Source organism: Pseudophryne corroboree, chromosome 1 (genome assembly GCF_028390025.1).
Source record: "Pseudophryne corroboree isolate aPseCor3 chromosome 1, aPseCor3.hap2, whole genome shotgun sequence".
In the NCBI taxonomy this organism is placed as follows: Eukaryota; Metazoa; Chordata; class Amphibia; order Anura; family Myobatrachidae; genus Pseudophryne; species Pseudophryne corroboree.
In genome coordinates this window covers 522,204,806-522,276,894 of record NC_086444.1, presented here as the reverse complement: position 1 = coordinate 522,276,894, position 72,089 = coordinate 522,204,806, and positions in this window count along the sequence as shown.

The following is a 72,089-nucleotide window of genomic DNA, read 5'->3' as shown; positions in this document are numbered from 1 at the left end:
AGAATGAAACAATATGGGACCACAACCCATTTGGAGCGAACCTGGTGTCCTGGTCATGCTACATTGACAATGTAATTTTTCTTTGGAGAGGAGGCCCGGAATTATTGAAGGATTTTTATCATTATTTAAATCAGAATGTTTTTAACATTGAATTTTCCTTCGATAGTAGTATGACATCAATTCATTTTTTAGATATTACAATCTTTGTGGAGAATAACTAACTACATACTACTTGTTTTATGAAACCAACAGACTCAAGGACATTCCTCAGAGCAGAAAGCTGTTACCACCCGAATTGGTTGGGATCTATCCCAGGTGGTCAACTGAGGAGGATCAAACAAAATTGTTCAGGTGTAGAGAATTATAATAGACAAGCGGAGACCATAAAACAAAAATTGGTACTTCTGGGTACCAAGAAAAAATTCTGAATAAGACTGTAGCAACAGTAGGAGGGCTAGATAGACAAACTTTACTGACAGATAGGATAAAATCATCAAATGATTCTTCCACATATGAGTGGGCGTTTATCACTACATTTAACAGTCAACATAAATGTTTTGGAAAAGATCAAACACTGGGGTATATTGAGAAAGGACCCCATTATAGGAGACAAACTACCAAGCAAACCTAAGTAAATTTATAGGAAAGCACCAAATATAGGATCGAAGTTGGTAAAGAGTATGTGTCCACCAAATAAAACTGGACCCTTAATAAAATTGAAGTGTTTTTATAGATGCAGTGTTTATATAGGTTGCAAGGAAATAAAAGGTGATAGTAAAAAATTGAGTGAAGTACAAATTAATGGAAAAAGAGTGATAATTGATAACTTCATTACGTGTAACGTAAAAAGTGTAATATATGGTATAGAATGTCAGTGTGGTCTATTTTATATCAGCCGCATGTCCAGAGCTCTAAAAGTACGTATTGGAGAACACGTATGTAATATTAAGAATGGCATACAAACAGATGCGTTGTCTGACCATTTCCGACAAATACATGGTAGTCGTCCGTCAGAAATAAAAAGATTCTTTGGTTTTAAATGGGTTCCTGGCCATTGGAGGCAGAGAGATTTGGCTAGCCAATTGGCAAGGAGGAAATGAAGTCGATTTTTGAGTTAGGGACGTTGAAACCCAGGGGACTCAATCACGACTTCGAGATTAAATGGTTCCTTAATTAGTCTCTCTAGGGATTCTCCTTATATAAATGTTCTAATCCAAGAAAAAAAAAATTCATTGGAAGGGTTCCTAATTTTAAAAAATGTTAAAACTTTGAAATTTCACAGTTTTATAAAATTATTTCAAATATTACACTGCAGGTATCACTGTCTTTCAGAGAGCTTATGATTCTTAACAGTGGAATACATTCATTATATAGAGGCTGTCCTCTATATACAATAAGGTTATACATTCACCTATATTTTAAATGGTTGTTTGTGGGAGGTTTGCATGCATTGCCATTTAATTCAGATTGCATTTACAATGCTTCTTTATATCTAAAGTGTTCCCGTTTCTTACATTGTTTATTTTCTGTAGTTAATAGGGTTACCATGGTAACCGGACCTGGAACGCAGCATAGAATCATGAGACTTGTAGGAAGTAAATGTCTAGAGATCATGCTGTGTCCAGGATCACGTGTTAGGACTATTCCCATGACAACCTCCACCGGAAGTGAGGAGATGAATGGGAAATGATGTTGCGTTACCTTAAAGATGGACTTTACAAAGAACGGGCATGATGGGAAATGTAGTCATGGACTACAGATGCGGTTTTATTGCTATGGCAACGGATCTGGAACGGGATTTTGAATAGGGAGTTACGAGATTAATTACTTTATGGACACCAGCTGCGACAAACACACAGCGATAGGTCAGATAGTGCTTTTTAAGGACTGGGAATTACTCTGCTAACAAACATTGATGACTCCTTGAAAAAGACCCCAGTGCAGGGGTAGAAAAGCGTAGGAAGCAGTCATACTGGCAGAGTGGCCTTGATGAAGGACTGTGACGAGAGAATCCGGACTGGCGAGTTCAGCACCTTTAACATTAGTGGAGTCCGGGTCCCATATATGCATGCTGTTACTGAACTGATTTGCACTCAGTTCAAACCTATCTGGTAATTTCACTTACTCAAAGCTATTCAGGCTATCACTGCAAATTGTTTGTTATATGCAGACTATAATTGTGATTTTATGTTTGTTTATTAAAACTGTACGTCACTATGTATGTTTTCATTTCATGATCTCTTTTGGGCTAATATGGAACAAAATCCCTGATTTAAAGAGATAGCGGCAGACAAATTATTGCCAGGATTATCCTCCGTACAGTAGCGCCGGATAAGTTTTACTACATATTTTCTTTTGTTCACATCCTTTGGCCAAGAGAATCCTCCCTCGATATATCCACAGTCAAGGTATCCAGCGATAAGTATGTCCAGGTAAGTAGAACTGATATGTTCCATGTTTCCAGATAGACTTTCTCAAGGGATGTGTGCTGATGGAACTGTTGCCCTTATTTATACCCACATGGCAATTAGTAAACTTTCAGAAACCAGAAAGGACGTCATATCCTCGCTTCAACTTACTGTATGGTGGTGAGTATTGAAATATTTGAAATATGTTACCAACTTGCTAAGGAAGATTTTATTCAAAACACCCTTCATCACATAAGGAAAAATAATTTAATGTGGCAAAGAATCCTTGGATAACGTATCTAGTGATTTCAATATAGTAATTAAACAGGCTGGCAAGTGAGGGTGGGGGTGTTATTATGAATACAGTAGATTATATTAAAGGTGAGGTGAAAAGACTTTTGGGAGATACAAACTCTTATATGCACTTGGAATAAGATCCTACATTGCAATTTCCCTTAGAATTAGAAACAATTCTACATATTGGTTAAGGGAGGAGTTGATATAGGAATAGGAATTATGATATCTCGGACAAAAATTCCTACTATTCACATTTTCTATTTTCCCTGAAAATATTTAGAGCTCTTGAGATACCTCTAGGTAGGCTTATTATGGCTGGGATTAGTTCTTAGACCTCTCATATTTCAGAATATATGGATTTTTTTCTTAAGAAATATGTAGAGAAGTTACAATCTTAACTTAAAGACACAACAAACATATTAAAATTACTTGAACATTTTTAATTGAAAGGAAATTACAAATGGATAAACATTAAAGCGGAATCCTTTTATACATCTATCATACAGTACATAAAAAGGAACTAGTTCAACAACAACAAAAATTAGATATGGATCTTAACATAAATACTAAACATAAAAATTTCATTTGTAATTTAAGTATTTTTACATTACATCACAAATATTAAAATTTTTAAGATCAATTTTTTTTATCCAACTATGAGTAACAATCTATTTTTACAAACATAGTACAGGTTCAGTATCCCTTATCCAAAATTCAAAATCCCTCATTTTTGGGTCCCCTACTGAGATAATGACATACTGTATATATATTATATATTATGTGTATATATAGATATATTATATAGATATATATATAATATATACGTGTGTGTGTGTGTGTGTGTGTGTGTGTGTGTGTGTGTGTGTGTGTGTGTGTGTGTGTGTCATTATCTCAGTAGGGGAACCAAAAATGTGTGATTTATAATTTTGGATAAGGGATTCTCAACCTGTATGAACACTATATAGACAATATTTAAATAATATGGAGTGGTACCATGAAGTAATTTTATTAATTTTAACATTTTATTAGTCAGTGATAACTCTATTGAATATCTTGATCTGGTTTTAGAAATAGTTAGAAGTAAAATGAAAACAAAAAAATCAATATTCACTATAGAAGTGGACATATAACAAGGTGGAAAGACAGTATACAGTACATTTTCACAATTTTATACAGTGAAGAGAAACTGTACTAATTAATTAGAAGGCAAAACATTAAATATAGTATATATTCAGAAAGGTCTAGAGATAGAGGTTACTCTTAGAAGCTAATTGAATTATCTATGGAAAAAAACAAAAGCTATACAAAGAAAGGAAATTCTTGTCTATAAAGCCAAGAAAGAGAAAAAGAGAATTATTTTTATTATCAGACATAAATCTGATGACAGAAATATTAGAAATACCTTAAATAAGCATTGGACTATAAAGCTAAAGGAACCTATTTTAGAGCAAATCACCCTGAAATGACCTGAAGTGATTTTTAAAAAGGCAAAAAGTTTTAAAAACATTTTAGCATCTAGTATGCTTAAGAAAAATTATAACACAAATGAGAATTTTTTGAATAAGTCAAAAGAATTTTTAAATTGCAATTATTCTAGTATATGCAAAGATAATAAAGAAAATGATGACTATGAGATTAAAGATTTTATAAATTGTCAAACCACCTTTTTCATCTATTACCTTGAATAGAAAAGACTAAAAGGATGTTATAGCCCTGTATACAGAGGCATGTAAGAAATATTAAGAACGTAGTAGACAGGGTCGGTGCTAGGGTGTTCGGCGCCCCCCTGCAAACTATAAATTTGCGCCCTCCCATACTTTACAAAGGGACAGCACACATAATGCTTTTACACAAAATGCTCGCTGTAGTAGTGCTGCTTACACACGTAACGCCTCCTGTGGTTGTTCCACTTATACACAACGCCCCCTGTAGTAGTGGCACTTACAAATGTAACTCTCCCTGCAGCAGTGACGCTTACACACGTAACACCCCCTGCAACAGTGATGTATACATACGTAACGCCCTCTGCAGCAGTACACTTACACACGCAACGCCCCCTGTAACAGTGCCGCTTACACACGTAATGCCCCCTGTACCAGTGCCACTTACACACGTAATGCCCACTGTACCAGTGCCGCTTACACACGTAACGCCCCCTGTACCAGTGACACTTACACACGTAACGCCCCCTGTACCAGTGACACTTACATGTAATGCCCCCTGTACCAGTGCTGCTTACACACATAACGCCCCCTGTACCAGTGCTGCTTACACACGTAATGCCCCCTGTACCAGTGCCACTTACACACGTAATGCCCCCTGTAGCAGTGCCGCTTAAACACGTAATGCCCCCTGTACCAGTGCCACTTACACACGTAATGCCCCCTGTACCAGTGCCGCTTACACACGTAACGCCCCCTGTACCAGTGACACTTACATGTAATGCCCCCTGTACCAGTGCTGCTTACACACATAACGCCCCATGTACCAGTGCTGCTTACACACGTAATGCCCCCTGTACCAGTGCCACTTACTCACGTAATGCCCCCTGTAGCAGTGCCGCTTAAACACGTAATGCCCCCTGTACCAGTGCCACTTACACACGTAATGCCCCCTGTACCAGTGCCGCTTACACACGTAACGCCCCCTGTACCAGTGACACTTACATGTAATGCCCCCTGTACCAGTGCTGCTTACACACATAACGCCCCCTGTACCAGTGCTGCTTACATACGTAACGCCCCCTGTACCAGTGCTGCTTAAACACGTAACGCCCCCTGTACCAGTGCTGCTTACATACGTAACGCCCCCTGTACCAGTGCCGCTTAAACACGTAACGCCCCCTGTACCAGTGCTGCTTACATACGTAACGCCCCCTGTACCAGTGCTGCTTAAACACATAACGCCCCCTGTACCAGTGCTGCTTACATACGTAACGCCCCCTGTACCAGTGCCGCTTAAACACGTAACGCCCCCTGTACCAGTGCTGCTTACATACGTAACGCCCCCTGTACCAGTGCTGCTTACACATGTAACGCCCCCTGTACCAGTGCTGCTTACACATGTAATGCCCCCTGTACCAGTGCCACTTATACACGTAACGCCCCCTGTACCAGTGCGGCTTACACACGAAACACCCCCTGTACTAGTGATGCTTACACACGTAACGCCCCCTGTACCAGTGACACTTGCATGTAACGCCCCCTGTACCAGTGCCGCTTACACACGTAACGCCCCCTGTACCAATGCCACTTACACAAGTAACGCCTGCTGTACCAGTGATGCTTACATACGCAACACCCCGCTGTACCAGTGATGCTTACACATGTAACGCCCCCTGTACCAGTGACACTTGCACACGTAATGCCCCCTGTGGCAGTGACGCTTATACAAGACGCAACACCCACTGTACCAGTGCCGCTAACACACATAACGCCCCTTGTAGCAATGATGCTTATACAAGACACAACGCCCCCTGTAGCAGTCAGGGACGTGCAGTGAGCTAAATGGATCAGGAGGCACTAGCTGGCCCCAGAGCCAGATTTACACACAATATATGAGCCAAAGGGTACATCTGGGCATTATACACAGGTGCAGCAGTATAAACTTCTGGAAATTTGGTGAGTTTTAATCAGAGATGTGTGGGAAAGATAGGCACTGCCTCACCTGCTATAGACTGTTTACTCCAGAGTTTTGGCTATAAAAATTATTAGAATAATGCAAAGGAGATATTTCTAACATATTCTTTGTATTTATCATAAACTTTACACAGCACAAAGGTAAGTATGACAGGAAAGGCTCTGCCTCACCTGCCTCACCCCACCGCACGTCACTGGTAGCAGTGACGCTTACACACATTATGCTGCAGTCACACATATACCACATATACATACACACACATGCTGTACATACATTACACACATACAGTACAAATACACACACTCTGTAGATACACACACACATACACTTTCTCACTCACCATCTGGCTGGCTGGATCTGTATTCTGCTTTCTGTCTTCCTCTGCAGCATGGCCATGGTCCCATGTAGCTCTGCCCCTCAACGCCGGTAAGCCCCACCCCTTTTCCGGGCTGGACACACACAGACACTGTCCTGCTGTCACGGGGGGTAGGGGGAAGCTTCATGCTGCCTGCGCTGTTGCCTGTCAAACAGTGTGACAGGCACAGCAGCCGGCAGCATCAGCAGGGGGCCCAGGCGCTGCAGCGGGGATGAAAAGCAGGGAGAGTGCCTCTCCAACCCTGGCGCCTACCTGCTTTGCATCTCTTTGCTGAGCGGGTAGCGCTGGGCCTGGTAGTAGAAATACATTCTATATCCAAGCATTTTAAAGAATAACATACTGTAACATTATCTCAAGGAGGTTTAAAAAAATGTTTAAGTTGTACTCTATATTGATTAACGACATTTTTATATATTTCTTATATTTATGGTTGTGTACAATTATGCAATATTATTATTATTATTATTATTAATATTAGTAGTAGTAGTAGTAGTAGTAGTAGTAGTAGTAGTAGTAGTAGTAGTAGTAGTAGTATTACAGGTTGAGTATCCCATATCCAAATATTCCGAAATACGGAATATTCTGAATTACGGACTTTTTTGAGTGAGAGTGAGATAGTGAAAACTTTGTTTTTTGATGGCTCAATGTACACAAACTATGTTTAATACACAAAGTTATTAAAAATATTGTATTAAATGACCTTCAGGCTGTGTGTATAAGGTGTATATGGAACATAAATGAATTGTGTGAATGTACTTTGTTTAATGTACAAAGTTATAAAAAATATTGGCTAAAATTACCTTCAGGCTGTGTGTGAAAGGTGTATATGAAACATAAATGCATTCTGTGCTTAGACTTGGGTCCCATCACCATGATATCTTACTATGGTATGCAATTATTCCAAACTACGGAAAAATCCCATATCCAAAATACCTCTGGTCCCAAGCATTTTGGATAAGGGATACTCAACCTGTACTACTAGTACTACTACCAGCTTCTTTTATAATACTGACATCTGGTTTAATTACAGTATATTTCTGGATGGTTGGTAAGACAAAAATATATATATATTTTTCAATTTTGATTATAAATGTGTGTTTTTTGTACCTAGTAATGTATATTCAATAAGAACTAATTTTCAGTCAGTTTTTGTGGCTATATCATATTTACTAATTCCATTTTTTTTTCATTGTCTTTTAGAGACTCAAAATAATTATCTTAATGCTTTAATATTGTAGGCGATATACTATTGAACATTTTATATAGTTCCTCTATAAAACATTTACTGGTTACGGTTATATTACTTGTCATATTATTGTTGTTTTAATATTATCTATATTGCAATAAACTGGCAAAAGAAGATCTCTTTTGCTAGTTTGTTGTATCCATTCTTCTGGGTCTAAGGCATTCTTCTGGGTCTAAGGTAGCACCCCTAACTCAATATATAGATATATCTCTATCTTCATAGGGGATTTCTCAACGCCTAATTATAACCTTATGTAACTGTCAATATATAACATAATATATTCCAATACAACAGATACTTTTCTCTTTGTTTTTCTGTTATCTATGTTGTACATGTATTTTTTCTCTATTCGTATATGACAGTGAAAGGAGTGGAAGTATTTCACTATATGCTAAATTAATCGAGGATGGAGTGTGGCAATACCAACTTCTGGGAACATTCGGAAGCAAAAATAGAAGTGATTTCAGCACTGGGATATAAAAACATTGAATTGAAACATGAGTGTTTTTCTGCCTTTATCAAAGGCATTTTCGATTTTGCTGGTCAGCCTTAGAAGTCACCTGCCCATGCTTCAGACAACAGAACCAAATTATTGCCATCACCACCACTGGTATACAGTGTATTTTCAGAGCCGTAACTGAACATTTTTGGTGCCCTATGCTAGAGGAATCAGTGACACCCCCCTCCCCCCCCCCCCCCACACACACACTATAAATATGGAAAGTGAGTGCCAAAAAATGTGCATGGTCTCACAGGGAAGGGGTGTGGCCACACAATGCCCAGTTCTAATTATGCTACACAGTAGTGCAACCTTATTTATATTACACCACACATTAGTACTCCTTATTCACAATACACCAAACACTAGTGCCCCTTATTTATGTTAGACCACACAGTAGTGCCCCTTATTCATGTTACTGCACACAGTAGTACTTCTTATTCATATTATGCCACACATTAGCACTGCTTATATACATTATGCCACACAGCAGTAATGCCCCTTATAGCATATTATGCCACACAGTAGTAGTGCCTCTTATATATCAAATTATGCCACACAGTAATACCCCTTACACATTATGCTACACAATAATAGTGTCCCTTACAAATTACGCCACGCAATAGTAGTGCCCTTTATAACAAATTATGCCACACCGTAATGCTCCCTGAAAATAGATGCCAATTATTATTATGTCCTGAATGAATGTCATCATAAAAATGCCCAGCTTTAGCATATCTGCCTATCTACCTCTCCCTCATTCCCTACCTGGGACTTCTATGCCTCTCTCAATCAGTTTCTCGCATTCCAGATGCAGCACTCACCAATCAATTTGTGAACAAAGTCAGCCTCACACTAAACAGCTCTTCGCTAGATGCCTTGCAGTTAGCACTGTGGGAGTCTGCAGATAAGTCATGATGTCTCTCCCTGCAGATAGTGCAGGAGCCAGGGGAGGCAAAGCTCAGCTCCAGGACAGTCACTCATTTATATATACAGTATTCAGTAATTTTATTCCTCCTCACCACTTCACTTGGCCACCCTTGTAAATATTCGTAGGATGGAATGAAGTGTCATGACACCTCATTCCCATGTCACACCACCTACACTGCTTGCTCACCAGGGGACCACTCAAAGGCTGAGCCAGCAAGAGACTCAAAAGCGAGCTTGCTGCTTGTGGACTAAACTTTGTGGTGGGCACATAGCACCCCTGGATCTGCCATTGTGCCTGCTGCAATGTATATTAATAATGGTGTGCCCAGCAGAGGAGTTGGTACACTGAAACTGTATTAATATATATTGCATTGGGCACCCAGCAAATTAGAAATTGCAGCAACGCCCAGTTATTTTATATAGTAAACTTCTTTTTGGTGAGATGCCAATAATATTGGGGTCATTCCGAGTTGATCGCTAGCTGAAAATGTTCGCTGCGCAGTGATGAAGCAAAAAATCGGAACTTCTGCGCATGCGTATGTGGCGCAATGTGCATGCGGCACAATGCGCACGCGCGATGTACTTTCACAACGGCTGATGCAGTTTCACACAAGGTCTAGCAAAGCTTTTCAGTCACACTGCTGGCCGCAGAGTGATTGACATGAAGTGGGCGTTTCTGGGTGTCAACTGACCGTTTTCAGGGAGTGTTCGAAAAAATGCAGGCGTGCCAGGAAAAACACAGGCGTGGCTTGGAGAACGCAGGGCGTGTTTGTGATGTCAAAGCCGGAACTAACAGTCTGAAGTGATCGCAAGCTAGGAGTAGGTCTGGAGCTACTCTAAAACTGCACAAGTCTTTTTGTAGTCGCTCTGCGATCCTTTCGTTCGCACTTCTGCTAAGCTAAAATACACTCCCAGAGGGCGGTGGCTTAGCGTTTGCGCGACTGCTAAAAACTGCTAGCGAGCGATCAACTCGGAATGACCACCTTTGTTCCCAATCATATACTCATTGTTGTTGTGTGATTTTATATATATATATATATATATATATACTAGGTGATTCATCGTGCCCTATGGGCGCTCTTCACACTGTCATAAGGGGCTATGACCCCTTAAACCTTGCACGCAATATTTTTATTATATGGAGTATTACCACCAATCATAATTGTGTGAGTGGTTAAATATTGCATGGACAAAAGGCGTGCAATGGTTAAGGGGTCGAAGTCCCTGGCAACGGCGTAAACAATGCATGCAGGACCCGATGAATCACCTAGTAGGTGCTGTGGTTGTGGCGGGTGTGGGGGAGACACATATGGGGTCCGGGGGTGCCACGGGTGGGGGAGGGGCCGTTTCAAGGGTGCAGCGGGTGGGGGAGGGGCTGGTGTGGGGGTTCTGTGGGTGAGGGTCTAAAGCCACCGTGAGTGGGTGAGGAACGGTTGTGGGGGTGCTGCGAATGGGGGAGGGCTGGGGGTGCTGTGGGTGGGGGGTTCTGGAGCCACCGCTGGTGGTGGAGGGTGTGTGTGTGTGGGTGCTGCAGATTGGGCCGTAGGTACTGCAAGTGGGGGAAGGCAGGTAATACTCCTCCTGCCTCCTGGAAGCAGCTAAGCTGCTGTCCTCCCTTTGGCAGTGGCTCTCCCGGAGACTCGCACAGTAGCCAAGCAGCCAGTCACTATTATTAGCGCTGGTCTCCCAACACGCCGCATTACAGGGAAGAAGATGCACTCAATAAACTACAGCTCCCAGAAGCCACTAGTGCCGGAATGCTTTGGTGCTAAGGGCTGCTGGGAGCAGTAGTTTTTTTAGTGCATCTACTATCATGTAATGCGGCGCGTTGGGACACCGGCGCTAACAATAGTGACTGGCTGACAGAACTGACTGACTCGCTGAATCAATGTAAAAGGTGAGAGTGCTGTGCAGTGTCAGTGACACAGCACACCCACTGCACTGCACAGCACTGTCACCTTTTACAATGATTCAGCGTCCAGACATTACCCACGATATCTCCCACTCTATCCATTGCATTAGCCATCTTGGGGCTTCCAGGCCGCAGGCCAGGTGCTGTGTTGCAGAGCCAGAGCCTCTGGGGATCTAGGCACGGCTGTGGCGGGAGGCACATCTGTGACATCACACGCAGAGGAGGCTCCGGGGCTCAAAGAGTATGCGGCGCAGGGAGGGCTATGAAAGCCTTCCGCTGCGCCGATTTCATACACATCTATGCCGGTAGACGCAGCAGCTTTTGTTCCACCTGCGCCATGGCTAGGGAGTGGGGATTGTTGATGCCGGAGGGGGAAGGCGGACTGGCAGCAGGACATAGGATGCTGCAGTAAAAGGATTTTTGTTTTCCCTATCTACAGCGCAGAGACTTGCTGCAGAGGCAGTGGCATACCCTCCAGCTGTACCTTTTTGGCAGGTACAGTACCTTTTTGTTATGGTCTGTACCGATTTTTGGCTCTCCAAAGTTCCATTGAAAGTATAGGAAAGGGGGCGTGGCCACGCCACTTCACCCGTGGCCACGCCCCTTTTCTAATTTGTAGCGATTTTTATGTGTAGATTGTTGGAGGGTATGTAGCTGTAGATGCAGTGGTCCTATTTTGGGGTGTGGACGAGGAGCTGCAGCTCCATCAGCCCCATTGTTAATCCTGCTCTGGGAACACACAGCAGCCAAAGGGAAGAGCCTCCCATTGGATGTAACCTGTGTGGGAGGGCTTTTCTCACCCAATCAGCTGTGGACTGGTTGTGATAGACCTGCTGCTAACCCAATGAGAGCTCCTAGCCCAGCCCAGCATTATACAAACAGGCACAGAGTCACAGATCTGGGCTATTATATAGGAGATATATATATAGAAAAAAGGTAGAGGCACTCTCCAGATTTTACAAACATGCAAAAAAAGTTCTCATTTATTATGATATACGTTACATAATCCACTTGAATAGTATCCTCATAGTATCCTCAAACGCTTTCGGCCCTCAATGGGCCTTCCTCAGGAGGCTATGTACAGCAACTACACATCAGGTAATGAGACCAAACAACAGATCAGCCCAGGTATACAGTATATATATATATATATATATATATATATATATATATATATTCTCAATAGTAGAGGAGAGAAAAGCACCCAATAGTGTAGATCAGTCTTCGTTTTGGTGAGTGTAGAGCGAAAGTGCATCTTGATGTGAAATAAAATAAGAAACCTTTTCTGCTTATCTTTTTCTTCTTCAGTCACATGACCAACTACAGAATTCAGCATTTAAAGAGTGAAAAGAAATAAAACATAGTGTCCACTGCTATATAAAATTGTACTGTATTAGGAATCATTTAAAACCTTTAACATTTCATAAGTACCATTTAGGGATATCAATTTTCCAAACAGGTATCACTACCAAAGGTTGTTAGGTTTTGGTAAAAAGATTACATTTTTATTTTACACAGTGAACATTAAAAAAATAAAAGGTAGAACACGTACAAGAAACATAAAAATAAGCGCTTACCTGTCCGTGATATAATCTAAGGTACAGATGTGCAGTCCCAATGTGTTTCGTCTAGCAGAGACTTCATCAGGAGAAAGTATCTCTGCTAGATGAAACTGATGAGGTGGCTGCATGCACACACCCGGTAAATGTAACCAAATCGTGCTCCCCATCACTTGGAGAGCGCACATATGGTTCCGTTCAGCAAAAGATGGCCAATAAACCTACATATAAATGTAAAAAATACATAAAAAGCATGAAAATGCATAAAACCAACAAATATAGGAAAATGTGGGGCAAAACGATGTTGGAAAAATTATAAATAAGATTGTAAGAGTGCTAAAGCACCCATAAAATAGAAAAAAAACCTACACTTTCTTGCTCCACATAAATCAATCACACAAGTGGAGATAAACAAGAAAACTGCAAAAAGTTATGGGTCAGTGGTCAAAATATATGATATACTGGTTATAAAAGTAGAATTAATTAAACTTGCAAAGCAGTTCCCATAATAGATCATATAAATAGGTAAGGACAAATTTCTCATTAAGGCCATGGGATGCCATTGAGTTTAGTTTGTAAATCCATTGACACTCACGCTAGAGTAAGAGCTTATGTCTGTCTCCTACCCTCCATGAAGGGGAAATACAATCAAGAGGCAAACGTCTGAAGGCATGAATTGTATGGTTATGTGTAAAAAAATGTTTCACTACAGGTGAAGTGCTGGCATCTATACCCTATGTTGATTTCATGATGAAGGACTGATCGTCTTGACAATGTACAATATTTTGCACAGGCACATGAAACGCCATATTTGGTCATGCAAGTCATAAAATTACATAGTGGATATTTGGTCCCAATCACAGGATGAATGAACTGGTTGCCTGTAATCCTGTAGCTGCAGTTTACACAACCGCAGCATTTAACTACCCCTTACTGGAGTTTCAGCCATCACCAGTATTAACAATGTGACTTAAATTATGTCTGAGTAAGTAATGCATTATTTTAAATTGCAACTACATTTATAGCAAAATAAAGGCAATTATTCACACAAGAAATACAAAACAGGGTCAGACATGATAATGTGCCAATGTTTGCATATGGCATTTCTCAAAACTTCTGAGGTAATCGAGTAAGTACTAAAAAAAACCGCCCTTGATTCTAAAAAAGACTACAGTTTGGAAAGCAATAGGTTCTCTCTATTCATAGACGTAGGCATTCACTGATAGCATCACTCTTTTGGATCATAGCCACGATCAATTAACTTTTGTCCCATCACTTTAAGAGCATTTGGCAACTCCCCTCAATCCGGGGTAATATGCACTACCCTGATAAGCTATAACAAAGGTAAACCCTTCTTCAAGGTCTGTGGATGAACACTTGAGGAGAGTATTAGTGTATTTCTCAGTAGTTTTTTTAAAGATATTGGTGAGAAATTGTCCATTGAATATCTTTATGGCACTGTATAAAAAATATAATCTCAAAGGACTGTGCTTACAAGTGAATATGATTGACCCAGGAATTTGATTGAGGTCTATTATAACTAGTCCAAGTAAACACTAAGGGAGGGACGTATTCATCCTTCATTTCTTTGTTATTCATTGTCTGATTGGCTCCCTGTACAGTGTGTCTTCTATTTTCTTCGCTGTTCTGTTGTTTATGGGAGTATTTGATTCACACATTTAGGGCAGCCTATACCGCGCATCGGAGGGGTACTCCACCAATTTATTCATTTAGTTCATTAAAGTTTCCCAGGGAGTTACCTTTAAGTGCTGCGGAGATTATGTTTAGCTATAGAGAACATAGGAGATCTACCTTGGACAATCTCTTTAAAGATGATGGAGAGCATATAGAACTATTAGATGAGATCCTGGAAGATATTATGAGAAAGCTAGAAAAAACGTTAATCAAAGAGAACAAAATCTGGTGGGAGACAGTGATGTTGGAAAAATACATCAAGAGTCAGATAATTCCGAAAGGCCTCCAGATTACTAAACAAGCCTCCTTTGAGAGTTCGTCAGGGGAATTTAAAGAAGAGTGGGGACGCATCATAAGTGATTGTTCCTTCTCCCTTATGAATTTAATTGTAGAAGAGAGGAGGAGGGAACTAGAGAAATTGGATGGTGAAATTAAGGTCTATAGAGATCTAGTGACCCCTTTCTCGGATCTAAATAACTTTAAAGATTTAGAACAAAGGATAGAGGCGAACATAAAGAAAGTAGAAAAGACCCTCATAGACAGAAAAATAAGGAAATATATTAGGGATAAAAAATTGAAAAATGAGAAAATTGAACACGAGGAAGAATTGGATCAGGAGGACAGAGAAATAAGAAGCCCCACTCCTTTTAGGAAGAATAAAGAACGTGAGGATAGAACTATAAGAGAAAGAAGTACTAGTAGGAGAAGGGCTGATAATAGAGAACAATGGGCCTATAGACATAGAAGTGATTTTGAAAGGAAGAGATATGGACAACAGGAAAGGAGAAATGATAGGTACCCTGTAAATTCCATGTTCAACTCAAGACAAAGACCTTATCGATCTCCAGTTAGAATGGAACCCAATAGACATGAAAATAAGGGAAGAAATCAAGGATGGGGAAGAACTGATTTACAGAGGCATGTAACACCTCTGCCACAAAGAAACAGATTTGCTGTGTTGGATAGGAATGAGGGAAGGAATCATTTTTTAGAGAGGCGAGGGTTACGAACCAATCGGAGATAAATCAGTCTGAAAAGAGACAGAGGGGCAAAAGGGGGGGCATTCCTAAAAAACGAAGAATAAAGGAGAGACCGAATAAGAAAAATAAACTGGGTGAAGAACCTCCGACTACAAGTAATATAGAGAAGGAAACTACCAATGTAGTAGAAGTACTTGAAGATGAGGATAGGAAGATAGGAAAAACAAAGATTTTTAACATTAGCACACATGTGTTGTCAAAGTTCGAAGTTTCCGTGTTAGAAAAGGGCCTCAAATACGCCGCTACTGCTTCAATTGACAAATTCTCCACATTTATTGATGTATAAAAATTCATCAGGAAGCTCTGTTTAAAGAAATTCTTCCTCACCAAAGAGACAGTACAGGACTTGGGGGAGATGGAGTTAGTGCCTAATACCCCTTTTAGACCTAAGTCCATTTTCTTTCCACATCACATGAAAGGGAATTATATAGAAACTTTCATGACTCTGGTTCAGGATGACATAAAAGAGATAAACACAGGTGGGGTCAAATGCAATTTGACCTATAAGGAAAGGGCGACCCTTAAATCACTTAAAGCCAATAATGATCTGGTGATTAAACCCGCTGATAAAGGGGGTGGGGTGGTAGTGATGGATAGGACATGGTATGTCAATGAAGTTATGCTCCATTTGGCAGACAGGACCACCTACTATAAATTAAGGGCTGATCCAACATCCAAAATCCAAGAGAAATTGGAATTATTTGTGAAGAAATATGGGAACTTGAAAGTGTTAAATGATAAAGAACAGGAATTCATTCTAAATAAAGAACCTGTGATTCCAGTCATCTACCTCCTCCCTAAAGTCCATAAGGTTGCTCTGCATCCACCTGGACGACCTATTGTATCAGGGATCGAGTCTATCTCTGCGAATCTATCAGAAATTATAGATTACCATTTGCAGCCATTGGTATTAAACAATAGATCACATCTAAAGGATACCAAATGACCTATTGAACCATCTGCCTGAGGTCCTATGGGAGGAGGGTATGCTGTTGACTACAGCCAAAGTCAAATCCCTCTATACCATCATAGATCATGATGTAGGGATAGAAGCTGTCTCTGAATTTCTCAATAAAAGCGAAATCGGGACTGATCTACAGAATTTTGTCATTGAGGGAGTCCGATTCATCTTGGTGAATAATTATTTCATGTTCGATGGGGATTTTTTTCTCCAAAAAGTTGGAACTGCCATGGGCACCAGGTTCACCCCAAGTTATGCAAACTTATTTATGGGAAAATGGGAAACAGACTAAGGGGTAAATTTACTAAGATTCGTATTTTCCCGTTTCAGGTCAAAGTTCAATCACGAATGACATCGAAAGTGTAAAACTGCAACTTTTTGAATTTGTTACGATGGATTTACTAAGCTGTCGTATTCGGGTTTTTCTTTTCTTCCGATGTCGATGTCATTCGTGTTTTTTTTGTGTTTTTTACGGCAGTGATTAGCAAAACACTGCCGACTTTTTTACAATTAATCTCGGCCGGATCTGTGTGATCCGTGCTGGGGTTCTATTTTTTTTTTTTTTTTAATTAAACACTGTAAAATTTTAAAAAAAAATTGCGTGGGGTCCCCCCTCCTAAGCATAACCAGCCTCGGGCTCTTTGAGCCGATCCTGGTTGCCGAAATATGGGAAAAAAATGACAGGGGTTCCCCCATATTTAAGCAACCAGCATCGGGCTCTGCGCCTGGTCCTGGTTCCAAAAATACGGGGGACAAAAAGAGTAGGGGTCCCCCGTATTTTTAAAACCAGCACCGGGCTCCACTAGCTGGACAGATAATGCCACAGCCGGGGGTCACTTTTATATAGTGCCCTGCGGCCGTGGCATCAAAAATCCATCTAGTCACCCCTGGCCGGGGTACCCTGGGGGAGTGGGGACCCCTTCAATCAAGGGGTCCCCCCCCCAGCCACCCAAGGGCCAGGGGTGAAGCCCGAGGCTGTCCCCCCCCATCCAATGGGCTGCGGATGGGGAAGCTGATAGCCTTTGTTGTAAAAGAAAAGATATTGTTTTTAGTAGCAGTACTACAAGGCCCAGCAAGCCTCCCCCGCATGCTGGTACTTGGAGAACCACAAGTACCAGCATGCGACGGAAAAACGGGCCCGCTGGTACCTGTAGTACTACTACTAAAAAAATACCCAAAAAAAGACAAGACACACACACCGTGAAAGTATAATTTTATTACATACATACACACATACATACATACATACTTACCTTAAGTTCCCACGCAGGTCGGTCCTCTTCTCCAGTAGAATCCAAGGGGTACCTGTTGAAGAAATTATACTCACGAGATCCAGGGGTCCAGGCTCCTCGGGAAATCCAGGGGTAATCCACGTACTTGAAAAAAATAACAAAACGGTGTCCCGACCACGAACTGAAAGGGGACCCATGTTTGCACATGGGTCACCTTTCCACGAATGCCAGAAACCCACTTTGACTTCTGTCTAAGTGGGTTTCTTCAGCCAATCAGGGAGCGCCACGTTGTAGCACTCTCCTGATCAGCTGTGTGCTCCTGTCCTCACTGACAGGCAGCACACGGCAGTGTTACAATGTAGCGCCTATGCGCTACATTGTAACCAATGATGGGAACTTTCTGCCCTGCGGTTGACCTAAAGTGACGTCACCGCTGAGCAGAAAGTTCCCAGCATTGGTTACAATGTAGCGCATAGGCGCTACATTGTAACACTGCCGTGTGCTGCCTGTCAGTGAGGACAGGAGCACACAGCTGATCAGGAGAGTGCTACAACGTGGCGCTCCCTGATTGGCTGAAGAAACCCACTTAGACAGAAGTCAAAGTGGGTTTCTGGCATTCGTGGAAAGGTGACCCATGTGCAAACATGGGTCCCCTTTCAGTTCGTGGTCGGGACACCGTTTTGTTATTTTTTTCAAGTACGTGGATTACCCCTGGATTTCCCGAGGAGCCTGGACCCCTGGATCTCGTGAGTATAATTTCTTCAACAGGTACCCCTTGGATTCTACTGGAGAAGAGGACCGACCTGCGTGGGAACTTAAGGTAAGTATGTATGTATGTGTGTATGTATGTAATAAAATTATACTTTCACGGTGTGTGTGTCTTGTCTTTTTTTGGGTATTTTTTTAGTAGTAGTACTACAGGTACCAGCGGGCCCGTTTTTCCGTCGCATGCTGGTACTTGTGGTTCTCCAAGTACCAGCATGCGGGGGAGGCTTGCTGGGCCTTGTAGTACTGCTACTAAAAACAATATCTTTTCTTTTACAACAAAGGCTATCAGCCTCCCCATCCGCAGCCCATTGGATGGGGGGGGACAGCCTCGGGCTTCACCCCTGGCCCTCGGGTGGCTGGGGGGGGGACCCCTTGATTGAAGGGGTCCCCACTCCCCCAGGGTACCCCGGCCAGGAGTGACTAGTTGGATTTTTGATGCCACGGCCGCAGGGCACTATATAAAAGTGACCCCCGGCTGTGGCATTATCTGTCCAGCTAGTGGAGCCCGGTGCTGGTTTTAAAAATACGGGGGACCCCTACTCTTTTTGTCCCCCGTATTTTTGGGACCAGGACCAGGCGCAGAGCCCGATGCTGGTTGCTTAAATATGGGGGAACCCCTGTCATTTTTTTCCCCATATTTCTGCAACCAGGATCGGCTCAAAGAGCCCGAGGCTGGTTATGCTTAGGAGGGGGGACCCCACGCAATTTTTTTTGAAAAAATAAGCACTTTCCCACCCCTTCCCACTGATATACATGCACGGATCTCATGGATCCGTGCATGCCTATCCAATCACGAATAAAAAAAAAAGGTCTGTTTTTTTTTAGCACTTTTTTACGAGTTGTAATTTTTCACGGCAGTGTTTGTTTTTTTTTTGCTTTGCACTTCTTAGTAAATGACCGAGATTCATACTTAAACAGACGCGTTTTGACCGATGGTGTATTCATTCGTAATTTTTTACTTGGACTTGCAAAAAATTACGAATGCCCTCATCTCTGCCGTGATTAGTGTTTAGTAAATTACCGAGATGACACTTTGATGAAAAAACGGCATCTCGGTCAAAATCGGGAGCTTAGTAAATTTCCCCCTATGTCTGGGGACCTGGAAACCCATTTGGGGCGAACCTGTTGTCATGGTGTCAAAGTCAGAAAAATATCACGATGCACACTGCCATATTTGCACCTCATACATGTCCTCACTGCGCATGCGTACACTCTCCCGTGCGTGCGCATACTCGCAGTCGCGTGCACCCACAGGCGCACGATATGCGCATTTACGGTAGAGTTTGTGTGCGTCTAGCGGGCGACTCGTTCATAACATATTTTTACTATATAATGTATTTTGTAGATTATGGTCCCTTTGATAGAATCTGAAAGTTTGGTTAATATAGCATGTTCATGGACAGAGAGATCCCTCATTGTTTGATACGAAGGGTCAGACAGGAGTAATACAGTGGTGTTTAGTATCCATCGGAAGAGTATTTAATTAGCAATATTCCGGTGTTGGTTTGAAGCAGATTAATCGCTCGTGCGAATAGTTATGGACATAAGAAGTTTATGTCCATTTACTATTATTTGCACTTACTTATCCATGCGGCGGGAAACCTAGTTTCCCACCCACCTGAGCAGTTGGAAGTAGACACAGCCCACCTGTATGAATCAACCTATGACCTTTTGTTATAATGCGAGGAGGAATTCCTGTGTCCAATGAACAATGAGATTGTAGGGACCATTGAATTGTATTGTGTGTGGGGCATAAATAGACAAGCCGATCACATCCAGCTCACTCTTCAACGGTTCTCATTGCTGATAATCGGGAGCTGGATGTCCAGAGGCGCATGCGATCGTTCCCCTTTGTGCGTAAGTTTTTCTCCGCAATCATATTGTCTTTCTTGTTATTATGGGCCATATCTCTCTCTCTCTCTCTCTCTTCTCCTTTTTCTTTCATTTTCCCTTAAAACGTAATTGTATTGTATTGTATTTACTGTGTAGTTATCTGGTTAGTCTATGTTATATTGTAGTGTATGACTTGTAATTGTATTATTCTTTTTCAAGTATAACATTCATATTAGGCGTTAGACCCTAAGCACGGTATTTGTGTATTTCTTATAGTGTTAAGTATTCTCAGAGCGTCGGTGACGCTCGAACAGCTTTTAAGTTAATAAGGTTACACGGTGTTGCATCTACACTCAATCTCTGCACCAAGGTTTACTGCATAATACACTGTTTTATGGTATAGTTACAAAGGTTTAACATTGTGAGCGTCTGCGCCGCTGGTGATCTCCTCGTGGTCTCGAGCGTTCGCATCGCTATAGCAAATCATTACGTTAGTCGGCAGCCAATAGCGTGCCTGCCTGTGATCTCTTGGCCGTGAGCGAACGTAACGCTTGAGCATCTCGACTACGGCTAAGCGATTGTTACGCAACGTGCGTACCCTTACGGTACTCCATACGTCAATAGCGTACAGTGTTCTTAGACCTCTTAAAGGGTTTTAAGTAAGATAAATAATTTAGCTTTATCAATTGGGGGCTCGTCCGTCCTTCACATATCTCTGCTAGGTAATTTCAGCAGACATTATCCAGCAGCAAAGGGCGGGAGGTCATATTCCTCGTAGTGCTGTTTGGATAAGCGTCTGCTTCGCTTAGTAAAGGGTGCTGAAGGAATCCGGAACCGGAGGTAAGAACAAAACGCTAGTGTCTTTTAAAACTGTTTATTTTCTGTCTTGCGTACGCACGCACATATCTGCATTTCTTTTTTTTCATTCGTGTATTTTCATATCACTCTCCTGTTTGCCATTTTATAATTGATAAAACGTGCTAAGAGAGATTTGTCGCTATTTCATAGTTAGTGTAAAAGTAATATATTAAGGGATAAAGTGTAAAGCCCACACGCAACTCTACCTAAGGTATAAGGAGAGATTGGTGTGGTGCGCGGTAGACGATCGAGGATCATCTACATTGATAAACGTGTTAGGTGTGTTGCGGTGGATATTTGCTTTGCGTACACGTGTCTCTAACAAAGGGTGAGACTCGCGTACGCAACTCAAAGGCCGACGCACGCAGTGTATATTACGCAACGGAGCGTCCGGGTACGCCCACGTAACTCAAATCACACGCTAGTGTTAGTTTAACAGGCGAAAAGGTGGCAACGTGGTAAGTAGCGCAAGTCTATTTTAGTGTCCGAAATTTAGATTAACAGATCCTTCTCCAAATTCACAACACATCTGGTCTAAAGAAAATTTCTGCGCAGAAATAGAAATAGAAACAAAAGTGTACATGTGGTGAGTGAGTGCTTTGTATAAGTTTATACAATTTTCCAGGTTGAACCACAAGAAGTCGAGTTCTCGCAGAGGTACATGCATGTAAGTGTCGTACATGGTGGCGAGGGAAGCATCCCTTGTTAAATATAAAATTTGAGCAGTAGAGTATAGTAGACCAGGAGGTCATACTGAAGCACAGACCAGGAGGTCCAGGTACAGCAGACAAAGAAGTCTGCTATAAATAAGAGAAAAGGGCACAACCCAGGGGGTTGGTGCAAAACCCATATAGGCCAATAAAGCTCTGGCTGAAGGAATTCGCAGCCGAAATTTTCGATTCCACTGGTCGCTCAGTACATAAGATTAGTTGCTTATGTGCTAAACGATTGTACCGCACGTAATTGTGTGCATTAGTTAGTCTGACCAGTACCATTTGTGTACGAAACCGGTCATAAAACTATTTGTACATTCTGACGTGATTTGTGTAATTTTTTATTTTCTGAAGGGAAGTTCGCTGGTCACTCAGGAATTGTCCAACAACCAATAGTTACTGGAAAGAGTAAGTGTTCTGCGGATATCCCTCGCATGTTCCAGTAAATAGAGGTTCATAGGGGCCCTGGGTCGAGTACGCCAGCGCTAAGGCAGTGTGTAGGTCGTATTGGTCGGCGTGGGCGAGTGAGTGGGGTACTCGGTAAACCGCCACCGTCAGCCTATCGTGAACATTTTGGTTTTTGTAAGGGTTCGCTGAAGACCCTGATTGAAGGTCAGAGGTGGTGAAAGCAACGCCTGCAAGTTATGGGGGCTAATTGTTCAGGAAGGGGGCGATCAACCTCGGTTCGGGTTGATTCAGTGAACCGACCAGTCGGGTCGGCAAGGTATGTAATGTGTGAAAAATATGGTTTACATACAGAGGTTTTATGTGATGAATGGGAGAGAATGACAGTACATGACGGGGAGAAATTCCCAAGAGTAGGTAGCTTTAGCCCAGAAGTGTTGCAAAATTTAAGGAGGAGGATATGTCTCATTAAATCAACAAAGAGACGAATCCAACATTATGATTATTTGCAGTTATGGCAACAGGAGGGTGAAATACAGAGAGGATTGGCTCTGGCGGCGGGATCTAATCCTATCAAGAAATTGATAGCCACGGCCCCGCCGCCACCATACATATCAGGAGAGAAATTGGTTGCGGAGAATGACGCATTAGGGTGTAACAAACAAACACTTAACAACTGTGTAAATGTTAATAAGTTAACTAATGCAAGTATTAACCCGTGCAAGTTGTACCCTGTTTTGAACTTTCCCCAGGAGTGTGATCAAGAGGACGAATCGGCAACAATATCAGTGCTCTCTCTAGCAGCCACCATAGCAGAGACAACAGTAGGCACGGCTCCACCCACGAGATTAGTAACAAAAGCCCCTAGCGGAGGGATAGGTGAGGTCGTATCAACGGGTAAGTACGGCACCATACACTATGCTGAAACCATTTCACCACAGGCTGTAGAATCTACACAGAATGATGTTAGTAGACTTAATCCTGTTAGGGTAATAGCAGTGCCAAATGGGAAAACTGACACCACAGGAATCACTCCTGTTAGGAACATTGCCATGTACAGCCCATTTTCCCGAATGGAATTAAGAACCATAGTGTCTGAATTCCCTGACCCTAGGAAAGACTTAGTTGCTAGCCAGAAATACATCAGAGACCTAGGGACCACTTTAGAGCCCAATAACAAAGACTGGCAGATATTGCTGAGGGCATGTTTACCCTCCAATGTCGACGCAGCTCAATTTTTAGCTGACTGTGGATTGGATCAGGATGTACCTCTTACTGATGTGTACAACAAAGATAATGTAAAAAGAATAAGCTTACAGTTAAAGGAGTATTTCCCAGCGGTAGTTAAATGGAACAAGATATTCTCCATTAAACAAAAAGAGTCAGAAACTGCTGCAGAATATTTTCACAGGGCATTATTAGAAATGGCAAAATACACAGGTATAGAGGACATTAAAACAAACATAAACCATCGAGAAGTAGCAGTATCTGTACTAATGGATGGTTTAAAAGAGACATTAAAGACAAGGGTACAGACCACGCAACCATGTTGGCGAGGTCTGTCGGTGGCTACTTTGAGAGAGGCTGCTGTTGATCACGACCGGAATATCACCAGACACAGGGAATCGCAAGGTGATAAATTAATGGCCGTAAGTATACAGGCCCTGACCACAAGGCAGCCTTTGTATAAATCACCAAACCCTGTGGGTAAGTCAAATGTGGTAACTTGTTTTTCTCGTCATAGACAGGGACACATGGCACGAGATTGTAGAGTGAAATATTCACAAAACTCATATCAACCCCCTAGACAACGACACGACACACGACATTGGGAGCAGGGTCCGCAGAAACGGAGTTATGAGCCACATGCAGGGGAAACAAAAAGATATCCCCCGAAGAGAGACTGGCAAGCCTCTGGTAGTTCCCATTTAACCCCTTCACAAGTAGTTGCTGCCAGCGGGATTCAGGGAGGTCACCATACCCAATAGGGGTGTGGCCATACCTGTAATCTGCAGCCAGTAAAATTGATTGCAAGTCTTGGGAGTGAACCTGAAATTGCAATTAATGTAGCTGGTAAATCATTAAACTTCCTTGTAGATACAGGGGCGGCCAAATCAGTGATAAATTCGACAGTGGGCATGAGAACCACTGGTAAGACAATTCCAGCCATGGGAGTAACGGGAGTAGTCCAGCATTACCCTGTTAGCAAACCAGCCGAGATTACAATAGGGCCTTTACATACCAAGCATTCCTTTTTGCTGGCTGCATCGGCACCGACTAATCTCATGGGAAGAGACTTATTGTGTAAAATGGGGTGCGTCATTTATTGTACTCCTGAAGGTGTATTCTTGGACATACCTGAGAATCACGCTCAGGAAGTGCGAGACATGTTAGACTCCCCATCAAAATTAATGTCACATACCATTATGACAAATAGGACTCCATCCCAAGTAGAAGAAATGACATCCCAGATACCAGAGTCACTGTGGACAAAAGACGGACAAGACACTGGATTGATGACAAACGTAGCTCCGGTAGTTGTGCAAGTAAAAGATGGTAGGATAGCTCCAAAAATCCCACAGTACCCTCTGAAGCCAGAGGTGGAGTTAGGAGTTTACCCAGTAATAGAGCGCTTGCTACAACAGGGCATTCTGGTAAGAACGTCCAGCACTGCCAACAACCCCATCTTCCCTGTGAAAAAGAGTGGGGGGAGGGGTTACCGGCTAGTGCAGGATCTAAGGGGGATTAACAAAATAGTTGAGAGTCAGTTCCCCGTAGTGCCAAATCCACCTGTCATCCTTATGCAAATCCCTCCCACTGCGAAATTTTTCACTGTTATTGACCTCTGCTCCGCTTTCTTTTCGGTACCTCTGCACCCTGACAGCCAGTATTTGTTTGCATTTACATACAGAGGAGTCCAATACACATGGACTCGATTACCACAAGGTTTCATAGACAGTCCAAGTATATTTTCCCAGGCTTTGCATGATTGGTTACAGTCTTTCCAACCAGAGAGTGGATCAGTATTAATACAGTACGTGGATGATCTACTACTGTGTTCTGATTCATTGGAAGCATCCCTGAAGGATACGAAACAGCTCCTGTTTCATCTTTCAGACACAGGACACAAGGTTTCCAAAGACAAGTTACAATTATGCCAAACTAAAGTAAAGTATTTGGGACACTGTCTAACACAAGGACTGAGACACCTGACCGCTGATAGAATTCAAGCAATTAGAGACATGACTCTGCCACAAACCCAGCAACAGATCAGAACGTTTTTAGGAATGTGTGGGTATTGCCGTAACTGGATCCCAGGGTTTTCCATTCTAGCGTTACCTTTGCAGGAGATGGTCTCCTCAAACAAACCTGATCGGATTTCGCATACAGACGAGTCCGAGATGGCATTTGAGAGACTTAAACAGTGCCTAACGCAGGCACCAGCATTAGGTATGCCAGACTATGGGAAACCCTTTGAGCTGTAACAGAAAGTGCTGGTTGCGCGGCAGGCGTCTTAACCCAAAAGCACGGTGATGCCAGCAGGCCAGTAGCATACTACAGCGCTCAGCTAGATACGGTAGCGCGATCCCTCCCCACATGCTTGCGAAGCGTTGCTGCGATAGCATTGCTAGTAACGAAAAGTGAAGATGTAGTGCTAGGTCACAACCTCACAATTCATACACCACATGCAGTGTCAGCCTTGCTAAATTCTGCCCAAACCAGGCACGTCTCATCAGCACGGTTTACAAGATGGGAATTGGCACTAATGGCCCCCGTAAACATCACCATAAGGAGATGCAGTGCATTAAATCCTGCAACATATCTCCCAGGTGTGCCTGGACAGGCACAAAGGGTGGAGGATGAGAGTGGTGGGGAAGGAGGATTTAATACAAAGGAGGACACACATGATTGTATTGAATATTTGACCCAAAATTTTACCGCAAGGCCTGACATCAGTGACAACCCACTGGAAGATGTAGATCTAACTTTCTACACGGACGGTAGTTGTCACAGACAGTCAGACTCGGGAGACTTGTGTACTGGATACGCAGTCGTAGATGACCAAGGCACCATAGAAGCTGAACCGCTAGGCCCACCTCACTCAGCCCAGGTTGCTGAACTGGTCGCCCTAACCAGAGCATGTGAATTGGCTAAGGGCAAATCAGCCAATATCTACACCGACTCTAGATATGCATTCGGGGTAGTCCATGATTTCGGAGCCCTATGGCGCCTCAGAAATTTCATGACGGCAGCTGGTACACCGGTAGCGCATGCAGCCCACATAAAAAGGCTTCTAACAGCGATACAGGAACCCGACAGAGTGGCTGTTATCAAGTGTAAAGCACACACCTATAGCCAGGACCCAGTATCACTTGGTAGCAGCCGAGCAGACGAAGCAGCTAAGTTAGCAGCTGGTACCCCCAGACAGACAGACACCACACAACTGATGGTATTTAATACCATCAACACACAGAAGTTGTGTGAGATGCAAAATTTGTGTTCCACACAGGAAAAGGCAGTCTGGAAGGCAAAGGGATATGGCCAGGAGTCCTCAGGACTCTGGACGGATGGACAAGGTAAACCGGTGGCCCCCAGAGCATATCTCCCATGTTTAGCTGAGGCAGCTCACGGGCTGACTCACCTGGGCAAGGAGGGAATGTGCAAGTTGGTAAGAGCATATTGGTGCGCCCCAGGATTTTCATCTCATGCAGGTAAGAGAGCAATGTCATGCCTTACCTGTCTGAGAAAGAATATCGGAAAGGCAATACCAACAGAACCATCTCATATCCCACCTACCGGCGGCCCTTTTCAGGTAATACAGATTGACTTTATTCAATTACCCACTTGTCGAAATTTGAAATATGTACTTGTTTGTATAGATGTATTCTCAAATTGAGTCGAAGCATTTCCTGCGGCCACAAACACCGCTATGTTTACTGCTAAGAAAATTGTGCAGGAATTTGTATGTAGATATGGTACCTCTAGAATAATTGAAAGTGATAGGGGTACCCATTTTACAGGTGATGTCTTTCAAGGAATGTGTAAGTTGATGGGAATTGATAGCAAGCTGCACACTCCATACCGTCCACAGGCGAGTGCGAAGGTGGAAAGAGTGAACAGCACTATTAAAAATAAATTGAGCAAAGTCATGACGGAAACAGGATTGACATGGCCAGAAGCTTTACCCATTGTACTGTACAGCATCAGAACCACTCCCAGGCCCCCTCTTAATCTGTCTCCCTTTGAAATCTTGTTTGGTCGACAACCGCATGTTATGATTAACCCTCAGGATGATTTGAAGTGTAACAATGAAGTGACTGTAAAGTACCTGGTTAATATGAGTAAACAGCTAAGGAATCAAAATGATAATTTGAAGTTAGTGATTCCTGATTTGCCAGATAGTAATTGTCATGACATTGAACCTGGGGATTATGTAATGATACGGAATTTTCTACGCTCAGGTTGCCTTATTGACAGATGGGAAGGACCATACCAAGTCTTATTGACTAGCACTACAGCATTGAAGGTTGCCGAGAGAGAGACTTGGGTTCATTCGTCCCATTGTAAGAAGGTTGCTGATCCAGAGAGGTCCCGTGATAAGGAACAGACGGTAGAGGAAGTTGTATCACTGGAGTGTCTGTTCCAGGAGGACTGAGGCGGCACCTGAGCATTGAAAATCACAAGATTAAAAGCAGTTGTCGATTCCCTGTTCCCTTTTATTGTTTTTCTCCACTTCCCATCCCCTCTCCCTCAAATTATTTCTCCCCCCTTCTCATTCTTCTTCGTTTCCTCCTATAAGATGGACTTGCCCCAAGAGACTGTGATCCGGATTTTCCTGTTGACCATGATGTTGACCAGAGCAGTCTGTTCCGGCGAGAGTACCATGGAGGTCGAGAAAGGTTCTGGAATGGGTTCTGATGACAAAGATGGAGGCGTAGTTTTCCAAGAACAACTTAACCAACAAGTAAAGGCGAGTATCAGAAAACGATCCGATAACATAGACCATAGAAGGAATTGTGAAGGATTGTTAGCTGAAGAAAACTGTATCTGTAGGCTCTGTGACAATGTAGTTGAGGATGGGTGCATTAAGAAATGCCAATCCAGTTTTAATATCCACATGGACCGGCATCCCTTGAGTGACTATCACTCCTTAGTGGGTAGTGTGTTAAATCAAACAGATTGTTGGGTATGCTCTCAAGTACCTCAAGGTCATAGCAAATCAGGACTAGTACCATTTCCTTTAACGATAGGGGAGGTACTTGAGCTAAAGGGTGGGAGACCGGTGGACAGGAGGTTTAATATCTCCAGTCCTCCTAGTTTGAAGCTCCACCAATATCATGTGGATAGATCCCTAATATGTTTTAACATTACCAATCCCCGAAAGCCGGGAAATTGGGAAGTGTCATGGAGTAACCAAACCATGACCTTTTCATATAGGGCAGATAGAATGCCTACAGATACAGAGCTTATACGCCACATAGCCAGTAGAGAAAAATCTTTCCGATATAGGTATACCCTAGGAAGTAGGATTACGAGAGTTGGAGAGGTATCACCAGGATACTGTGCACATATCGTACAAACTGATTTGTGTACTAGACAGATGGGAGAATTAGGGTTAGGAGATTTCACATGGAAGATGTGTAATATGGTTATGTCCTACTCCGTCCCATATGTTCTCCCCGATGAGGCATATTTCATATGCGGGAGGAAGGCGTATAAGTGGCTTGCCCCAAACTCTGAAGGATTGTGTTATATTGGAAAAGTATTGCCTGAAGTAATGACTGTATCACATGCCAAAATGAAAGATATTCACCGTGGTCCCAAGCTCCTTATACTCACACCTATTACGAGCACATCGTTAAGCGGCACCTGATAGAAAGAACAGAGCATCCGGCCTCTGACCTCATCAGTGAATCCACCGGGATTCAATTCCTAATCGCGTTAGATATCACTCACACCGCTAGAGGAGTGCTGAACTATAGATACATCTCTGCGCTTGCAAATTTGTTAGATAATATCACAGAAATGTATGATGACACGTTTAGGTATACTGGAAGAGAACTTCAAGCTTATAAAACAGAACTAGTTCAGCATAGAATGGTTCTCAATTATCTCACAGCAGTAACAGGTGGATATTGTGTCACACTGGCAACACAATACGGCGTGAAATGTTGCACATATATTACGAATAGCACCGAGGACCCGGTCGAGGTCATAGACCAAAAGATGGACGATATTCTCCAATTGAAGTGGGAATTTCGCAGGAGACACAATCTCACCCTTGCTGCTGTGAGTAATGAGCTGACTAGTTGGGTGTCATGGTTGAACCCGCGAAATTGGTTCTCTGGTTTAGGAGAATGGGCTCAAGGAGTCATAATGGATGTAGGGAAGTTTCTCCTATGTATCTTAGGTGTTGTCATATCGATTGGCTTGATATTTAGATGCGGTCAGGCTTTAATGAAGTGCAAACGTAGTACCAGGGTAATGAGTCTAAGGAGTGAGGAAATTGTAATTCCAATGGATTTGATTTATGACCCAACTGTAGAAACAATGATGTGATGAAAATGCGATTATACGGTCCGTTTCTTTCACCTGTTTTTCCGGTTTCTCCTAGGTAAAAAGACCCACGTTTGACGAGGAATTTGATGATCCTGTATACAGACAACTGATGGATTAAAGAAGAAGTTTTGACAACCTTATACACAGAGATTTGATGAACTATGCGATAGACCCCCAGTTTCCCTAGAAATTTTAAAATTACGCTAGCCCAACACTTTTGTAAGTCTATGGACATTGACAAAGCTTTTTGCCCACGCCTTTTGGCAAAAGCACAAAGAAGACTGCATTCAACAGACACCGAACAAGACTTCAATCGACAAATGTTCATTAACCTGACATAGAATACCACTGCATTTACCGTAATTATGTCTTATCTTCATCTCTACAACCTTCAGGTAATTACACACATAGTTGATAGGGAATACAGGCACAGATATCAGCAATCACATATTCCCCCATTCATGTATCATCAACTAAAATGTGCTCCCCCATTTTGTTGCAACCACAGCCGAAAAGAGCTCGGTAAAGTTTGACAGCCCATCCACAGACCCGTACCACGGGATAAGAAGGAATTCAAATGTATACTTCGCAATACCTCGAAGCTTGATTTAAAACACGTACGGCACGATGATACATGACCCCCAAACACGGATTCACACACACATGCTTCTGCTATCTCACTAGGTCATATCCTTTTCCTAACTTCTCCTCTCCTCCCCTACCCAACCATAGAAATTTATTTACACTTGACATATATTTTTCTCTTTTTGAAATGTTTTAGGAAGTGGCAGTTATTGTTGACTGCCAAAGGGTGGACTGTCAAAGTCAGAAAAATATCACGATGCACACTGCCATATTTGCACCTCATACATGTCCCCACTGCGCATGCGTACACTCTCCCGTGCGTGCGCATACTCGCAGTCGCGTGCACCCGCAGGCACACGATATGCGCATTTACGGTAGAGTTTGTGTGCGTCTAGCGGGCGACTCGTTCATAACATATTTTTACTATATAATGTATTTTGTAGATTATGGTCCCTTTGATAGAATCTGAAAGTTTGGTTAATATAGCATGTTCATGGACAGAGAGATCCCTCATTGTTTGATACGAAGGGTCAGACAGGAGTAATACAGTGGTGTTTAGTATCCATCGGAAGAGTATTTAATTAGCAATATTCCGGTGTTGGTTTGAAGCAGATTAATCGCTCGTGCGAATAGTTATGGACATAAGAAGTTTATGTCCATTTACTATTATTTGCACTTACTTATCCATGCGGCGGGAAACCTAGTTTCCCACCCACCTGAGCAGTTGGAAGTAGACACAGCCCACCTGTATGAATCAACCTATGACCTTTTGTTATAATGCGAGGAGGAATTCCTGTGTCCAATGAACAATGAGATTGTAGGGACCATTGAATTGTATTGTGTGTGGGGCATAAATAGACAAGCCGATCACATCCAGCTCACTCTTCAACGGTTCTCAGTGCTGATAATCGGGAGCTGGATGTCCAGAGGCGCATGCGATCGTTCCCCTTTGTGCGTAAGTTTTTCTCCGCAATCATATTGTCTTTCTTGTTATTATGGGCCATATCTCTCTCTCTCTCTTCTCCTTTTTCTTTCATTTTCCCTTAAAACGTAATTGTATTGTATTGTATTTACTGTGTAGTTATCTGGTTAGTTAGTCTATGTTATATTGTAGTGTATGACTTGTAATTGTATTATTCTTTTTCAAGTATAACATTCATATTAGGCGTTAGACCCTAAGCACGGTATTTGTGTATTTCTTATAGTGTTAAGTATTCTCAGAGCGTCGGTGACGCTCGAACAGCTTTTAAGTTAATAAGGTTACACGGTGTTGCATCTACACTCAATCTCTGCACCAAGGTTTACTGCATAATACACTGTTTTATGGTATAGTTACAAAGGTTTAACATTGTGAGCGTCTGCGCCGCTGGTGATCTCCTCGTGGTCTCCAGCGTTCGCATCGCTATAGCAAATCATTACGTTAGTCGGCAGCCAATAGCGTGCCTGCCTGTGATCTCTTGGCCGTGAGCGAACGTAACGCTTGAGCATCTCGACTACGGCTAAGCGATTGTTACGCAACGTGCGTACCCTTACGGTACTCCATACGTCAATAGCGTACAGTGTTCTTAGACCTCTTAAAGGGTTTTAAGTAAGATAAATAATTTAGCTTTATCAATGGAAACGTTACATCGATGATATTATTTTTATATGGAGAGGAGGCAGGGAGAAATTGGAAGATTTTTGCACATATCTGAATAGCAATTCATTTAACATCAATCTTACCTTCCACATAAGTACAGAAAGTATAGACTTTCTGGATATTACAATTATTGTAAAGGAGGGCAATTTATATACAAAGACATTTACAAAGCCCACAGACTCCCAAACGTATTTAGATCGGAACAGTAGTGATCACAGAAACTGGCTACAGTCTATACCAAATAGTCAGTTTAAGAGGATCAGGCGAAACTGTTCGGAAGATGTTATATTTAAAGAACAAGCAGAACAGTTGGAAAAAAAGATTCCAAGGAAGCGGTTATGAAAGAGATTATGTCAGTTAAGTCAAAGAACAGACCCTGGCAATTAATAGAGAAGAACTATTGAAAGGGAAAGAAAAGACTGAGGATGAACATAACCGCTTTGAATATGCCTTCGTAACTAATTATAATATACAGCATAAAGTTTTGGAACAAGCAATTAAGAAACACTGGAAAGTGTTAAAAAAAGATCCCGTATTAAAGGAAGTGTTACCAGGGAAACCTTCATTTATATATATAAAAAGGCACCTAATCTGAGGAACAATCTCGTGAGAAGTGATCTACCGAGTATAAAAAAAGAGGACCAGATTAACACCAAAGGTTTCCATCGATGCGGGTCATATTTGGGATGCAAAACTATTAAAACAGATAGTGGGAAAAAATTAGAAAGTATAGACATCAATGGACAGACACATCAAATAACTGATTTTATAACATGTAATGTGAAAAATATTGTCTATGCCATAGAATGTTCCTGCCATTTGTTTTAGATTGGCAGGACTTCCAGGCCTTTTAAGGTACGCATAGGCGAACATTTTAGAAATGTCAAGAAAGGCCTGGAGACCCACGCATTATCGAATCATTTAAAAAAAATGCATAATTGTGATCCGAGTCATATTCTAAGATTTGTAGGGATAAAACGGGTTGGAATTAACCACCGTCAGAAAAATACTGCAAAATCGTTAGATAAGCTAGAAATGCAACTGATTTTTAAATATAACACATTGATTCCGGGGGGACTTAATTCAGACTTTGAGGTTAAGTGGTTTATGTAATTATTAGGTTTTAGCCCATTTTTACTATGTAAGGGTTAATGAAATGCTTAAGGGTCTGTATTTTGATTATATTGTTTCTAACTGAATTGGCTGTTCATATCAAATGTATGATCCTGTTGATTAGGGATATATATTAAAACACCATTTTCGATTAATAGGTTCCAGGTTGAAATGTGATAGAGATACCATCTTTTCCTATTACAAATGTGAACGTTTACACAATGGACCTTTTGATTGCTATGGCAACGAGAAACAAAACTGGGAGAGGTTACAGATAGACGTGCAGCGCTGTGGAGCGGGACCCAACCCCCCGAGGGATGTGATTAGAACGAAGGGCGGAAATGACGTTCCGCTGAGATCGCGGAAAGTGAGGGCGGATGTGACATCCCGCACACAGCAAGGAACACAGCGGAAGTGACGTCTCGCACGGACGGGTGCCTAGCAACCGAAGGAACCTGATAGAACACGAAGTGGAGTTCAGCTACGATCGGACTGACTAGAATAATATTAAGGACTGTCTTGAGGGGAAATAGGGTTAGGACTTCTAAGAGGAAGTTTACATTTCTGTCCTGTAACTGGAGGAGAATTGCGGGACATATGACAGGAAGTGGTATCCATGGGAACTAGAGTAAATACATGCTGGGAGCCATATTGCTGACAGGTGAAAAGAGTTGTTTCTAATTCATATTGTGATTGGATGATTTGGGAATAAAAGGATTTTAGCATTTGTGGGGAGCACATTAGCCTTGAAAAAGGGCCTAGGAAGGCTTGAAACGCATTTGCGCAGCAGGGGGTGTCAATTTGCTGTCTGTGGAAGGAGGATTGCCGGAGAATCCAGGACGCCATTTCCGGGAGGCCACCTGGTGATTGAGATCGTGTTTATTTGAGGATTTTATTATCCTTTAAACATCCGGTAATTTTGCACTTTTACACAAAGCTTGGGGATTATCGCTTATGCTGCATGTGCTCCATTAAGTTTTATGGAAAACTATTTTTACTTGGATTCTGTTTTTATCATTTTTTATGAAATGTGTTATGAAGGAATAAAACTGTGTTACACTAGATGTTCCATATTTTTTCTTCACATGACATCGATGACTGAGGTCTTGTTACGAAAAATCCCTTGTGCATGAGAAATCTAAAGAACGTCCTATACGCCTGAAATCCAAGATTTAGTAAGGGACGTATTCATCCTTATTCATTTCTTTGTTATTCATTGTCTGATTGGTGCCCTGTACAGTGTGTCTTCTATTTTCTTCGCTGTTCTGTTGTTTATGGGAGTGGGAACACCCATATTTGATTCACACATTTAGGGCAGCCTATACCGCGCATTGGAGGGGTACTCCACCAATTCATTCAACTAGACACTAGTCCAAACCATAAATATGTTGTCTATACAGTATATCACACATAGAATGCATTATAATTAGAGAAAATGGTATTGGTCATAATATACATCTGTTCATAGTGGTAAATAAAAAGGTTCACGTATGATGTGACCATATTGAAACCCATCGCATTTCCCTTTAACATGTAACTTGGTAAAACATGTTGTTAAATAAGAAATACATTTTATGCAATATGACCTCCATGAGGAGTATAAGAATCTCAAATGGTGAACCTGTGTAGGCTGGACAGGCAGTAATAACCTCCCTTACTGTATGAATGCCTTGCTTATGATCTATGTTTGTGCACAGGCTATTCACGTCTAGAGTTACTAATAAACCAAGTTTGAAGTTTGACTAAAAAGTCTGTGTTATCCCTGAGAAAATACAGTTTTCTGTACTACATGTTGTACAAAGTAATCAACAAACTGTAAGAGAGTCTGACTGGAATCTGGGGATGATGAGTAAGGGAATTCTGAGAAATTCCTGTGCCAAAAACTTCACAGTGTGTTCACTGAGCCAGCCATTTGAATGACCATCTGGATAATGGCAACAATTTCATTTTTATTCCTCTCAGTAGCATCAAACATTGATTTTTTTTATAATATTGAGCTGTCCTATTACCTCATTGACGGACATAATCAATTTCTTAAGAATAGCAATGCCACCGCCTGTATCAGTGGGGCGGATTATAATCTGAAAATTGTCATGTAGGGAATGGATAGCCAATATTTCATCCCTTGACAAGTTAGAGTGGTAAAACTTTTTTTTTTTAGATGTGGCATGACATTCTGTTTGACCAATCGAAAAAAAGTTTCAATTGAAGCTTTATTCGATTGTGGGTCAGAAGTACTCTTAATTCTAAATGGTGAAACCTGTTTAATGGCATCATCTTGCTTACCGAAGTGTTCATGTGTCCTAAATTGTCTCTGAAATTTGTGTAGCTTGATGACACATTAAAGGGCTATTTTCTCCTATGTTTGTAAAAAATTTAAATATTTCGAGAGCACTGCTATTTTAGCCACTGTTGGTTGATAGTTAGAAAGATTAAAAATAACTATTTTCTTGCTCCCCTCAAGGGTTTTGTGTCTGATCTTCCTATGTATCCCTCCCCTGCAGCAGTTACTTTTGTGCCTTTGTTACTGCTGCGTGTATACACACAGTCCCAAGAAAAAGGAACCCTAGTGGAAGATGACTGATCTGAGTCACTTTGTGATGTACATGACTCGATGTCAGTAAACCACCTCTCAAACCTTCTATCACCTTGGCCTGTACACTAGGGATATGATACTTAGTCATCTCTTACTTTTTTATACTTAGAACTTTTAAATGTTAATAATGTAGCTTACTTTCGAATATAGTGATACAGTACTGTCGTCCAATTTGGTCAACCACTCAACATCTTCATCAGACCACAAACTCTCTAGACCATTGACCACCCAATCTCCTTTAATACTTCGATATCGGAGTTGACTTGTTGCGCAGCTAAAACCATCAGGTCAAAACTGCATTGGTTAAGTGTAAGGCACCATTGCCTACAACATTTTTGTTATTACGCTCTATTGCAGGCTGATTCCTGATAAGAAAGCCTCTTGAAATAAGTTTATCCTTATAATATTGTGACAGTGTAAGGCCATGAAGAACCAATTCAACAAGCCTCTTATATCATTTTAATAAATCAGCATAGACTGGGCGTGTGGCCTGGCAGCCAGCAGAGGTGGACGTGGATTACCATGGCTCCTGCTTGGGTACCATAAAATTGACTACTATAGGCCTCCTTGTGACCCATTCCTCGATCATACCCACCTCCCTAGTGCCAGTCCGCCCTGGGCAGTCTGGATTGCGTAGCCAGAGGGTGCCTTAGGCACCGCTGCAGGTTGCAGCCTATTTCTCCATTGAAAGCCAGGACCTCAGTTTAGATGGGCCAGTGGAGGTGTCTATCTCCACACCGGGAGCCCGGTACTGGAGACCTCCCCCACTTACAGCCCGTTGTCTCACCCATCAGCAGGGTAGCCTGGCCTACTGACTGCGCCTGGCGGGACATCCATTTGAGTAGAGCCTCCATGTGAATGTTGCTTTGCTCTGCTGACTGGGAGGACTGACATCCGAACCCTGCTTCTGCTGCAGTTCATTGTTGCGGACAGAACCCTGCTGTGTCTCTTGTGCCTGGCTTCTCTATATTACATGCCTGCTCACCACAAGCTGTTGATTACCCAGGCTAAAGGAGTAGTAGTGGTGAGTCTGGGTATGATAGTGTACCCAGGCAGAGACCCTGGTCGTGTCACTCAGGACCACAATCCCATTTTTTAATCAATTTATAAGTTGCTTTTTGTATAGCATTCTACAGTTTTAATACAGCAGTACAGGATAATTTGTATATTGCTTCACTCTCAGGCTGGATTATTAGATTACATGCTAACAGAACACATTTGTTGGCTCTCAGCTCCGTCTTGTGGCCGGTTTACATACCAACAGCCTTTTTAATGAGCTGGTCTTTGTAATATATTAACCGTCACTGCATCACTGTTTATTACATACCTATTGCATGTTACTACCACTATTTCCTAAGCTGCTGAAAAGCTGTCTCTTCCTCCATGATGTTTTTTGGCTTTGTTGACTTGAAGCTATTAAAGTCCATGGCTGTTTAACCTCTTTACCTGGGGGATGTGACCAGCGTCAGTACAAAATTTCCTGTACACTCACATAGTCTACATTTTCATACAGTTGTTTGGAACACTCTAGCTATTACTTGTGTCCCACTATCTTTGAACCTATGGGCAAACACAGGAAGAACTCCTCAAAGACAACCACTCCCAAGCCATCTGGATCCTCAATCCAACCCGAACTGCGCCAAACCTGCGAATGCCAGTGTCATCTTCAGCATCCTCCCCTCAACCTTCCTCACCGGGTTCGTGATCGTCTTCAGGGTCAGGCCAGATATGAGATGCAGGTGATACAAGCCCCGCAGATACCTCTGATCTCTCCATCATAATGCAGTGCCTAAAATCTTTGCCAACTAAACAGGAACTTCTATCAGAGCAAGACCTTGAGCTTCGTGAACCTTACCTCCAAGAGACAGTTTGTAAGGAAGTGGCAGCCTCTTATGCTGAATTATCCCAATTGATGATCATATTGGTATCCCTGGCAGAGAACAGGGCATCTGTAGTGGAGGACCTACAGGCTTTGAAGGATACTCTTCACGGGTAGTCTAAAAAAAGTCTTCTACAACAGCATCTAGATGACCTGGACAACAGAGGTCGTCAGAATAATTTATCATGTACCTACAACCAGGTTACCAGCTTGGGAAGAAACCTACATAGTCCCTCAGCCCCAGCAGGATGCTACACTGAAAGAGGTCTTCCAACTGGTGAGAGCATCAATACAGCACCCTAGGAGGAAACAACCAGTAGTTTCATCAAACATTACCTGATTGTGTCTCGGCGGTTATCTACCTCCACAATTTCTCATCAGAGATGTTGTCAGCACTGGATTACCCGGTCGTGAGTTGACCTTTGAATATTTGCCTTCTGTAAATTGTAGTTACTTGTTAGATTTTTTTGTCACTTTTGGGACTGTAAGTATCTCCTTCTATAGGTCCCTAACACCTCTGAATGAGGTGTTTTGTCACCTTTCTGAAATGTGGACACTTAGTCATCATGCTTCCCTGTTTTTTTAAGGTGAAAGTACTTGTTGCCCTGCCACAATCTTGATTTCAAGGGATTGAATATTCTAGAAAAAAGATCTCGACTTCTTAGAGAACTCAGGGTGGACAGAGCGGATTTTGGTTTACAGCCAGAAAACTCAGTATCAGGAGGGCAAAGCCCCTTTTCTCCACAATCGTGACTATCTACAGGCTTACTTTAGCAACAACAGTAAGGGTAAGACATTAGGTGTTGCGATCCTTTTACATTGTCGCCTTCCCCTGTCCAACATTGAAGCACATGTCCACATTGAAGGTAGAGGACTGCTGCTCAAATGCATGATCCACAGTCAAACATTTATGTTCGTTACCATTTATGCCTCGAATTTGCAACAACTCACATTTCTAAATCACCTGCTTGAGCAGGTCCATGCCTTGAAATCTGGAATTCTGGTATTGGGGGTGACCTTAATTGGATTCTTCACCCTGCCCTAGATTCATCTTCTGTCTCCTCCACTCGCCCACATAAGTGGAATCACAGTGTATGTCGCTTGCTGCATTGGTAGACCCCTGGACATTGTAGCTTCCTGGAAATCGGGATTACACATTTTTCTCCCACCCTCACAATATTTACTACAGGATTAATGCTAGAACACAAACACCATCACATGATTGATGATGCTGAGATAGGTCACCTAACTTGGTCAGACCATGCACCTGTATCCCTTACTCTTAGGATATTTCATCCTCCACTTGCTATAAATTCATGGAGATTTAATGAGCTCCTTTTTCAGGATTCTTACTGTAGGGACCAAGTGAAACAGTGTATTGATAAATACATTTCCCTTAGTGAGAGCCCAGATGTATCGGCAATTATGCTGTGGGAGGCTCATAAATGTGTTCTGAGGGGGAAACTGATTCAGCTTGGTCGCCATATGAAGATACAAAAAAAAGAACAAAAGTTGAAGCTTCTACAGAGAATTCAATCTCTGGAGAGTCTTCGTAAATACTCCTAGTCTGGAGATGTCCTTTATGACCTTACTGAGGCTAGGCATGCTTTGAACAAGCTCATGTCATATAACATTAAACCGGACTATCATAAATGTAGTAATCAATTTTTTGAACAGGGAAATAACCCTAGTAAGATGATGGCTAGGGGCGTTATGTGCACAATGAGCCTGCATGCATATACAATCCATAGTGAATGATACAGGATGCAAATCCCACTTTACCTGTGATACTGAGAAGTCCTTTCATTCTTACTATTCCGGGCTCTAAAACTTGGTGGGAGGTTCTTTGGGGAACTTTAATCGAGTGCCTTCCAAGGCAATTAAATCCTATCTCAGTGGTATTGACTTCCCCAAATTATCTGTAGAAGAGGTGTATGAGCTAGATAGGGCTTTTACTCAAGAAGAACAAACTGAGGCAATTAAGGCTTCTCTATCAGAGAAAAGCACAGGGCCGGACAGCTTTCCTATTTCCTATTATAAAACTTTTAGTGACTCCCCATTGCCCTTGAAGCTTCAGGCTTTTAATGCAGATATCGATACTTCTCTGCTTAATTCTCAGAAGCACTTATCACTGTAATTCCTAAGGAAGGGAAAGATCTGTCTCGTTGTCTTAGTTATAGACCCTTTTCCTTCCTAAATGTAGACTTGAAACTTTTTGTGAAGCTCCTTGCTAATAGGCTCAAGTTTGTATTACCAGCTCTCATTCATACTGACCAGGTGGGTTTTGTGCTGGTCCGTGAGGCTCGTGACAATACTTCTAAAATGATTAACCTGATGTACCACATGTCCCAGTCATACGCACCTGCAATTCTTTTGGCAACAGACGATTAATAAGCCCTTGACCGTATCATTTAAAACTACCAACAAGGGAGTAAATTTACTAAGATGGGAGTTCTATTTAAGATGGGATGTTGCCCATAGCAACCAATCAGATTCCAGGTATTATCTTCTAGAAGGTGCTAGATAAATGAGCAGTAAAATCTAAATGGTTGCTATGGGTAACATCCCATATTAAATAGAACTCCCACCTTAGTAAATTTACCCCAAGGTTGGAATCGGGGGCAAATTAGGACTGTGCTTCTGATAGAAAACAGCTGCTGCCTGAGATAGGTTAGTCAGACCTAAAAAGCATGTGCAAACAAACAAGAAAAGGAGGCAGCGCTAAAAAACAGATGGCTTGTCAAAAGAGTGTAACAATTTATTATAAAGCACTAAAATACATTGTTAAAAAATATAAAACTGGTTTTGTCACCATGGATGGTAATAAAGTTGAGCCTGTTCCTAATAATGTCCCGGACCTGTGTTACTTAGCACATGCACACTGGTACTTTATATGACTGACAGCACAGTCCCAGGAATAGTAAGTTGGTGCCAACTTACCATGGAGCAGTTTTGCCTTGAGGAATGGCCAAAAATCACAGTGGCAAGATGTGGCAAGCTCATAGAGACTTATCCAAAGCAACTTGCAGCTGTAATTGCCACAAAAGGTGGCTCTACAAAGTACTGACTTTAGGGGGATGAATAGTTATGCACGCTGAAGTTTTCTGTTATTTTGTCCTACATTTGTTGTTTGCTTCACAATAAAAAAAAACGTCTGAATGAAATAATGCAAACCTTCAAACAATCCATTTTAATTCCAGGTTGTGAGTAAACAAAACATGAAAAAAGCAAAGGGGGGGGGGGGGTGAATACTTTAGCAAGTCACTGTACATCCAATAGGGGTAGAACCCTCACTTGAAGCTCTTCCTAACCAGTTTGGCCAAATATCTGTCTGATCTTTCTATATTAACCCCCAAAAAGTCAGGTTTTAATTATTTGGATCAAGAATCACAGGTCTCATTAATTGGATCAGAGTGTTCAGAGAGTACTGTAGATATACATACACAATCGATGTTCACATTTTTTCATCTGAAGATATACCCCTGATGAAGTCTTGGCAAGAGACATAATGCGTTGTTGTTTTTTTACAATTGTGATCCCTGATATTCATAGCAAGAAGTTGGAAGAAGGATTTCTGTCAAACTATGGACACTGTTTTATCATGTGCATAATTTTTATGATGTTATGTGAAAATTATTTTTAATAAATATGTGAAAAATGGGAACATTTAGTATCTGTCTATCTACCTGAATAAGGAGTTATACTCTGTCAGAGGTGTTTGGTGACCAACAACTTTAGGCCCAATTACACCCTCATCATTGGGGCGCTTACTCACTATTGTTGTATATGGTTTATTTATAGTTCTGGCTAACAGGGAACTCAATGAGAAGAGCAGCCTGCCACAAAGTCACATATAGAAAGTACTCTGCGTGTGTGTGTGTGTGTGTGTGTGTGTGTGTGTGTGTGTGTGTGTGTGTGTGTGTGTGTGTGTGTGTGTGTTTTATATACAGTCTCTGTGAGGTTTTATTCAATAGCTTGCAAATTGCAGGATTGCAGCATGTCTATTTGTGCAGCAATACTCAGCATTGGTAATGAGTGCAGGCTAATCTTTCTTTGTTTGTTGACACTGGTACAGTAGGGTTTCTGTACAGTAGGTCAAAAGTAAACCACATTGTATAATCTGTGTTTCACATAATAGGTAATATGACATTTTGCTATTCTTACCTGTCTTTATTTTAGCAAGATTACAGGCTCTAATTCAGGGGAATACATACTGTATGATATCCTTGCAGATGGGATGGCGGCTGTCACTATACTGACAGCGGCATCCAGGCAGTGAGGCAGCGAGTTACCTCGCGGGCTTGCTGCACTCACCACGTAACAGGCCGGTGGCTCACTTTGCTCGCCACAGGTTCTGATCTCACTTGGTTGGTGGCGTCGACCCACCAACTGAGTGGGAATACCCAGCATTTGACGAGATTCTGGGCATCAGTATTTTACCGGCTGTCGGGATCCCAACAGCCGGTATTATTGACTGCATCCCATAGCAGGATGTGGCAGTCCATATACAAAACAAAACCATGAGTAGTTCTTAAGATGTGTGGTTTACGAATAAGAAATAATTCATATGATTTAGACCGAATTACATCTTGCATCAGTAATGGCTTGGCATATTATGCTTTTTTCATGCACTGTGATAAAGGATGTTTAAAAGAGATCATTTTGTTGCAGCACATGTCACAGTCAATATGTATATTTCATGGCTGATTGGCAGTGATTATTAAAAAAATAATTACAATTTGTAAATACTCAATAAATATGCAGACATACTACACATGCATGGACAAGAATGTCACAAAACAGAGCATGCACAAAAAACTAATGAAATAAAGTATTTAAAAAAAAATCACTGGCTTTTCTGCATTCTTCTAGAATTAAAATTATGTTTTCTAAAATTTACTGTAGGTCAACAACTTTCAAGTGCAGCCAACAGAAGAGTCTAATCTGGCCTCCAGCAATTTCAGGATGTGACTACAGCTAAATGTACACCTCGCAAACCCTTTCTGTGAAACTTAGAAATAAGCTAAATATTAGAAGTATGGAAATACTAGGCTGCCATGGAGTATTTCACAAACGAGGAAATTAATGGTATTATTTTTTTTATGCAATACAATGTAATGGCCCAAAGTAGTATTGTAAATAAATTTGCCATTACAGTCCAGGTTTTAAGGATATCCATGCTTGATCACAGGTGATTTCATTAGTATCTCAGTCAATGTGATTTAACTAGCTGGACTCAAGCATGGTTACCCTTAAAATCTGGACTGTAATGGCATAGTTTCGGAAACTCTGGTTTAAGAACAATAACAGTGATCTTGCATAACTAAACTTTATAGGACAACTTCCTGTAGGATTTTAACTCCAAACTGCATTAGTAGTGGGTATAAAAAAAATATAAGCTGAGTTGACCATCTGCTAAATCCAGAGTCTTGCTTGCCCATGATGTTGTCACTGCTTTTATAGAATGTAACTTTAATATTTCTAGGCTCTTCCAGCTGTTCTCATTCTAAGCCTGTGTAATAAACTTTCTAGGCAATTTTGCCAGCGTAGGTTTGGATGCCGCGTGTCCTTTGTGGGAAACTTGTGTAAGGACAAAAAGTGTGATCTCTAAGATGATATATAGTATGGAAATGTTCATTATTTTTATTTGTTTTTAGTAGTTGTTTCTGAATGAAGAGATAACACTCTGATCTGCTGAAGGATAGAGAAAACTGAACCAGTTTAGGACAGTAGATGACTATTGGCTACACTGATAATCCAAAGTTGTTGAAAGAATAAGATCAACTGAACTGTCATAATGTAGTTTTTATGTGTAAATTTCCCTTTGTCAAAAAATACAACTACATGTGGCCAAAGGGCTACTGCTTGTTTCATAGAGCAGCTAACAGGACCACTAAAACATTGTCAAGATTTAGAGGGTCATTCAGATCTGATCGCTGCTGTGCATTTTTTGCGCAGCGGGCAATCAGATCCGAACTGCGCATGTGTATGCACCACAATGCGCAGGCGCAATGTACGGCTGCAAAGGGGATCGCCGCTCAGCGACGGGTTTGTGCAAAGATTCCATTTGCATGGGCGTTCGCAAGGAGATTGACAGGAAGAGGGCATTTGTGGGTGGCAACTGACTGTTTTCAGGGAGTGTCTGGAAAAATGCCAGTGTGCCCAAGTATTTGAAGGGAGGGTGTCTGAAGTCAAATCCAGTCCTGAACAGGCTAATGTGATCGCAGTGGCTATGTCAAAGTCAGAAAAATATCACGATGCACACTGCCATATTTGCACCTCATATGTGTCCCGTGCGTGCGCATACTCGCTGTTGCGGGCACCCGCGGGCGCGCAGTATGTGCATTTACGGTAGAGTTCATGTGTTCATGGCGTGCGACTCAATCGTTACATATTTTCACTATATAATGTATTTTGTAGATCATGGTCCCTTTGATAGATTCTGAAAGTTTGGTTAATGTAGCATGTTCATGGACAGAGAAATCCCTCTTTGTTTGATACGAAGGGTCGGACAGGAGTAATACTGTGGTGTTTAGTATCCATCGGAAGAGTATTTAATTAGCAATATTCCGGTGTTGGTTTGAAGCGGATTAATCGCTCGTGCGAATAGTTATGGACATAAGAAGTTTATGTCCATTTACTATTATTTGCACTTACTTATCCATGCGGCGGGAAACCCAGTTTCCCACCCACCTGAGCAGTTGGAAATCGTCACAGCCCACCTGTATGAATCAACCTATGACCTTTTGTTATAATGCGAGGAGGAATTCCTGTTTCCAATGAACAATGAGATTGTAGGGACCATTGAATTGTATTGTGTGTGGGGCATAAATAGACAAGCCGATCACATCCAGCTCACTCTTCAACGGTTCTCATTACTGAAAATCGGGAGCTGGATGTCCAGAGGCGCATGCGATCGTTCCCCTTGTGCGTAAGTTTTCTCCGCAATCATATTGTCTTTCTTGTTATTATGGGCCATATCTCTCTCTCTCTCTCTCTCTTCTCCTTTTTCTTTCATTTTCCCTTAAAACGTAATTGTATTGTATTGTATTTACTGTGTAGTTATCTGGTTAGTTAGTCTATGTTATATTGTAGTGTGTGACTTGTAATTGTATTATTCTTTTTCAAGTATAACATTCATATTAGGCGTTAGACCCTAAGCACGGTATTTGTGTATTTCTTATAGTGTTAAGTATTCTCAGAGTGTCGGTGACGCTCGAACAGCTTTTAAGTTAATAAGGTTACACGGTGTTGCATCTACACTCAATCTCTGCACCAAGGTTTACTGCATAATACACTGTTTTATGGTATAGTTACAAAGGTTTAACATTGTGAGCGTCTGCGCCGCTGGTGATCTCCTCGTGGTCTCGAGCGTTCGCATCGCTATAGCAAATCATTACGTTAGTCGGCAGCCAATAGTGTGCCTGCCTGTGATCTCTTGGCCGTGAGCGAACGTGACGCGTGAGCGTCTCGACCTCGGCTAAGCGATTGCTACGCAACGTGCGTACCCTTACGGTACTCCATACGTCAATAGCGTACAGTGTTCTTAGGCCTCTTAAAGGGTTTTAAATAAGATAAATATTTAGCTTTATCAATTGGCTGCTCGTCCAGTCCTTCACATATCTCTGCTAGGTAATTTCAGCAGACATTATCCATCAGCAAAGGGCGGGAGATCATATTCTTCGCAGTGCTGACGGGATAAGCGTCTGCTTCGCTTAGTAAAGGGTGCTGAAGGAATCCGGGAACCGGAGGTAAGAACAACACACTAGTATCTTTTAAAACTGTTTTATTTCTGTTTTGCGTACACACGCATATAGCTGCATTTCTTTTTCGTGTATATTCATATCACTCTCCTGTTTGCCATTGTATAATTGATAAACGTGCTGAGAAAGATTTGTTGCTATTGGTAGTTAAAGAGTAAAAACGATACATTAAGGGGTAATTTGTAAAACACACGCACAGCTTCGCCTGAGATACAAGGAAAGACCTGTGTGGTGCTTGGTAGATGATTACAGTTAAAGATCATCTACATTGATAAACGTGCTAATTGTATTTTTGTATGGCCAGCGTACACGTGTCTCTAACAAAAGGCTGAGACTCGCGAACGCAACACAAAGGCTGACGCACGCAGCGTATATTACGCAACGGAGCGTCTGGGTACGCCCACCGAAACTCAAATCGCACAATAGCATTGTTTTAGTGGGGGCGGTATAGCATAGCCACGTGATAATAGCACAAATTGATTTCAGTTTTTCCAAAACTTAGTTTAAATACCTTACTTTACTGTAATGCCTCTGGGGACAGCTATCAGACTACGGGAAATGATTTTTCTGATCAGAAAACTATAAGAATGATAGTGGGTTGAAAACGGTATGAGTGTATTGAATCCCGCTTTGTGAACTGAGTGATCTGGGTGATCTTTGGTGGAACGTGATGAGCACGGTCTGAGTGAAAACGTGCAACAGAGTGTGATAAAGTTTTCGTTGTATTACGCTCTGGCTGTTTTGGAGCACAGTAGGGAGACTCCAATGATCCTACCATTTATGGGCAACAAGTGTCTATAAGTGGTACGATTGGACCGCACGGTTGTATGTGTGACCAATAACGCAACGTGATATGAGGTAGTATATCCATGCGTAAATCTTGCCCTCATACGTGTTGTAGGGAGCACATGCAAGCGTGATTTGTGTAAAGAAGGGAATTTTCACTGGTCTCTCAGGAAAATCTCTAGAGATAGGGCCTGTAACGGTTACACGTGTCTGCTAAAAGGGGCGGATTCGTTGTTCTCGGAACAGAAGTTCAGTGGAAGAGCTTTAAGGATTTCCACCGTAGACTTCTGTGTTTGGTGCATTTTAGGAAGTTTTTCTGTGTTAAAAAGGTCCACAATGGAAGCCAAGTGCACAACACAGGGACGTTCAGCAGTCAGGGTTCAGACTGCAGAGGCTTGCAGACCCCGAGGGTCTGCTCGGTTAGTAATGTGGAGGAGGTATGGTCCCCACACTGAGACCTTTTGTGATGAATGGACACGAATGACTGCGGGGGATAAGGCACCATTTCCCGGGATAGGTAGTTTTGACTTAGAGGTATTGCATAATTTAAGGCGAAGGATCTGTCTCATAAAATTCTGGAAACAACGAGTTAAACATAATGATTGTTTACAGATATGGCTACAGGAAAGTGACATGCAAAGAAATGTAACTTACATACCTAACTTTCATCCTGAGAGGAGAGACATGGCAATGGAGAGGATTATGGTTGCGGAGAAAGGCACGATGGGGTGCGATAAAAGTGCACTTAGTAACTATATTAAGAATGAATGTAACAAACGTAATAAGGTTTATAAAAATGAAAGTGTTAAATGTACAACTATTAACCCATGCAAGTCGCACCCTTTGTTAAACTTTCCTCAGGAACACCAACAAGAAAGTGAGCCCAGCACAATGTCGGAGCCTTTTCCAGCAGCCATCACACAAGACATCCAGGTGGACGCGACCAAATCGGTAAAGACTGTAATCAAACCCCCTAACGGAGGGTCAGGTGAGGTCGTGTCCACAGGTACGTATGGTATTATACATCACGCACAAACAAATGTACCTCATATCGTGGAATCAATTCAGAATGACGTTACTGGACTTAATCCTGTCAAGGTAATTGCAGTACCAAATGGGAAAACTGACTCTTCAGGAGTCACTCCTGTCAGGAACATCGCCATGTACTGCCCCTTTTCCCGAACAGAATTAAGAACAATTCTGTCTGAATTTCCTGATCCCAGGAAAGACTTAGTTGCTTGTCAAAAATACATTAGAGTGCTAGGAAACACTGCAGAGCCAAATAACAAAGATTGGAGGACAGTTTTGAGGGCATGTTTACCCCCCGATGTTGATTCGTTGAAATTTATCGCTGATTGTAAGCTAGATGAGGAAGTACCACTAACAGACAAGTATAACCAAGATAATGTAAAAAGAATCAATCTACAGTTAGGAGTATATTTTCCTACAGTAGTAAAGTGGAATAAAATCTTTACAATAAAACAAAAAGAAGGTGAATCCGCATCAGAGTATTTTCACCGGGCTCTGCAGGATATGGCTAGGTACACTGGTATAGATGACATTGAAACTAACGTACACCACAGAGAGGTAGCTGTGTCTGTATTAATGGACAGCTTAAAAGACACACTAAAAATTAGGGTACAAACCTCTATACCTCATTGGAGAGGTATCTCGGTGGCTGCATTAAGAGAGTCCGCTATCGAGCATGACCAAAATATCCAAAGAACCAGGGAAGCACAGGGAGAGCGGTTGATGGTACTGAGCATCCAAGCACTAGAGGAGGCATCAAGTCGACCGGAACCCCAGGCCCCTAGCACATGGAGAAAGCCAAGGATTTGTTATCATTGTAGAAGAGAAGGGCATTATGCCAGCAACTGTAATAACCCACATAAAGTCAGACCCCCTAGACCAAGAAATGAGCAAAATTATAACACACACAATTATAATCAGGGATCTTTTAGGAAGAATTTTGGGCCACACCCATGATATGTAGTCAGGAAAGGTGATCATTAGGACTGATGGTAAGCCTGAGGTAACGGTTAATAAATTGGGAGGTCATTCACTGAAGACACAGGAATGACAAGGTGAAACGTTGTAAATGTATTTGTGAAAAATGTTTTTTTTTCTCTCTCTCTCCCCATCTCTGACGATTATTAGTAAGGACTCAAACATTGTATATCCGCTTGGTCTTTGCAGAAGTCTACCAAACCCCAGCATGACCTATCCGCATCAATGTATCCTGGCCAGATACAGACAGTGGAGTAATGCAGGTGCTGGTGGGGAGGGACTGCGCAAGGAAACCATTGGACATGTAGATATGACAGCCTGATGATCTGACAATGTTTAAAAAAAAAATGTTCGAAAAATGTTTTTTTCTCTTTTCCTATTGCTGGTTATTGTTGATTTATGTAATATATATATGCATATGAATTGTTCTCTCTCTTTTGTTTTTTTTATTTTCCTCTCTTCTCACTCATGTTTTCATGGTTTAAAGATGGTATGTCATACATCAGCTAGACAAATGGTAATGCAAGATTTTTGCTCCTTACAGAAAGATCGCTGGTTTGGAAGAAATATTGCATCACCGGAATGTTCGTTTGGAAGACTGAGAGACAGCACCTTTGAGATGACAGCAGAAAAAGAAGAACAACAAGACTAGAGAACTTAATTATCGTAACAAGTTTCTCTCCCCCTCAAACTGTTTTTCTGTACCCCATTACAAATTTCTTCTTTTCTCCTCCTGTAAGATGGACTTGCCACAAGAGACTGTGATATGGATTTTCCTGTTGACCCTGATGTTGACCAGAGCAGTCTGTTTCGGTGAGAGTACCAGTGAGGTCGAGAAAGAAGTTTTGACACCAGAAAGGTTCCAATGACTAAGACGGAGGTGTAAATTTCCAATAGCAACACAAGCACCGAACAAAGGCGAGTACCGGAAACAATCTAACAGCCATGTTATTTGTAAACATTTTTTGGGGGATTGTTAGCTGAAGAAAACTGTATCTGTAGGCTCTGTGACAACGTAGTTGAGGATGGATGCATCAAGAAATGCCAATCCAGTTTTAATATCCACATGGACCGGCATCCCTTGAGTGACTATCACTCCTTAGTGGGTAGTGTGCTAAATCAAACAGATTGTTGGGTATGCTCTCAAGTACCTCAAGGTCATAGCAAATCAGGACTAGTACCATTTCCTTTAACGATAGGGGAGGTACTTGAGCTAAGTGGTGGGAGGCCGGTGGACAAGAGGTTTAATATCTCCAGTCCTCCTAGTTTGAAGCTCCACCAATATCATGTGGATAGATCCCTCATATGCTTTAACATTTCCAATCCCCGAAAGCCGGGAAATTGGGAAGTGTCATGGAGTAACCAAACCATGACCTTTTCATATAGAGCAGATAGAATGCCGACAGATACAGAGCTTATACGCCACATAGCCAGTAGAGGAAAATCTTTCCGATATAGGTATACCCTAGGAAATAGGATTACGAGAGTTGGAGAGGTATCACCAGGATACTGTGCACATATCGTACAAGCTGATACGTGTACTAGACAGATGGGAGAATTAGGGTTAGGAGATTTCACATGGAAGATGTGTAATATGGTTATGTCCTACTCCGTCCCATATGTTCTCCCCGATGATGCATATTTCATATGCGGGAGGAAGGCGTATAAGTGGCTTGCCCCAAACTCTGAAGGATTGTGTTATATTGGAAAAGCATTGCCTGAAGTAATGACTGTATCACATGCCAAAATGAAAGATATACACCGTGTTGCCCAAGCTCCTTATACTCACACCCATTACGAGCACGTAGTTAAACAGCACCTGATAGAAAGAACAGAGCATCCGGCCTCTGACATGATCCATGAATCCACCGGGATTCAGTTTCTAATCGCGTTAGACATCACTCGCACCGCCAGAGGAGTGTTGAATTATAAATACATATCTGCGCTCGCAAATTTGTTAGACAATATCACAGAAATGTATGATGACACGTTTAGGTATACTGGAAGAGAACTTCAAGCTTATAAAACAGAACTGGTTCAGCATAGAATGATTCTCAATTATCTCACGGCAGTGACAGGTGGATATTGTGTCACACTGGCAACGCAGTACGGCGTGAAATGTTGCACATATATTACAAATAGTACCGAGGACCCGGTCAAGGTCATAGACCAAAAGATGGACGATATTCTCCAACTGAAGTGGGAATTTCGCAGGAGACACAATCTCACTCTTGCTGCTGTAGGTAATGAGCTGACTGGTTGGGTGTCATGGTTGAACCCGCGAAATTGGTTCACTGGTTTAGGAGAATGGGCTCAAGGAGTCATAATGGATGTTGGGAAGTTTCTCCTATGTATCTTAGGTGTTATCATAACGATTGGCTTGATATTTAGATGCGGTCAGGCTTTAACGAAGTGTAAACGAAGTACCAGGGTGATGAGTTTAAGGAGTGAGGAAATTGTAATTCCAATGGATTTGATTTATGACCCAAATGTAGAAACAATGATGTGATGAAAATGCGATTTCTACGGTCCGTTTCTTTCACCTGTTTTTCCGTTTTCTCCAAGGTAAAAAGACCCACTTGGACGAGGAATTTGATGATCCTGTATACAGACAACTGATGGATTAAAGAAGTTTTGACAACCTTATACACAGATATTTGATGAACTTTGCCATAGATCCCCAGTTTCCCTAGAAATTTTAAAATTACGCTAGCCCAACACTTTTGTAAATCTATGGACATTGACAAAGCTTTTTGCCCACACGCCTTTTGGCAAAAGCACAAAGAAGACTGCATTCAACAGACACCGAACAAGACTTCAACCGACAAATGTTCATTTACCTGACATAGAATACCACTGCATTTACCGTAATTATGTTTTTTCTTCATCTCTACAACCTTCAGGTAATTACACACATAGTCGATAGGGAATACAGGCACAGATATCAGCAATCACATATTCCCCCATTCATGTATCATCAACTAAAATGTGCTCCCCATTTGTTACAACCACAGCCGAAAAGAGCTCGGTAAAGTTTGACAGCCCATCCACAGACCCGTACCACGGGATAAGAAGGAATTCAAATGTATACTTCGCAATGCCTCGAAGCTTGATTTAAAACACGTACGGCACGATGATACATGACCCCCAAACACGGATTCATACACACATGCTTCTGCTATCTCACTAGGTCATACCCTTTTCCTACCTTCTCCTCTCCTCCCCTACCCAACCATGGAAATGTATTAACCCCTGACATATATTTTTCTCGTTTTGAAATGTTTTAGGAAGTGGCAGTTATTGTTGACTGCCAAAGGGTGGACTGTCAAAGTCAGAAAAATATCACGATGCACACTGCCATATTTGCACCTCATATGTGTCCCTGCTGCGCATGCGTGCGCTCTCCCGTGCGTGCGCATACTCGCTGTTGCGGGCACCCGCGGGCGCGCAGTATGTGCATTTATGGTAGAGTTCATGTGTTCGTGGCGTGCGACTCAATCGTTACATATTTTCACTATATAATGTATTTTGTAGATCATGGTCCCTTTGATAGATTCTGAAAGTTTGGTTAATGTAGCATGTTCATGGACAGAGAAATCCCTCTTTGTTTGATACGAAGGGTCGGACAGGAGTAATACTGTGGTGTTTAGTATCCATCGGAAGAGTATTTAATTAGCAATATTCCGGTGTTGGTTTGAAGCGGATTAATCGCTCGTGCGAATAGTTATGGACATAAGAAGTTTATGTCCATTTACTATTATTTGCACTTACTTATCCATGCGGCGGGAAACCCAGTTTCCCTCCCACCTGAGCAGTTGGAAATCGTCACAGCCCACCTGTATGAATCAACCTATGACCTTTTGTTATAATGCGAGGAGGAATTCCTGTGTCCAATGAACAATGAGATTGTAGGGACCATTGAATTGTATTGTGTGTGGGGCATAAATAGACAAGCCGATCACATCCAGCTCACTCTTCAACGGTTCTCATTACTGAAAATCGGGAGCTGGATGTCCAGAGGCGCATGCGATCATTCCCCTTGTGCGTAAGTTTTCTCCGCAATCATATTGTCTTTCTTGTTATTATGGGCCATATCTCTCTCTCTCTCTCTCTTCTCCTTTTTCTTTCATTTTCCCTTAAAACGTAATTGTATTGTATTGTATTTACTGTGTAGTTATCTGGTTAGTTAGTCTATGTTATATTGTAGTGTGTGACTTGTAATCGTATTATTCTTTTTCAAGTATAACATTCATATTAGGCGTTAGACCCTAAGCACGGTATTTGTGTATTTCTTATAGTGTTAAGTATTCTCAGAGTGTCGGTGACGCTCGAACAGCTTTTAAGTTAATAAGGTTACACGGTGTTGCATCTACACTCAATCTCTGCACCAAGGTTTACTGCATAATACACTGTTTTATGGTATAGTTACAAAGGTTTAACATTGTGAGCGTCTGCGCCGCTGGTGATCTCCTCATGGTCTCGAGCGTTCGCATCGCTATAGCAAATCATTACGTTAGTCGGCAGCCAATAGTGTGCGTGCCTGTGATCTCTTGGCCGTGAGCGAACGTGACGCGTGAGCGTCTCGACCTCGGCTAAGCGATTGCTACGCAACGTGCGTACCCTTACGGTACTCCATACGTTAATAGCGTACAGTGTTCTTAGGCCTCTTAAAGGGTTTTAAATAAGATAAATATTTAGCTTTATCACTAAGTAAGTCCTGGGCTGTGCAGAGACTGCACAAAATCAGTTGTACAGCACACTTGCACAGCAAAAATACACTCCCCCAGGAGGCGGCGACTATCTGAAAGTAGGACAGCAAAAATCGCTGCCTAGCGATCAGATCTGAATTAGGCCCTTAGAAAGGCCAAAAGCAAGACAATTAAATGGAAATGATGACCCTGAACAAAAATCAATATAGGGAATAGGCATGGCCGAAACTAAGGTTTACGGCACCCGGGACAATTTAGTGTGGCCCCCCCAAAAAAAACACCTCCAAACTATGCCACACAGTAGTGCAACTTTATCCTCATTACACTGCACAGTAGTGCCCCTCATTAACATTACGCCAACCCACAGCGAAGAAAGAGGGGGGAGGAGAGAGAGATGGGAGAGAGGACAGAGATAGAGGGGTGAGAGAGTTAGGAAAGAGGAGAGAGGAGGGTGAGGGAGAGAGAGATAGAGGAGAGGTGGAGAGAAAGAAATGTAAGAGAGAAGAGGGGTGAGGGAGAGAGATTATATGCTCCAGACATCCCTCAGACTGGCAGACCCCAGTAATAATAAAATCCCAGATCCTCCTCCTCATCTTCCCCATAATATTATGCAAAAGAGAAAGTCCCCAGTCATAATATGCTCCAGCCCCCTCGCTCCCATAATAATATGCTCTGCAAACTAGCCAACACACCCAGTGCACCAGCACTGCTCTGCTGCTAAAGACGGCACCTAGATGGATGTCATAGATCTCTGACATCACACATGCGCATAAAAGGAGGACAGGGGCTGTAGAAGACACTACTCAGTCCAGCATCAGCGGTGAGTGAGTCCTCGCTGGCACTGCAGCTGCTCTGTCAATTACAATTGCCAGCGAGTCCAGGAGCTAGGCACAAGAGCTGTGTGTAGAGGAGGCTACGGGAGGTGATTGCAGTGGGTGGGGAAAAGAAGCTGGCCAAGGGAGAATTTTTAGTGTCCCCTCAAATCCGGTGCCTAAAGTTGCTGGAGCTAAAGTACCAGCCATTTGGCTCCTACCTGCCATGTCAACGGCTGTGTTTGAAAAATGACAGTTAGGAGCCAATTGGCTGGTACTTTATCTCCAGCAACTTCATCTTCATCCAAGACTTAGTAAATAGACCCCTATATTCTTAATGGTAAAGCTTAGAATAGAAGCAACACAAATAGAAGCCTCCTTTGTGTTATAGGAACAGGAGAGACTGCCTTTACTGTAGGCTCTCTTGTGATGCCTGTGGCTACACCGGTAAGATGGAGATCAGAGAATTTACAAAGTTGTGTTTCCTTAGGGATAATATAGTATTTGGAACCCACTCATCCTGAGTGGTGAGCATCCTGACCTTCATATACAGTTCAGTAGTTTGAAATCCTTTCACGTGCACTCGCCCCCCTGCCAGCATTCTGCTGCCGGGATCCCGGGGTCAGTATGCTGACCACCAGGATACTGGCAGCCGGCATACCATACCCAACCACCGTACCCAACCCACCTGCAGTCCCCTGACCATGAAGTACCAAAAGGACCAGGGTTATACACTGCTTATAATCAAATAGTTATCATCTTAATATCGTACTCTATTCCGAAATGCACCTTTATTGTTTTTCTTAACATTATCAACAACAAATGTTGCCATATAGAATCACAACTATCAAAACATTGATCACTTGTACTATAAAAAGCACAGAAGACTTCTTGCACAAATACCTAGGTAACCTTTATCGCTTACAGAATCTAAGATTACTTTATTAATGCTTGTTGTTCCCTATGAATGAATCATAAATCATCAAGAGTGAGAAAAGGGGTTTATTAATTTTAATTTGCTGATATTGTTCTGCAATGTTCCTTATTGTTACTGTCGCTCTCTGACCAACATAAAAACTACAGAATGAAAAAAAACAGCTTAAAACAAAAAAATGGTTATTTTCAAGTAATGATGTTATAAGCACAATGTATTTCTCTTCTATATGTTTAGTTCAGATGTTCAGTTGCATGAAGTTAATTATTTAGCTGTGTTAAAAAAAGACAATTAAAACCATGTTCATATGTTTAACCAATGAATATCCAACTTTTCCGCAACTAACACTAAATAGCGTAGTCGTTTGCAGCAGCAGCATCGGCAATGACCTTCACTGCAAGATCATTTTACATATTTCTATAATTCTGAGAATTTGTGCAGTCATTCAGATAATTGCTATTATTACAGGAAATATTCTGACAAGGGAATCATTAAACCTCACAGTTTCTTGTTCTGCATGCACTCAATTCACAATGTGACAATAGTGATACAATTAAGGTCACCCCTGTCTGCTTCTCACCCAGACAATAAACTCCATAACAATGTATTCTATGTATTACCCTAAGTGTAACCTGCATTAAACCAATAATAATGATAATAAAGACAAGACAGACAAAAGTGCCTGCATTGTAAATAAGTCAACTTTTTATTGACCGAATTGGTGGCATCATTAAAGAACGGACATGCCAAACACAAACACACAAACTAAACATGGTGTGCAACTATCCAAGTAACATAACGCACCAGTTCATGTGATGCAGCCATTTCCCGGACAGGACAATTGGTCTACTAGTATACATTATGTCATAAGAAGGACAGTGCACCCACTAAACCTAAACTAAACATTAATAGGACAATTCCATCCCATATGCAGTACCCTGGTCATGAAGTACCAAGAGGACCAGGGTGAATCACTTCTCATTATCACATACAGTTATCATCTTCATATCGTACTCTTTTACAAAATTTCTTAACATTATCAACAACAAATCTTGCCATATAGAATCACAACTATCAAAACATTGATCATTTGTACTATAAAAAGCACAGGAGACTTAAATAACTAAGTTACCTTTATCACTTACAGTATCTAAGATTACTTTATTAACGTTTGTTGTTCCCCATGATTAAATCATAAATCATCAAGAGTATGAAAAGTAACATAACACACCAGTTCATGTGGTAAAGCCGGTTCCCGGACAGGACATACTAGTAGACAGTTGGTCTACTAAGTATACATTATGCCATGACAAGGACAGTGCATCCACTAAACCTAAACTAAACATTAATAGGCCAATACAGTTCTTTACCAAATAGAATAGGAGGGATGGAAAAATACAACAAAGCAGCAGTTATTCTGTATTGCAACACTCAACAACCAACAAACTCCTCCCCCAATTCAATTATATAAGCTAACAGTACCCAACAAAAATAGTATCAAAAACTTAAAGCAGAAATGACACCAGCACATTAAAGGGGCAACACATGGAAAACCTCTCTTGGTCTATACTCCTTCATACTTATTGTAAAACCATCAGTCCTATTAAAATCATTAACAATGTATTTCATGTATTGCCCCAAACAGTGGCTGGCTGGCAAATTTTAACCTGAAGGGCATTATCAAAGCACTGGCCCATGAGTGGTAGTCTATCCTTAAAGTAACTTAATTGACAGTATTTATTGTTCAACCAAACAATTTTGGATTACCAGTGGTCTGCGCGCTCCCGATACCTGCGGTATCCAATTTAAAAAAAATGGTTGCAGGGCTTTCAGAGCTGACGTGCATATTAGTGTGTGCTCCATTGAAGGAGCATGTCTAGCACTGCCTAGTTGATGTGTCTAGCACCAACAGTGTGTGTCTAATACCAACCAGTGGGTTTCCCAAGTACTAGTTTTCTCAGTTTTATCTTCTCAGCTAAATTATATGGTGCATGGCTTATTCTAGTTTCTATCTAACTTATAATACATTACCCTCAAGATTGCCTTGTAAGGAATACAGTTGGATGCATTAAAAATGAATTAATGTCTGGAGATGGGGAAGGATGTTGATAACTCATAAATGTGGGGACTGATGTGAGATTTATGGATCTCAGGAGAAATGTGGCCTGGTAGGGTCATTGTATTCTTTTTGGTAATTTAGATTATAATATCAATATTTTAAGATAATGTATTTTGCCTTTTCTGAAGATGAAAAAAGGCGAGCATATAAAATATTTTAAGGGCACACACTCTATTGAGGGACTGGGATGGATGGAGAATGGTATTGAGAACTCAAATAACTGTGGTGGCTTAGGTAAGGTTAGGGATCAGCGGTGGAATGTGTACTGGTAGGGTGGGGTCATATTATTATATTTATTTAAGGGTCCACATCTGGACTTATCAAAACAACCAGAAAAACAAAGAAATTGTTTGATTGCTTAAAGTTATAGCACATGTATTGGTCCAGGGACTACCTGTTGCTGATCAGGGATCAAGAATCTCACAGCAGAGGACCTGATGCCTGGTGCATGGATAAGCCATAAATTGTTCCCTATGTCACTTCTACCACAGATCATACACATACAGTCACACACTAATACACACACATACATACAGAAGATACACACATACACAATCACACACATACAAAAATACAGTCACAGACTCACATACAGACAGACTAGATAGTGACCCCCATCCCTCCCATCACACACGGTCACTCACTGCTGCATGTAGTTGCTCCTCCGTCCACCCCGCCAGTCATCTCTTTCCATTCTACTGCTGGGCTGGCACGGAGTTTGACTGAGTGCCAATAAGCCCCGCCCCCTGCTTCCACTCTACTTCCTTGGCCATTTGCTCTGCAGCTGGAATTACTTAGTGGCTGAGTCCTGGTCCCCCTGAGAGATCTGGCTCTGGGTAGGAGAGGCATACACAAGGTGCCTGGCCATTGTGTTCGCTGGCTGTTTTAAATGCGTGTGTGCTTTTTCCCGGCCTCTGCCAGCTGGCAATAAAGAGCGCACAATGTAACGCTGCACAGTGAAATGCTAGCGGATGGCCCAAGGCACTGACAATAGAACCAGCCTAGGGGCATCTGGCACCCCCCCCCCCTTGAGTCAGCTCGCCACTGGACCTACATGTGTCATAACTCACGGGTGGAAAGTGGATGCTTGTCCGTACTTTGGGATGGCCAAGACCCATAACAAAGGCATGGAGTCTAACGTACAGGCAGAATTCACCAGGTACCCCCACAAAAAGGTTTGGACTTATCTGCACCTAAAACGCAGGTCCCCTGCACCCTCTGTCTGGTCCCCTCGTACAAGTGCTGGTATACACCAGGTAGAGCTGGACATACGTTGAAAAACGTACAAGCATAGTCAACAAACTGGGTCAGTACCAAATGGATGGTGAAGTATCAGAAAGAAGGCAGAATCAGGTCAAAAGGAAGCCAATGTCAAACCATGAACCACCAAATGCAGTACTAAAGAATCAGGTGAAATCAGGTAACTAGGAATATCCAAATTCAGAAGCAGGTAGCCAAAAACACAAGAGTCAAGTATGGTGGAGCTAGGTATGAGCCTAAACTCTGGCACAGACCTTCCTTTTCAGGTGGAGACTTGAATTTGATGCCAAGTGTCACCTACCATCAAGATGCACTTGGCCCTTTAAATTCAGCGCTTGTGTGCCCTATGGGAACTGCTCATCTGGAAGCACATAGGAGTACAGCCAGGAAGGGAGAGATGACACTGGGAGCCCTCCAGCAGCTGCTGGCCAACTGGAACACAGCAGCAGGCACAAGGACACCAACTGCTTCTTAGGAGTCCCCATGTCCACCTTCCTACTGGTCACATCTAACCCCACTCCAGATCTGGTACCTCTCCAAACTCAATTCAGAATTATAGCTGTCCAAAAAATTATACAGGAATTCCAAGCTTTCAACAATGCAGTGGAGATGTCTAATCCCCATTTATCTCAGATCCATCAGTCTGAGGTTATTGCCCCAGAGATGCACAACCAACATCTGAGGAATACCAAATGTATGCAACCCTTCCAATGAATGCCAGCTCATATCATGAAAGCCAAACCAACAAGCCAGCTGTGCATGAGGGAACACAACAAAATCAGAGGCCAAAATAAATTTGGAGACCCCATAAAATAAAGGAATGACTTAACACCCAAACCATCTTCACATCAAAAATGCTTGGATTAGAATTTGGAAAAACAATTCAGAAATCTGTAATAGAATGAAAACGTAAGAGCCTAGACAGCAAGTACACAAAACAAGATGGGAAAATGGCAGACATGAATTTGAATACCTCCATGTCAAACAAAAGGAGGAAACATGTCACTAACTCAGCTTTAGAAGCTAAGTCTTGAAACCGAGACCAGTGAAAACATTACAGCACATGTGCAAATTCTGAATTCCAGGCACATGCCTTACTGCAAAATGTACATTTAAAATAAGGCAGTGCAAAATATGCTCAAAACAGCAGACTGTCAGAGAGAAAGCGCTCTGAAGATTGATGGCCCGCACAATGCTAAAATTGGCACACCAAAAAACAATGCTGTTATTATACAAATGTTTCCCCAACAATTGGAGAGAGTTCGAGCATCATCATGTTTTGTCAGACCTTCCTTAATCAAATCCTCTGGCCAAGGTGCAGCAGTCCAAGTGCTGTTTAGGTAAGTGCCAAAACCAGTGGACTCTGCAGCACCAGTGAAGAGCTGCAGTCAGGCATTGCTGCAAGCAGGTGAAGGCCAAATCATAAAGTCATGCTTAACTTTGGCTGACAAACATTAAAAAAATCTGTCTGTGCCACTACAGCAGTAGCCCTCTCCAATTTTTTACAAAATATGTTCCTCATCAAAATAACCATGTAGGCCAAATTATGCAAGCCCAACAGAGACTGCATCTGATGAAGCGTAAGTTTGCCACTATCCAGTGCCTTTGTAATTGATGTCTCTAATTTTTACATTTTGTCAACCAGTAGCTGGCAGTAACAATCCAAGGTATCATTTTCTATACCAGAAATTAGATTCATGTGGATAAGCCTTCAGTCTTATCTTGCAATATTGGGTCCCCAAATGACACAAACAAGGCCTTGACCAAAGAAAAAAAGCAGCAACACAGAATGAGGGGAGCCAGTGGGACCAATGCACAGAAAGACGTCGAGGTGGTGAGCTAACCCAATTTCTACCATGCTTGCCAACAAATACTAATGTAGGAATATGTTGAAGCACCTGCAAAATACACGTTAGACATAGCAGCCCATAGACAACATTTCTCTATGTAGAAGTCATCTGGGAAGTGGAACACTATAAAAATGAAAGAATCGGGATGAAGGGGTAACAAGTGGAAGGCTGACTCAACCTTGATCTTGATCAATATTGACCCCAGTTCCTCTCTTCAGATATTCCCTCCATCATCTTAGGTGACTTCAATATCCCTATCAATATCCACACAGAATCCTCTTCCTCTTAATGACATACTGTACCCTCAAATTATTATTTAGTCTCTCCCAATGCACCTCCTGACCCTCCCATATGACTGGACACTCACTTGGTCTGGTCTTCACTCACTGTTGTAATGTTTTTTTAAAACACAAATTCCTTATCCCTCTCTTTAACCATCACCTTCTCTCTTTTAACTTATCCCTCACCCCTGCGCCACTTCTGCCTACCAAGGCTACCATCACTAAGCGTAACACTGAGGCTTTCGATAAGTATCCTTATCCTCCCTGCTCAACTCTCTCTCCTGCTCTGGACAAGCCATTTCCTTATACAATGCCTCTCTTACTTCTGCTCTTAGATCTGTTGCTCTGGTGATCACTATTCACCATTGCAGAGCCACACTTCAACCCTGTCATTCAATGTGCACTTAGTACCTGCAAAAGTGTTCATGAACTGCCAAATGATAATGAAGGAAATCATGTTCCAAGGCAGGCTTCCTCCAATTTCCACTGTATGCTCTCAACCTACAGTGCTGCCCTCTTCTCTAAACAGTCGTATTTCAAATACCTCATCTCCTCCCAGTCCTCAAACCTCCCACATCTTTTTGCAACATTCAACTCCCTTCTCTGCCTCCCTCCACACTGTCTGCCCTAGACTTTGCCACCAACTTTCCATCTAAAACTCCATACATCAGGAAATCATATCCCACCAGACCATCAGCAACCCACTCCCTGCTTTGCCAGACAACCCATCCGCATCTTGCCCATATCTTCAATCTCTCACTTTCTTCAGGCACTGTCCCATCTTCATTCAATCATTCCTTTGTCTCCTTACCCTCACATCATCATTTGGTCTCTCATATGTCCCTCTCATATGACTGGACACTTACTTGATCTGGTCTTCACTCACTGTTGTAATGTTTCTAATTACACCAATTCTCTCCCTCTCCCTATAAGATTCTTCACCTCTTCAGCTCTCATCCTAACCTACTGCATGACGCTCAATGTCTACCCTGTGTGTCACTGCTGTCTGTTGCCTGCTTTAGAATGTAAGCTCTTAAGCACAGGGGTTTCTTCTTTCTTGTATTTTTCCCTTCCCTTACTTAAATTATCATCTACTCCATACTACCTACAACGGCAATTCACCCTTGGAAACTTTCTCCGTACTGCTTAATTGGGTGTTATGACAGCTGATGCAACAATGTTTACCATGTACTTGTCCTGCATTGTCTTGTACTGTATATCACTATTTTCTTGTTTTGCTCATCTGTTTATGTGCTTTGCAGTGACATTTAAATAAAGGATAATAATAATTGATCTTAGCTAGTAATGACCTGTTCCCAGAATCCCTAACAAGAGCAAGCATCGTGTCAAAAGACTGGCACTCTAGACAACACAATTCTATAGGAACTGCATCATTGACAAAAGCACCAGGAGGGTGAGGTAGATGCTGAATCAGTCTATATTTACCTGTCTCTTGTTGTTGACCGTCAAACTGGAAAGTAAGGGAATGGAAATAGTCCTTGGATGTGTGCAGACCCCCACATTGGAGGCATGCATGTTTAAAATGGCAACAACTTTCCACTCAACAGCTGGAGCAACTGATGGCATAGAACCTACTGTACCCAGAATGGGAAAGGGGAAATCCCCACTTACAAGGATTCAATGGCCTATGCAGGCCAGACTGAAATCCAGACAATTGAGACAGCTGGATAACTTCCAACTATGGGGGTCATTCCGAGTTGTTCGCTCGCTAGCAGTTTTTTGCAGCCGTGCAAACGCTATGCCACCTCCCACTGGGAGTGTATTTTAGCTTAGCAGAAGTGCAAACGAAAGGATCGTAGAGCTGCGCCAAAAAAAATTTCTGCAGTTTTAGAGTAGCTCAATGCCTACTCAGCACTTGCGATGACTTCAGACTGTTAAGTTCCTGTTTTGACGTCACAAACATGCCCTGCGTTTGCCCAGCGACGCCTGCGTTTTTCCTGTCATGCATAAATTTTTCCGATCACTCCCTGAAAATGGTCAGTTGACACCCAGAAACGCCCACTTCTTGTCAATCACTCTGCGGCCAGCAGTGCGACTGAAAAGCTTTGCAGGACCTTGTGTGAAACTACATCGTTTGTTGTAATACGCATGCGCAGAAGTGACTTTTTTTGCCTCATCACTGCACAGCGAATGAATGCAGCTAGCGATCAACTCGGAATGACCACCTATACCTCCATCTCCTTGCATACAAAATCAATTATCAATACACCCAACACTTATTATGGAATTCTTAACTGTAGGCACACCAAAAAACTCCCTGTGAAGTGTGGGACATTGAATCCATGGAATGGATGTACAGCACAATATTCAATTATTCCTGTTGATTAGTTTCTAGATAGCATGCCATAAAAATATAGAACCCCAACAAACCAATTATGATAAAAAATACGTCTTCACCCATAATTCCCTGCCATTTAGCAGCTCTGAATTTCAGTTTAGTCTTAGCTGTCAATGCAAACACATTGGCAAATATACCCTAGTATATTAATAATACTCTAGATGATTTTGTCATGAGTGTAGATCTCTCAGCACAGCTGTGTTGTCAGAGGACAACACCACACAAATGAACCAAGGAAGAGCTAAAACTCTCCTCACTAAATGAACAGGATTTGCACTCTACACTGAAAGCTCCTCCTGCTATGCCTAGATCGCTTAACTCCTCTATCTGACAAATTTCCTATACCCAAGATAGAAGATGAAGAACCCAGTTGCCAATCACCATCTCTCCTAGATGAGAACAAAACAATACCAGAAGAACTCAAGTGAGCATCATCCTTCTGAATCTCCATGGATTCTATAGCGACAGGCTGCAACAAGGATCCTTGCTTCCATCTCCCTGCACAACTGATAAAGACAGAGGCATAGGTGAAAGGACAAACTCGGCAGGAGGAGCAATGACAGAAGAGGAAGGAGACAAGAAACTAGCAAAAGCAGTACAAGGAACTACAAATGCAGTCAACAACTGGTTTACTACTGCAAGTCTGTTCTACACTGTGGGCAGAGGAACTGTCTGTGGAAGAATGCTTCCCAGAGGTGGCATACTCAAAGCATCATACCCTGGAATGGCCTTATGCAGTTAGCAACAAAACCCCTACAAGTGCCATGTCAAAATTAACGACTGCACAGTATCTGCCTACATGAGAGGGGTTATGGTGAATACTACCTGCACCTTGTTGTGGAGCTATTCCTGTCTCCTATGGTGCAGATGCCCTGTAGGGCACCTCAACCACACCATTTGACCCGGTGCATAGGAGAGATGACCATGGATGTCCTCAAAACATCTGCCTAGGAAAACCTCCTCCCCAATGGGGCCAACAACCCCACCAGGTAGGAGGATACCATGGGTTCAGCCCTTGGTGATGCCTCTCTAGGGGAACCCTGCCTAAGATGGAAGCTATAAAAGGAATTTTGATATGTCAAAGCTTTATCAAACTGCTATGACCCAGACTATAGTAGTCTTGCAGTGCCTAACTAGCCGCCCCCTGGCCACTACTTCACTATATATTTTAAGAACATCTCAACAAAGCTGAATATCATAAATATTTACTGCAAATATGAATTCATACAAGTGCCCTTGTTTTAGGGTAACTACATCAAATCTCCCTCTGATGATTCTAGCATCATAAAACATACCCCCCAATCCCTTGCTTCAAATGGTGCTCCCTCTGATGACTCTGTGGGAGGAAAGGAGGAACATAAAACAAAGTTAAATTATATACTGTAGCAACAAGGATAGGATTTTAAGCCTTCACTAATGGTGTTTGACAAAAAGGAGTGCCCGAATTTTCTAACAGGATCATGATGGGTGTTGATGATTGGTTTCCATTATTCATTGGTAAATAATCAGCTGGAAGCAATGATAATTATCCAATAATTATCCTAGAAATGTACTCTACGCTCCCCAAGTCATAGATACCTATTTGGTTCCTCTTTAAACCAGTGGTGTACAATACTACTAAAGTAGATATCCAACATTATACTGTAAGTATGAAATACAGCTGTGTATGTACTTTTCCCAATGCCAGCCCCATTGTGTTTGAGAACAACAACCAAATCAACAAAAATGGAACATAATGCCATCCAACCATGGTCACATGGGGCCTGACATATGTTTGTGAGCAAAGCAAATTATTAGACAACTGGGTAAAACCATGTGCACTGCAGGTGGGGCAGATGTAACATGTGAAGAGAGATTTAGATTTGGGTGGGTTATATTTGTTCTGTGCAGGGTAAGTTCTGGCTGCTTTATTTTTACAGTGGAATTTATATTTCAGTTTGAACACACCCCTCCCAGATCTAAATCTCTCTGCACATGTCACATGTTACCCAACTATAGTGCAACATGGTTTTGCCCAGTTGCTTGATAATTGGCTTTTCTTAAAAACATGAATCAGGCCCATAGTCAGGAATTAGTCTGCATTAGATTCCAGTTATGTTATGAGTACCTATTCAAAGCTTTGCATTATGTATTGGAAAATACATTCTTTAGCTTTTGAAGGGTTATTACTGGTATATCTCCATTTATCTCCTTGGTGCAGACACCTCCTTGGGCCACTGAACAACTTTTTTTTATTGTACACAGTAACACCTAGGACCAAAGTGCCAATAGAATTGTGCTGTAGATAGATGTCAAAACAATGATGATACTATTTGCATATAAAAAAATAATTACTACCATACCTGTACACAAAATGAGTTTGTATAGGCTCATGATAGGATTCAAGCCCAACAGGCCTTCCCTCTTTGCTATCTATACAAGTGATACTTTCCTCTTCACAGCAAATCCTAATTTGAGTCTCAAGGAGTAACCTGTTGTCCACTGGTGACCAAAGGGGGCATTGCTGTGTTCCAAAGTGGCCTTGGATTCCTGTCTATTTTCCTGTCAATTAGTCACAGATTTCTTTAGCTGTTGATGGGTGATTGACAAGATGTCTTCATGTTGGATTGCTTTTTTTAAGTGGCATTATCTTCTTACAGTGATATGTGTGTATCCATGTAGACTCAGTAGCATCTGATATTGTCCTTACCAATGATATGTTAAATAACCAGGATCTAAGAAACTTTATAATAATACTGGTTTATTGTTTTTATGGAGTAGCATACTGACGATATCTTTGGTTGTGCACTAATACATTTTGAAAGTGAGTTATGTCCATTCCTTATGTTTAGGGTTCAACGTATTTAAATTTGGTGCAGAGATCTTTTTTTCACTAATCTTTGTAATTTGTAGTCTTGGGAATTACAGACTCCAAATTAAATATTTTAGAATAAGTGGGAAAATAAAAAATCAGTAGACATAATAGGCGGTATTTAATTATTTTAACCCCCTCTACCACACCCATTCTGTTTATGCTGACGGGTGTGGTATAATCATTTCAGCTCACTACCCCAGGGGTAGCGAGGGTGCCCAACTCTTTACACAGCTAAACCTGATTACTATGGGTGTGATATGTGCGATAATGGGGATCACTTTAGAAAGGAGATTGGGCGTAATTTATCATTTGAATACCACCCAAAAACACATACTATTTTTGAAAATCAACCATTTATTCCTGCAAGAACAGGCTTCAGACTAAGAAGAGTTTCAGTCGAGCATCACAAGCATGACCTCATTTATCAGTTTCCTCCACACTGCTGCTGCACGCTGCTAGCCTGTGTTTATCCAAAACCCAAAAGAACAATAAGCGGTGCACTGCTGGCTATAATATAGAAACAGCTTTCAGCTAAGTAGATAGAGAGATTAGTCAGGACACAGTGGGTAATAATAACATTTAAGCAGTGGACTAAAAATTAGTTCAACTTTTTTTTGTATTTTTCTTTGTTGGCAATGTGTCCTGGTTATTATCTCTATCTCTAGGCACAAAACATGTTGGGAATGCAGCACCGTCAGGAGGATGATTAGTGATCTCCTGGTATTGCAGTCAGTTTTCAGTCTGCTTTCAGAAACAGGACTTTTAACTTGGGTTTAAAAAGATCATGTTGATTTTACATATTAGTAGAACTACTGTCCAGACATAAGTTGTGTGTTTTAAACCAGCTCTAATAATGGGGAGAGCACAAAGTATTATACTACAATATGTTTGTTGCCATGAGATCTATTTTTTGGATCACTGGAAATCTGTTTCTATTTGCAGAAACAGCAAAAACATTGGATCCATTTTTTTTTCTAGTAATTACTAAGTAGTGGGCCTAGTTATTAATTAATATTTGCGGTTTCCCCCTGAAAACACCCGTTTTTGTGAGGTAACAGCAAATATTAAGGATCCCCTGAATGTATCTACAGGAGGTGCAACAGATATCAGAGAAATCGACTAGGACCCCTCATTTTTTATTGTAAAGTCAGCTCTCATGGGCTGCTTATTTGTCAAATTTACCAAGCTCCAGAATGCAAAGCATGCAATATCCAGATGGTGTAAGCCAGTGTAACCTATAGGCTACTTACGGCAAAAGGTACTTATTAAAAAAACTTTTGTTAAAATGTATTAATCAATTTAAGAGAAAATATAAAATGTATAAATCTTCAATAGCAGTGTAACACCCCTAGTGGTGCTGTTCTATTTCAGTGTGGACCGTGTCTTCTTTTCAGGACCCCATGCCAAGTCAGAGACAGGAAACTCCCCAGTTCCCCAATACAACGATGAAGCGACGTTTTATTGGTCGGGATCACTGTCATTTTCTGTCTGTTTCGAGTAAAGGCAAAATAACATATACAGTACAGCAATATATCGAGTGAATTGACACAATGTGGGTAACAATACAACGTATATCTCATTAAATAACTCTTCTTACCATCATTAGTAAGCCCACCGGTGATGTCATCGACCCACCACAGCATCGCAGTGCCATCCCGGAATCTGTGGCACTCCGCAGTGACGTCACCATGGTGCCAAAGACCCGCAACCCACTGCACGCATTGTGACACATCACACAAGACACGCCCACAACACTACCACCAGTGTCACCATAGCAAATGGACCGGCCACAGAACACAATAATAAATCACAACCATATTAAATAGTTCAGAAGTGTTTAAAAAGAAAAATTAAAAGAAGAGGACTGTCTCATAGCCACAAGAAGAAAAATATAGAAGAAAGTGAATAAAAACCAACACCAAAAAAAAAGAAAAAAAAAGAAATAAAGTGGAAGGAAGAAAGATAATTATAATAAATAAATACATGCATGATTAGTCAGTGTCAACTAGATAGTCTCAAAAATCATAAAGGCATTAGCATCAATGAAACTATATGAACGCAAAAAGATACATAAATTAGTGTTATCAACAAAAACCCACAATGCCATCTATCTATTTGATATGTAATTACCAAGAGATTGCTAATGGCAAAAAAAGGAAGAAAAGTATTCAGCAAGCAAAAAAAAAATTAGAACAATTACATGAAATACACTAACTATGAGGTAAGCTCTACTACTGTTGGATATCATTACCACAAGCTACTAGAACCACCCGAGATCTAAATCGCATAGAAAACAGGACAGGTATATCTGGTAATGGATTGTTTGTTGAACTTGGCGCCATATACGTGAATATATCCTTCAATTATTATTGCTTTTGTTGTGTGCACTCCCCACTATTTGGTGGGTGGCTGCTGTGTACAAGTAATTAGAGGTGGTAAGGCACAAAAATAAAATATTTAAATAGTAAATGAGGAACAGCGCCTACTAGAGCAAATATGTTTTCAAAAAGTGCACAGTGCTCAATAGAAAAAAATAACTTATCTTTAGACTCTTATGATCTTAGAACTCATTGCACAGTTCCACAGTGTTATATGTGAAGATAAAAGCAAGAAATTAAACCATAGTGCACACTGTATACAAATGGTATCCTTGTTTATATAAAGATATGACATGGGTAATGGTAAGGACGGTGCCCTCCACATATAAATACCCTTTAAAATTAACACAATAAGGATTTATTTAGCAAAGAAGAGACATACATCAGTATACATAAAAAAATGGAGTTTCAGAGAACAATGGTTAGTATTAAACGTACAATGTACATAATAAAATGGCGCTTATCTGTCCAGTTTAATGGAACGGGGATGATTGCAGTATCTCAATGCATTTCATCAGCCTCTAAATTCTTCAAGGGGATAATTAAAACTGGCATGGGATCAGATGTTTATACGGATTTTAGTAACTGAAACAGAATGTGGGCAGAACCCAGCTTCCAGTGACATCACTCATACTAAAACAGAAAATAAGGGGCTATTCAGTCCGTATTAGTCCCAGACAAACACATAAAATGACAAGTATAATTTAGCTATCATTGAAGAGTTCTCCAATAACTTGGTAGTCATGCGCAAAGTCATTAAGTGTCCTGTGCAGGTACGGGGCGGGGAGCCGATGGGACACATTTCCGGTCCGGTGGTGGAATGCAGAGCATCTCTCAGTGATGTAACATCCTATTGGGCACAAGTGTGACGCACTTCCTGATAGCTGTGGAACGCATGCCCAGTGAACGCATTCCCTTCTGACGCGAAGTCACTTCTGCTTTCGGTAATAGAATTAGAACGCATCGATGCAATGCATGCCGGCAACCAAACACTATCTTTATACTGCGTTCCACATTTTGTGACACATTATTTATTGTTCAGAATTTCATAGAGTAGTTGGAAAATGTGGATTCTGATATCTTTTGCATATCCTCACTGGAGTGTATACATCTGAGGATTCAGAAAAATATCAATGCATATGATAATAAAAGCTATTTCTTTAAGTGGTTTTCAGAGGCGACTAGTTAATACATCTATACAAATATAAATAAATATATATATATATATATATATATATATATATTAAATGTGTTTAAAACGTAATAAAACAATTTCTTCCAGATACAGCACTTTCCTGATATAACAGTAGATAGGCTATTGAAATGTCTGTATGATTCCTGTTGTATTATTCCTGCTAGTTCATATAGTGAGTTATTCTTGAACATTTGCCACAGAACATATATTAGTCCTCATCGAGGTTACTTGATGGGATCATATACATCTCATAGATACCCTAGATGTCTAGAGAAAAATGCAGATCTTTACCGTTTCCTGTGGTCGTGTCCAAGAGTGTTATGCACACCAGTGCCAGCAGGAATGTACTGGTGTCTGAACGGTGAGGGATGCAAAACAAATGAACTCACAGACAGACTGGGGAATATAACATTACATACACAGAAGGTGATAGGGTAACAAAATAAACACAAAGTGAACAGAGAAGCCCAAAGGCTAAGAAACTGGGTGTCTCCCTAGTATTAGGAATGCTCAGATGGAAAGAAGCGAGATGTAGTGATTTAATACGTAGAGAACCCGAAATGCTGTTGCTAAGGGCAACAGCAAAACCCTAAAGGGTTACCAACGGGTGTGGCAGTAAACTCCTTGGTCAGAGATGGAATAATAGACACAAGGAGAGTCTCCACAATCCTAGTCCTCACTTGCAGTGCACTGGTTCAGCTTACTGCCACTAAACTGACACATGAACACCTTGCACAGTGAGAAAGGATTTTGGCAGGCAAGTCTGAGAATACAGCCGCAAACTTGCTAGGTTCACAGAGTAGCAAAAGAACCCCAGCAGGTTAAACGACTGACTCCAGTCTTACTGCTAGGTCTGGATTGGCAGAGTGTAATACCAAATCCCAAGGACTATTTGCAGTAAGCAACAAACAAATACAAAGTTTACACAGTACTAGCTAGCTTTCAGGAACTGACTAACCAACAAAGATTCAGCAGCATCTGCCTAACCTGAGAAGAGGGTTTATATAGCAGGTGCTGTCCACGCCCCACTCAGACCTCACAGACTGTGAGCACAAAAACCAGCACCGGATCCCCTGCCGTGCACAGAGCCTGTAACCACTGCACAGCAAAAGACCCGAACCGGAGTATCAGCTACGCTCAGGTTACTCCGCTAGCACTTGTCTCCCGGTTGCCATGATGACGTGGCAGCACAGAGCAGGAGACCCTAACAGTACCCCCCCTCTGACGAGGGGTCAAAGAACCCCTACCACCGGGTTTATCGGGGAACTGCGAGAAGAAAGAGCGTAACAGTCTGGGGGCACGAAGATCACAACTGCGCACCCACGACCGCTCCTCCGGGCCATACCCCTTCCAGTGCACCAAAAATGACAGCCAACCCCGAACCATCTTGGAGTCAAGAATCCTTTCAACAACAAACTCCCTCTGGCCACGTATCAGAAGAGGGGAAGGTCTTCCACTGGAAGAAGGATTACTAATCGCCCGTTTTAAAAGGGAACAATGAAATGTTTTATTGATACCCAAAGAACGGGGTAGATCTAACTGAAATGCCACCGGATTGATAACCCTAGTGATCTTATAAGGACCGATGAACCGGGGGCCTAACTTATGAGATGGCTGTCTCAACTTCAAATTCTTGGTAGACAACCAGACGAAGTCTCCTAATTTGAAGCTGCAGGGTCTTTTCCGCTTTTCAAAAACCCTTTTGGTCACTAATGACACAGACACAAGGGCTTTCTTCACTTTCCTCCAAATACCTCTAAGGACTGAAACCACAGAGGAACCACCAGGCGTGGAGTCCAGGGGGTCAAAAGAATTGGCCTTAGGATGATGCCCATACACACAAAGGAAGGGAGAGATCCCTGTAGCAGAGTGAGCCGCGTTGTTATAGGCAAACTCCGCCATGGACAGATGAGCCACCCAGTCAGTCTGACACTTGGAGACATAACACCTGAGGAACTGCTCCAAGGACTGGTTCACCCTTTCAGTCTGCCCATTAGACTGCGGATGGTAGCCTGACGACAAGCTGACAGAAATCTGGAGATCGGAACAAAATGCCCTCCAGAATTTGGCCACAAACTGGGATCCGCGGTCAGAGACCACATCAAGTGGCCACCCAGGGAGGCGCACAACATGCAGCATAAATAATTCAGACAGGCGTCTGGCCGATGGCAGCCCAACCAATGGAACGAAGTGCGCCATCTTCGAAAACCTGTCAACGACAACCCAGATGGCTGTCATCCCCGAGGATTTGGGCAAGTCCACCACAAAATCCATTGAAATGTGGGTCCATGGCTTAGATGGAATAGAGAGTGGATATAATGGGCCAACAGGAACCCCTCTAGTAGTCTTATTTCGGGCACAGATGTCACATGCCCGAACCCACTTATCCACATCCCTAGCCACCGAGGGCCACCACACCACCCTAGATAGCAACTCCCGAGTTCTGGCAATACCCGGGTGACCTGCCGACTTCTTGGCATGGAATTCCAGGAACACTCGCTGTCTTAACCTAGGAGGCACAAACAAAAGACCTACCGGAAGGTCTGGAGGAGCCTGCTCCTGTGCTCTAAGGACTAATGACAAGAGGTCCTGGGTAATGCCCACTTTAATACATGATGGGGACACAATAGGCAATGGCTCCTCGGTGGTCTTCTGGATTGGAGCAAAACTCTGCGAGAGCGCATCAGCCTTGATGTTTTTTGACCCAGAGCGATATGTTATCAAAAAATTAAAGCGAGCAAAAAACAAAGCCCATCGTGCCTGCCTGGCATTGAGGCGCTTCGCTGACTCTAAATATGCCAAATTCTTATGGTCGGTGAGAATTGAGACCACAAACTTAGCCCCCTCAAGCCAGTGTCTCCACTCCTCGAGTGCATCCTTAATAGCCAACAATTCCCGGTTACCCACGTCATAATTCATCTCGGCAGGCGAAAATTTACGGGAAAAGTAAGCACAGGGATGAAGGCGATTATCAGACACCCCCATCTGAGAGAGCACTGCCCCAATACCCATCTCAGAGGCATCCACCTCCACTACAAA